At 43.2% G+C, this 72089-nt stretch overlaps 1 protein-coding gene and 2 pseudogenes across 1 annotated transcript in view; 2 read left to right on the top strand and 1 right to left on the bottom strand.

The window, feature by feature from the left end:
* Positions 1-6509, bottom strand: part of LOC107279172 (wall-associated receptor kinase 1) — a 7599-nt gene extending 1090 nt beyond the window's left edge. The window contains exons 1-3 of the mRNA XM_015758509.3: positions 5700-6509; positions 708-890; positions 1-49 (exon numbers count right to left, since the gene is read on the bottom strand). The exon at positions 1-49 is cut by the window's left edge and continues 1090 nt beyond it. Of these exons, the coding sequence (XP_015613995.3) occupies positions 1-49; positions 708-890; positions 5700-6150 (683 nt within the window). The 5' untranslated portion in view covers positions 6151-6509. The remainder of the gene's footprint in view (positions 50-707; positions 891-5699) is intronic.
* A 33182-nt stretch (positions 6510-39691) lies between these two features.
* LOC4348193 (wall-associated receptor kinase 3-like) lies at positions 39692-45714 on the top strand (annotated as a pseudogene).
* A 2825-nt stretch (positions 45715-48539) lies between these two features.
* Positions 48540-60021, top strand: LOC136353499 (uncharacterized; annotated as a pseudogene).
* The last annotated feature ends 12068 nt before the right edge of the window (positions 60022-72089 follow it).

Here is a 72089-nt window from a genome sequence, read left to right as displayed (position 1 = left end):
AGCTTAAACAATACTACAACAACCACTATGGATGTGAGACCGATTATGCCTGCAGGGACAATTGACAAAAGTGTAGTACATGTTATTAGTTGCTTGTATTTCAGTCACAGCGTAAAACAAATTATATATACTGGCAAAAGTTGATTTTGAAAAACATCACGCTGGAGATGAATATATGAAAGATTCAAGGTGAACTTATTAATTAGGACAAATAATATATGGGAAACTAGTGCAGTATCCACTAAAATATATAACTAAGACGAATGATTCATAGGTTATAAGTTTTATAAAAAGACAAAAGATCACATCATCTACTTGAAGCAAAAGGATCTGTACCGAATACACAATATATACAAAATAAGATAATTTGCTATATGCCATGAAAATTCTAATGGAATAAGCAGGCAAACATGAGGAAATGGAGTAATTTCTAAAGCTAATGAAAGTTCTTCTAGAATAACGTCAAATTGTTGTATTCATAATTAAGGAATATAAATTAATTAGTTAAGAATTCCTTCGACTAATAGGTTTATGTATATTCATAAAAAAAGGATATCATGGACTATTCTTAATTAGGCACTTACTAATAAGCATTGTTATCTTATGGCATATGGTAAATACTAGCAGTTGAAACCAGAATATTATCTCACTGAAAAATAACATCATTCATTTGAAATTAAGAACCAATAAATGCCGGAATTGCTTACCAAGTGTAGCCACCATTGCAGGGAGGGGAAACAGCTGTGTGCATGTTCCAGTTTTGGCATCACCTTTCGTTCCAAATTTGCATTGACAGTCATATCCCCCTATCGTATTCTTGCAAATCCCATAGCACCGGTACTGATCTCGTAGCGCAGGTTGTTCATCTCGAAGCTCACACTCATCAATGTCTATGAAATAGTTACAAGATAGTTAGTTAGTTAATGGCATTAAAAGTTTAAAACACAATGGGCGGCTCTAGAAATAAGCTAAGCTAGGTATGGATTAGTACTTCTTTCCTTGTTCTCTTTAATTAGGTGTAGTCTTTTGGAGTTTGGAACCTATATATCCCTTCTTTCTTTGTTCTATTTAGGTTTAGACTTTTAGAATTTGGGACCTATGTATCCCGACTTAGGCTATGTTTCTTAGGTAGGGGTTGGGAACCCTCACCTCTTGACATGAAAAATAGAGCAATAGATTAGCACACGATTAATTAAATATTAGCTAAAATATTTAAAAATGGGTTAACATTATTTTTTAAAACAACTTTTCTATAATTTTACTTTTGAAAAACACACCGTTTAACAGTTTGGGAAGTGTGCACGTGAAAATAGAGGAGGAGATGGGAACATGTTCAAACGAACTTAACCTTAGGGCATGTATAACAGGGCCCTGTTTGGAAGATTAGCCCAGAGCTAATTTTAAGGGTTAATGTTTAGCCTTGAATTGGTAGGCTAAACATTAGCCTAGGTTCATATGTTTGGATCCATGGGCTAATGTTGATTTAATAACCACATCCCCTGATTAATACACCAACTCCCTCAATGTTTCTCTCTTTCCCACACTAACTACCTGCCTCTCCCTCCATCGTTCCCGCGCAGCCTGCTCTGCTGTTTTCCTGAATGAAAAGCATTGCTAGCATACTACATGAAGAGCATCCATAGAACCCTACAAAAGCAAAGAACATCCAATAGATACTATGAAGGAGATTAACATGGAGAGATCGTGGAACAAGAAGGCACGGTGATGATTTTCCTTGCGAACTGGCCATGATACGTATATGCTCAAGAAGATCATGGAGCAACAAGTAAGAAACAGTGATGATTTACCTTGCAAACTGGCCAAAGTCTGCTAGCTGATACATAGAGAGCTCATCACCCTTCAGGTGATTTCTGCAACACTGGAGCTCTCTACGTAGTTTTGCATATGCAGAAAGTATGCATGCAAGGAAACAAAAACAAGCAAGTTCTGCACAAAGCTCAGAGACTACGAGGAGGAGGAGCAAGTTCAGTTCCAGCCGGCGCCGGCTCCCGGGAAGCGTGGATACCGGCAGCGGAGGAGAGGTTGAAGCCGGCAGCGGAGGAGCCCGGATCCGACGAAAACTGAGAGAAGAAGGGGAATGTGCCGTTGCCCTCCATCTCCCAATCCGGCGGCGGCGCGGATGGTGCTTGCGGTGGATCCCATCCGGCGGCGGCGCGGACGCGAGTGGATGGCGACGCCGATGGAGTGGTTCAGGATATCGCGACGGAGTGGATGCGCCTGGATGCGCCTGGGAGTCTACGTCTCTCGTGGGTTCCACGTAAAATTAGTCCCATTAGAACAGGTACAGTAAGTTTAGTCAGCAGGCTACAATGAAGTCCACGTGAGATTAAAGCTGAGTTGGAAGAGGGAAAGTGGGAAGAGAGAGAAAAGCCGACGACAGGTTAATCGCCCGGCTATACCCTTGTCCCGCGGCTACGAGCGCAGTGTTCCGTACTTCCCCAGGCAAAACAGGGTGCAGATGAGTTTTCCTTTGTTTGTTTATGTCCGTTGAAGAGAGAAGGAAGGACGTTCAGCCAGAAAAAAACAATAAACAAAATAACTTTCAGCAGTTGGGAAACGTGATAGAGATGATTATTGTAGAAGCTAATCTGTTATGCGTACTACAGCTGACATGTATAGCCAACGGTAGACTATATTATTGACCTTGCTCTTAGTACCCCTTGGAGGGGCTAAGGATTTGGGGAGAGCTAATTCACATTAGCTCAAAATTAGTCCACCTGTTTGAATTCTTGAGGGCTAATTTGAGACTAAAAGGTGAGGGCTAAACATTAGCCCATGAAACCAAACAGGGCTAAATATATGTGTCTCTTATTTATTAACAGCTAATAACAACATATTTATTAGCTGTTATCTCTGTTACCTTGTAACTAAATATGCTGACATGGATAAGAGAGAAGAGCCTAGGAAAATGTCTTTGCTTTTCATGATATCAGCTAAGAGTCGGCTTGTATGAAGTATCCCTAATACTTAAGGAGGGAGTCGTCCTCCTTCCCTCTGTCTAGAAAGCCTCGTCTTTCTATCTCGTCTACACTTCTAAGTAAAAACCTTTTCTCTCTAATAAAACTTTTCACACTAAATATGTATTTCTTTAAAAAAAACCGACCGGTAAAAACTAAACAGCCCAATTGGCCAAAATCTTTCTCCAACACTTAGGCTGTGTTTAGTTGTTTTGGCAAAAAAAATTTAACGTATACGGACACACATTTAATGTAATAAATGTAAACTAATAACAAAACAAATTACAAATTTCACGTGTAAACTGCGAGACGAATCTATTAAGCCTAATTAATCCGTCATTATAAATGTTTACTGTAGCACCACATTGTCAAATCATAACGAAATTAGGCTCAAAAGATTCGTCTTGAAATTTATATGTAAACTGTGCAATTAGTTTTTTCGTCTATATTTAATACTCTATACATGTGTCTAGATATTTGATGTGATGGAAAAGTTGGAAGTTTGAAGGGATCTAAACACAGCCTTAATAAAAACACATTGCAACGCACGAGCCTATAACTGGTCATGGAAAAACGAGGAGACTAGAGAAGTGACGTGAGTTGTTTTGTATCAAAAAGAGATACAAGATCAGATGAAATGTGTAGATTCAAGATTTTCTGGTGCGTGCGACCTAGGGGCCATTGCTCACACTTCCACACCATTGCCTCTCTGGGAGGGATCGATCTCCCGGAAGCAGACACACGTTTTCATTTTGTTTTTTTGTTGTTGTCCTGATGCTTCACCGCCTAGAGGGATCGATCCCGATCTCCTCAAACGTGCCGGTACCATTCTTCGTCAAGTCGGTCATGTACCTGACATCATCATGAGCTGCAGTAGCATTCCTCCTCTTTGTCATCGTTGATCTGGAGCCACCAGCCCATCACTGTGCCTCTTCCTCAAGCCGGCGTCACCATTGATCTGCCATGATGCGGTTATCCCCGCTGAGCTACACACGGTTGCCTTCACCTCCACCAGCGGTTGTGTCTAGCCATCTACTCGGCCGCATATCCAGGTCAGCACCCCAACCTCCTCCTTCACAGCTCAGAAAACACATCGGCCATCTCCACTGTCGGTCGACAAAAACCTGCTGTCGCCGTCGCACGTCGCAGGTGGATCAGCCCCGGCCAGATCCATGGCCGACGGATCCACCGCCCTGTGACTTCCAGCCGTCAGGATGGAAGAAGACTAGGGAGAGAGGGAGGAGAGGAGGCAGGGTCCGTGTGGTCGGAGGCCAAGCCTACTATCGCCCAAGCTCGCCGCCACCATCGCCACCACTCCTACCATCGCCGTGGCCCAGCGCCGGTGGATCGGCCTTGGCAGGATCTGCTGCTCCGTGACCTTCGTGCCCGCTGCCCGATGCTCGCCGACGCCGCTGCCACTGCTCCCGGCCGCCGTTGCCGCCGCCAGCCGAGCCCCCGCCGGCCCGAGTAGTGGGAGAGGAGGGGAGAAGTTGGAGAGAGAGAGGGATGGGTGGAGAGAGAAGGTGAAGAGATAAGTATGGGACTTGGAAAGTTTTAAAAATGTTAAAAGGGAAGAGAGGAGGGAGGCTAGACTTGTAGGCACCGCACCTCCTGCGAAAATGCCCGCATGAGGCCGTTTAGGATGTCCGCTTGGGAAAATAATCAACTGACTCCTAAGAAAACGGTTTTTGCAGATATGAGCAGTTCTGATTTGGCTGCAATCCAAAGGGATCTCTTCCAGAAAAAATAATTCTATATTAGTGAATTCAGTAAAATCGAATATCACAACATGACCTGTGTTAAAGTAATTTTTTGGTGATATTTTGGACATACTGTATTGAATCCCGATACATTTAAGTGCGTCATATGCTAGGTGGTCCAATCTGTAAAAAGTAATTAAATATAATATCGTAAAATATCCTATCTATCATGCCACAATATCCCATCATAATTAAGATACAATTTGTATAAAGAGAAAAAAAAAAGTGAAGTATTAAGGAGTAATCTGAGATAATGTCAGTTGTGAAGATATAATCTGAGTACGCATGCTGAAAAAAAAATACTCTAGCCGATTTACTAAAAGACAGTGGCAAGTTTTTCTGTCCAAAAACTTTCAATTTTTCTACCGTCGAGCATGGGTACAGCCGTCGGCCGTGTAGGGAGTGGAACTCCAGACCTCACGCGTGGAGGTTCTCTATGTTAACCAGCATGCCATATGCTTAGTTATATGCCACTTACAATATTGTACTATAGTTATATTTAAAACTTTTAAAATCCCGTAGTCCAGAGGATAACGACGTGACATAGCAGGGATCTGATTTATTATAAGAAAAAACGAATTCTGATTGTCTGTTCTACATTTTAATATTTAACAAGCAAATTTTTTATTGATATAAATATATATCTTTAGTAGCATAAAAATGGAGTCCTTTCATCCTCTCATCCCACCGCTCCATGTGGGTAATCACTGGATTCATTGTTTTATCCTTAATCATCTTTGTAGCCCATTTGTATTTATATGCATGTACCAACCGGTTACAATGTATGGACATGTTATTTGTATATTATAATGTCAAAATGTGTATGTGACTTACTCCCTCAGTATCAAATTACCTATTGTTCATATAATTGTTCTGAATCAAACATTTTAATCTTCCCGGGCGGACCAAAATGCAAGAATGGAAAGCACCAATTTTTTCCTGGAAAAAGAAAAGGCAATACCTTGGCATCCATCTGGTAGATACGGGTTGCCCTCGTAACCTTCCTGGCACTTGCAGACATATCCCTGGCCGTTGGTCGTGTTGACGCAGAGGCTGTTGCTACTACGGCAAGCCGTGGGCAACGGTTTGCCTTCTGCTGGACAAGATTCATTCCTGATGGCGAAGTCGAGCACAAGCGGCACTCCGCCGGGAAATTTCTTGTCGAGAACATCGTATCCGTAAAGGTCCTGCAGGGAGAAGTTGTACCACGACCTCTCGACCACCATGGCGTAGGTGCACGGGAACGTCTCCCACATGCTGTTGCTCTGCTTGTACATAGAGACCGTGATCATGCCAAGCTCCGGCGCGAGCTCCGCCTCGCAGCAGCCGAGCCCCATGCACGTCCCGTTCTCCGCCTTCGCCGGCGTGTCGAACAGCGAGTTGCAGGCGGCGGAGTAGTTTGTGCCGCTCATCACGCCGTCGATCCGGGCTCTCACGCTCTGGCCGACGCCCAACAGCACGTTCCTCGTCGCGGAGAAGAGGAACGTCGTCGAGAAGTTGAGGCTTTGGGTGAAGATGCTGAGCTCGTGGTAGCTCTCGTTAGTGCTGCAGTCGGAGCTGACCGGCACGGCCACCCGCACCTCGCCCCGCGTCACGTCGATGTCGATGAGATCCACGGTCCACCAGGATTTGTTGGTCTGGACGCCCACCGGATTTTCCTGGTCCCCGAAGTAGTAGCCGTTACCCTTCAGAATGATGGTTCCAGCGGCGGTGGCGGGGGGCGTGGTGGACAGGTTGCAGAGGACGATGAAGTTGATGTCCAAGTAGCAGCCTTCTTTGGTGCCGAACGGGTAAGGGATGCTGATGTCGCCGCACTTGTCGGGGCATCCGGGGAGTGCGATCCGACGTCGTGGCGACCGTTGGTCCACTGCCACGGTCGTCATCCGTGATATGGCCTGCATGACCAAGAGAACGGTTATCGCGGGGAGCAGCGTTGGAAGAAACTTCGATCTCATTGCTAGTGTTTGGTGGTAATGAAATGTCTACGCTTATTGCTTCGTCTTCCATGTATGTGATCGTTATAAATACACGGCGTACTACGTGGGACCCATACCACAGCGTAAATACAAAATAATACACACATAACACGTATGCTCTCTGCCGAGAGGAGATAGCTAGGAGATGGCCATGAATTTCTGTCCGGCCTGCTCCTTCCAGTTGGCCCCGGTTTTGTTGTTTCTGTGCGGTAGAGCCCACTCACAACTACAAAAAACCATCTGCCAGTGAAGATCTAAGGTTTTCGCTGACGGTTTTGTTCCGCTTGCAAAAATCACATGATTTTCGCTAGCGGTTGCGGTCCGCTTACGAAAATCGATATTCGCAAGCGGGACAAACGATTGTTGCTGATGGTTGAGAACCGCTAGAGAAAACACATTTTCTCTGGCGGTTGCCTAAAGAGAACCGCCAGTGAAAATCAACCCACCCCGCCAAAAATCCCCTACCCCAAATTCAAAATTCTCCACCCGCCAAATTCAAAACAATTTATATTTGACATCAATCCAAAATCAAGAGCATCACAAATACATAATATTGGCATCAATCCAAATACAACATTAGCATCATCAATAGAACAGATTAACAACACACAGATTAACCTAACAAACGTCCTTACAAACAAAAACGGACAAAAACACACAAGAAAACACAAGAGGAGGGCAGTGGCGCCGCCACTGCTTGCCCTCTGCTGTGCCGCCACCCGTCACCAAGAGATCCTGAGTTGTGAGCCGCCGCCGCAGGCCTCCTCCAAAAGAGTCACATGTTGCCAAGGTGGCCGAGCCAGGCCGGCAGCGTCATCGTCGTTGCCACAGTCGCGGTCGTTGTCGTCAGCTCCGCCGCCGCCCGTGTGCACATCCGCCGCCCGCCGCTATCGCCCTCTGTTGCGCCGGCGGCGACCTCCTCCCCTCGGATAGATCTGGGAGAGGGGAGAGAAGGGGATGGCAGGGCAGGGGTGGCGCAGGGAGCCGCAGGTCGTCGCCGCAGGCCTCCTCCAGAAGAGTCGCGCGTGGTCAAGGTCGCCGAGGCCGGCCGGCAGCATCGTCGTCAACTCCGTCGCCGCCTGCGTGCTCCCCACGCCGCGTGCACATCCACCGCCCGCCGCCGTCGCCCTCTGTTGCGCCGGCGGTCGCCTCCTCCCCTCGGATAGATCTGGGAGAGGGGAGATGAGGGGATGGGACTACCGCCGCCGTCGCCGGTGGAGAGGCCGGGAGGGAGGAGAGTGAGGAGGAGAGAAGAGAAGTGGATAAGAAGAGGAGGGGATGTGGAGAGAAGGAGAAGAGGATGAGGTAGGTGGGTGGTTTTAATGTGACAAATATTTTTGGGTTAGAGCCGGGTGGTTTATGGGCCGCTAGAAAAAATTCGACCGCCAGCGAAGATTATCTATTTTCACTGGCGGCGCACCTAAGTGACCGTCAGCAAAAGTAGACATATTTTCGCTGGCGGCCGCGTTAGACAAGCCGCCAGTGAATTTTCACTGGCGGTTGGTGCCCCCCATCCCCTTGTTACGACTTTGCTGGCGGCTTTTACATTTATCCGCCAGCGAAAATAATAGGCCAACACCATGAAAAATTGTTTTCTAGTAGTGACTACTATATAGTATAAGTTTGTTGTCTAGTTAACATGTATATTGGGTTAGTTATAAGGTTAGCTTTTTTTTTTTCTGCTCTCTTTCTCTTACTATAACTTTAATGCATACTTCTTCAAACATGTGTAGAGCTGACTCTTGTAGGAAAGCTAACACTCCTTATTTTTCTTTATCACTCTTTTTCACACAAGTCTATAGTTTGTTTATAGCTCACTATTATCCTTGCTGTAATGCATCTGCGCTCATTTTGTAATTTTTTTATTCATGAATAATCTTGTAGAACTTTCGTTTGCACAATGTCGTGCGATTTCAATGCAACAGAGTGCACGTGGAAATATATTACTGCTTGATGTATTTGATTGTAATTCGAGTTCGACGTAGAACAATACATGTGCAAATTAAATTAATAATCGTTGCATTGCTTTCAGCATAAAAAACTACTCTATCCGCTCTATAAGAGCCTTTTAGCTAGTATTTTAATATTGTTGCAAAGTCACGTAAGTATTTCTAGCACTATTCGCAATACTACTTATCGCATCAATAATCTCCTAATCAATTTCCATTCCATCTAACCCCCACCTATCCTTATTCTCCCACCCCCATTCACCCCTTATTTACAGAGGGGTGCTAAAATATTATCCTGTCAACATTAATCCATGATAAACAACATAGAAATTACTATATTTTAGAGCAGATTTAGTACTATCGAATCTTTCTATGGGGATTATAAGAGAGTGGCTCACTACGCCTTATCATCCCATCTATCATGGGCCAAAATGTCTTGTCACGGATGACATCATCTCTAATGGATCAAACTAAACTTGGGCCGTGTTTAGTTGTTTTGGCACAAAAATTTGACGTATACGGACACATATTTAAAGTATTAAATGTAGATTAATAGCAAAACAAATTATAGATTCCGCCTGTAAACTGCGAAACGAATCTATTAAGCCTAATTGATCCATCATTAGCAAAATGTTTACTGTAGCACCATATTATCAAATCATGGCGTAATTAGGCTCAAAAGATTCGTCTCACAATTTACATGCAAACTGTGCAATTTGTTTTTTTTCCACATTTAATGCTCCATGCATGTGTCCAAACATTTGATGTGACGGAAAAGTTGGAAAGTTGAAGGGAACTAAACACAGCCTTGTTGTAGCTGAGACTCAAGGAGATGGCCTATCACATGACATATTTAATGGGTCCACATATAGACATGTTACAGATGACCTACCAATGACGGGTACAAACCCCGTTGAAGGTGATATATCTCACCTTAAATGAGTTAAATTCTTATACCCATCCCTGCTGACTAGAAAAACAACCCCACACCCCATATCTCTAGGGTTCCCCACCCCACCTCACCTCACCCATGTGCCTCTTCTCCACTCCTCCTCTGCTCTCTCTTCTTTCTTCCTTCTCTCTCTAACTTACGTCTGCTACTAATTGTCGGCTACCGCCTTCCGACCGATGACCGATGAATCTGGCCACCGAGATGCAGATCCGGTCGCCGCCGCCACCTTCCGACCGTCGATTGCCGACACTGCCGCTGCCTCCAGACTGCTGGCCGCCGGATTTGGCCTCCAGGAGACAGATCCAACCGCCAATGCCTCCGCTCCCCTCCCCTGGCTGTTGGCCGCCTCCTCCTCCGCCACCTGACCGTTGGCCACCTGATCCAGGCTCCACAAGGTCAGGGGACGAGTATCTGAAGACGCCCGTGGCCTCTTCCTCAACTGTTGGCATGGCCACCTTCTCCTTCACCCACAAGCACTGGCCACCTACTCAAGTGCGGATCCTGCGGCTACCGCCTACATCCATCAACCACCGGTGTCTGCGGCCTCTCCTCCAACCGCCAGTGTCCACCACAACCTCCTTCACCCATGAGCGTCGCTGCCATTTCATCGTTTCCTTCATCCACAAGGCACCGAAAGCGTGAATCCAGCCTCTCTATCTCTTATAGGTTGTGCTTGATTTCATATCTTGCAAATATTCATTTGTGCTTGTTTTCGTATCTTGCAAATGTTCATTGTGAAATTTCAAAATAAGCATATTCTCTGATACTTGTTTGGATTTGTAGTTTGTTAAGATGAAGATTGCTACTTGTGTGAAAAGTGGGAGAAATCACGGCATCGATGGAGCCAGATGATGTCATTTGAGCGGAAAAAGGGTGCACAAATCTTGCAGATTTTGAACAATTTGATTGGCTTGAAAATTCATGCAGCAAGTTTCAGGTATGACAGAGAAAGGCAGTGGGCAACATCGGTCGTGGTAGTGGTGGATCTCTAACATAATTAGTAGTATTGAATCTTTCGGCGGAGGTGTGAAGAGAATGGCTATAATTATTTTACCGACTGTTGAGTAAAGTAAAGGAAGGGAAAAGTGGGGGAAGTCATGACGCCGATGGAACCAGGTGATATCATTTGAGCGGAGAAAAGGGGCCAAACACATAAAGATTTTGGATCACTTGATTGCCTTGAAAATTCACAAGTTAGGCTCCTCCTCCAACTAGATAGAAGCTGAGTGGTGGTGGTGTAGCGAGTAGGGACGGCGTGTTTCAGGTATGACAAAGAAAGGCGGTCGGCGACAGTGGTTGTGGTAGCGCTGGATCGTACAACTCATGTCAACGGAGATGAGCAAGGGGGACTGTCGCCAGACATCATGGAGAAGACAATGACATGTTTGGTGTTGGCAGGTGGAAGCGGTGGCGAATGGGAGAATGGCAAGATTGGTGGTGTAGGAGAGCATTGTCAAGGAGTGGTTGGCCTCGGAATCATTTGTGTTGGAGTGTAATCTGTCAGTTCCCTTTCTCTCGGCGCCCCTTCCATTTCCTCTTTATTCTATTTCTATTAATCAGTGGAGAGAGTATGGAAGGTGGAGGCCTATATATGTATTGCTTCGAGATTAATCTCATTCATCGTGTTGAGTCAATCCCTTTCACGTGGTGTCAAACTTTAGATCCTCTGGTTCCGCTCTCTAAAACCACCCCCACCAGCATCACTCTGGCGCCTTGTGTCCTCTAGCGACGCCATGTTGTCCGCCTCTTCACACCTCCCTCTCCCACCTCCCCTCGGCCCTCGACTCTACTGACGATGCCCTCGACTCTACTGACGATGCCATCAGAATGCAGCAACATGGGCCTCGGACGCGGCGCGTGAGGCGCTCTTTACCGTCCTCAGTGACCTTCTCTTAGCACCCTCCCCTCCGGCTGAAAGCTTCGGCACGGCCACGACTGCCCTCGCCCCTACACCGGTCGTCACCGACCCTCTCACCCCCTCCCCCGCATCCGCGGCAGCCGTGACAACCCTACAGGCGATGTCCATGCCCGCAACGTTCCTTCCCATGGTGCCCATGGCATCCCTGCCCTGGCACCCATGCCGCTGGACCTTGCCGCCCTTTTTGCTTCTACGTGCCTCACCCACGGTTCTCATGAAGGACACGCCATGGTTCCACCTACCGGTAATATCCACCGCCCATCCGCGCCTCCATTCGATGATGCCGCCCTAGCCGTGCTCCATGCCCAGGCAGTCAGCTTCCTCAACATCACGGCTCTTGTTCCCGTCATCCTCAACGTCGTCGCCGCCAACTACACAAGATGGCATCACTTCTTTGTGGTAGCCCTCGGCAAGTATTCCCTCATGGATCACATCCTCTCAGATGCCTTCCACTTTGATCATGCCAATTAGGTGCAAATGGATTGTGTTGTACTCGCGAAGATCTCCACCAACCATCTCCAAGATGTTCTCTCTGCCGACATCATTGCTCCCATCATTTTGGGGGTCTCGAACACCAATTTCCCAGTAGCTGCAAGAAACGAGCCCTCAACTTGATGATAGAGTTCCACAAGCTGCAATTAGGCGACCTCACATCTCAGAGTGCTGCCGCAAGATGAAGCCCATCGCCAAAGGCCTCGGCGACCTTGGCGTTCGTGAGTGATGGAGAGGGTACCGGCGTTGGAGGTTATGTGTGCCGTGGCACCGATGTCCATGTACCATTCATTTGTGGCGGGTAATGGCAGCATCGTGGTGCTGAAGGAGCTAGCGAGTGATGCTTGATCCCATTGGTGCACATCGACGGCATCTGGTGGCCCTTGCCGCCCCTCTTCTGGTAGCCAATCCGGCTGCCTGGACAGCATGGTTAGCCAGCCCTGAGCAAGCCGGCTTGCATGGAGGCACCTTCCCGCAGCAGGCCTTGACTACCAACTCAATTTGGTCGGCTACGACTCCGCGCTCCCTCGGGCCAGTTGCTCACTTGCTTGGCTTGGTCGCCTCTTCCTCGCCTGGGACGGCCCGCACGTCTTTGGCTCGGACGGTTGCCCACTCACCTAGGCTAGCCACCTCATCTAATGGACTGGCCACCCCGACGTCGGACACCCACCCTCCTGGGTCGGCCGCCCCATCACCAACCAGACCGTCAAGGCAGGCCTCCATAACCGGGCAAGCCATGTCACCACGGGTTCTCGTCCCCACTCAACCACTCTCTACCCACGTTCCTGGTGCACCGCCACCAATGTCCACACTCGCCGCTTCTCCCATCATCAACGACCACGCTATGACAACCCGAGGCATGCACGACATCCGCAAGGTACTCGATCGACTAAACCTCCTTGCAGCCACCTTTTCCCAGGTTCCAGGGATGAATAGGTTCACCCTTGCCGATCTACATTGGCACTCCGTCAAATAAAAGGAGTTCTCTGCCCTCCTCACCAACCGCACATGGGAGCTCATCTCGCACCCCCCAAGCATCAACATAGTCATCGACAAAGTCGATCTTCAAGCACAAGTTCCAGTCTGATGGCTCCCTTCATTGCTACAAGGCTCGGTGGGTCCTCCGCGGCTTTACACAATGCCTTGGCATTGACTTCGATGAGACCTTTAGTCCCGTTGAGAAGCCCGCCACCATTCGGACCGTCCTCAGCTTGGCGGTCCACTAGCCCATCCATCAACTGGACGTCAAGAATGTCTTCTTGCACGGGACACTTTAGGAGACATTCTACTGCACCTAACCACTCGGGTTCCTTTTAAAAAAAAACCTAACCACTCGGGTTCATCGACAGCTCCCACCCCAGGCGACATGATGTGCTGCCTCAACAAGCCATTATACGGTCTCAAGCAAGCACCCCACTCGTGGTATAGCCAGTTTGCTTCCTTCCTCCTCACGCTCACATTTTCTAAGGCCAAGTCCGACACCTCCCTCTTCATCCTCCAATGCGGCACCGACATCGTCTACCTTCTACTATACGTCGATGACATCGTCCTGACCGCTTCCTCCACCGAGCTTTTTCGCTGGTCTATCTTGGCCCTTCAGTCCAAGTTCTCAATAAAGGACCTCAGTGACCTACATCATTTCCTTGCGGCCCTCTGGCCTTCTCCTCAGTCAACACCAGTGCTGCCTTGACATCCTGGACCACACTTGCATGGTTGATTGCAAGTCCTGCACCACTCCCGTTGACATTTGCACCAAGCTTTCTGCCACTGACAGCATGCCAGTTGTCGACCCGATGGATTTCCGCAGTCTCGTTGGGGCTCTTCAAAACCTCATCTTCATCCGCAATGACATCACCTACGCAGTCCAGCAAATGTGCCTCCACATGCATGATCCTCGTGAGCCACGCCTCAATGCTCTCAAACGGATTCTCCGGTACATCCGAGGCACGATGGACTTAGGACTACAGATCCAGTGTTCCACCACGGTAGACCTTGTCATCTACTCCGACTGGGCTGGCTGCCCCAACACACTATGTTCTACTTTAGGCTACCTATGCTCCTAGGCAACAACCTGGTGTCCAGGTCCTCCAAGCACCAAGTCACGATCTCCCGCTCCAGTGCTGAGGCCGAATACTGAGCCATCATCAACGTGGTCGCCGAAGTCACCTAGCTCCTCCAACTCCTCCATGAGCTTCACTCGCCTCCTCCCAAGGCCACCTTGGTCTACTCGACAATCTGAGTGCAGTCTACCTCTCCTCCAACCCGGTGCAACACCAACGGACTAAGCATGTCGAGATTGATATGCACTTCGTCCGGGAGAAGGTCGCCATTGGCGCAACTCGGGTCCTACGTGTACCCATCTCCTCTCAATACGTTGACATATTGTACCAGTCTTCACCTAGTTTCACTCCAATCTCAACGTCTATTAGCATGGCGTCGTGACTTGGAAGGGGGGAGGGGTGATGTTGTAATGTAATATGTCTATTCCCTTTCTTTTGGCTCCACTTCCATTTCCTTCCGATTCTGTGTCTATAAATCTGTGGGGAGAGTATGGAAGGTGGAGGCCTATAATGTATTGCTCCATGATCAATGTCATTCATCACGTTAAGGCAATCCATTTCACAGTGTGGATTGCCACTGTCAAGGAACGAGAAGGTATATGTGACCTACCAGTAGTCCTTGTCGACGCCCATATGGTGATATGGAGGGTGAGATGGTGTGTGGAGTAAAGCAGACAGAGGACGGGGGTGGTGCAGAGATGGGAGCAATGGCAGCACCGCCGGTGAGAGGGGAGACGACATGGAGCTAGGGGGATGGAGATTTAGGGTAAAAAACTAACAAATGAGGATCGTGAAAATTTATCAAATACGAATATATATAAATCGAATTGATTTTCTCTTATATGGTATTTGATAAATTGATTTTCTCCGTTCCAACTCTTGCCGCCCTTCCCATCCACCCAAAAAATCCTAGCTAGGTCGTCTACATGGAGGCAGAAGCATCCATGCTGGTTCACCTGCACCGAATTTTGCATTATGGGGTCGTAGTTGAACACTGCATTGATCTATCACAACATATGATTAATTTGATCAGATCACTCATCAAATCTTTTACTGACTACTCCCTCTGTTTCATATTATAAGACTTTCTATCATTGCCCATATTCATATAGATGTTAATGAATCTAAACACATATATATGACTAGATTCATTACCATCTATATGAACGTAGATAATGCTAGAAAGTCTTAGATGGTGAAACGGAAGAAGTACTTAATTACTGTGGCTTTATTTGTACCGCTTAATACTTCTACTCACCGAGCAAATCGCCGGCTGAGAAGTCCTTGTTGTTTCCCAGCTGGCGACGCCGAAGGACCGGCCCTTGCTCAGTCCCGCGGGCACGAAATCGAGGAGCGGCTAGTCCCGATTGGATTAAATCTAAACAACACATTACTAGAAAGCCCTTTTCAATTTTCTGTTAAATTCCTAACATACCGGATATATACAACTAGTATATATTGGTAGTACATGGTAGCTTAATGGCACTCTAGGTAGCACATAGCGTGTTGTGTATTTCAAGACAATTGACATATCATAGATCATTACAATTTTATTGTTTTCTGCAGCTAAGTAATCGGTACAGTAATAACTTATAGGCTGTATTCTTTTCCCGTCTTTCCTAACTCACCTCCCTAATATTTCGCGCACATACTTTTTAAACTGTTAAACGGTGTATTTTTTACAAAAGTTTTCTATATGAAAGTTACTTTAAAAAATCATATTAATTTATTTTTTAAGTTTTTTAAGCTAATATTTAATTAATCTCACTATAATTGTGTGTCTTGTTTACCGTGTCGGGAGGCAAGGTTGGGAACCTTGGCAAGGTTGGAAAAATGTTCTCCCAAACACAGCCTAAGTAACTATCAAGTACTTCTTTATCCTAAAAAGTCCCAAAATATAAAGATTTCAGCTTCTAAGAGACGAAGGAAGAAGGGAAAAATATAATTATATCCCTCAATAAGTGACAGTGGAAAATGGTTAAGGTTTGGTAAAATAAAAAGCAAATTCTTTTACTAGAATAATCTTGTGGTAGAATATTCTTCTAGTTTTTTTTAAGGAATCTTTTCCTTGATTCTTTCTGGATAAATGTTGCAAGGTGTAATGCTAAACCCTATCTATTTAATACTACCTCCTTTCGAAAAATTCTATGTAAAATAGCTAGTTTGCACTACTAGTATCAAATATCACATGGTAGACAAATTTCTCCTCTATCACCCAACTATCCTCCCCCTCCCCTGTCAAGCCTCACTTAATAAGGGTATTTATATATTTCTCTTTCTTATTAATTTTAATCTTAAAAATTATATAAATAGTAAATTACATCCACGGAATAAGAAATTTGCATATGAGTACAATATCAGTGTTTGAAATTTCAGTTCAAAATTTCCGAAATTTCGCCCCCACCAAAATGTTCATATCTCGCCCGAAACTTTCAGTTTTTTGCAAATTTTTTGTGAATTTAGCCAAATTTTATTCAAATCCATTTAAAATCAGTCAAAATTTCAAAAAATTTCGTACGAAAAAATTCCGAAATTTCTGAAATTTCGGTTCTACAGCTCCACCTCGACAGAAACCCTAATTTCGAAATTTGAAACCCTGTACGATATAGTATGAGAACTTAAAAGAAGTGAACGTCCGTGTGCAACAATTTTGTAAGTGGGTGTGTTCTTAGTGCAATAACTTGATAATTTAGTATTTTAGTGCAACAACTTGGCTAAGTGCATGTTGTTTTGGTTAATTTGTGCTATGTGAGTTTTTTTTCATGTTGTCAATACACCATCACTTAGCAATCCTAATATAATCTTGATTCTTTTGACTTCACCTGCTCAAATCTAAACCGAGATATATTTTTTTCCTACATAGTAACTTTCAGTTATTAGAATGAAAATTTGAATACGCTTATACAAATCCGTGCTAGTATATAGGTACTCAAAAGTTGAATCCGTATAATAAAATGCTCGCATCACTTCTTAATTTTGTATTAAAATCGCTCCTATTTTGTAAGTTGTTATATATCCATACACTCGCTTATAATGTTTTTATCTTAAATTACACTCACCTCACCTATCAAGTTGTTACGTTACGAGTTCTTCATCAAATTTGACCTAACTGTGAAATTGATATATACCATGAATACAATTTACTCAAATACAAAATTATACGATTGTTTCGAGACTGAGGGAGTACCTGATCAACGTATGGATCACCTGGATAAAAGTACAACTCCAACTGAGTTATATATGGAAACCGCTGTCAAAGTACAACTCCAATGAGGCAATCCCTTTCTACAGACTACACACTACGCATTTCTGTACCATATGAAACTAGCGACTTGTTGTCGTTGACGTTCATGCATAAATTTTCCTTTTTCCAGATTTCTATGAAGCTTCTTTTGAAAATTTCTTATTGCAGCCATCAGCTAATGTAACGTGGAGGAACATTGTTATTATTTTTATTTATATAAAATGGAAGAAACAAAACGCCCAGGAATCTTTGGACCTGTCGTGCACTGAGGGCCGGCGCCTGGCCGGCCCGATAATTGCGTTGGGCAGCCTGGTTTCATATATTATATATCTTTCTCTAATTATATATATCGCTAACTACCTTAATTACTGCACTAACAGTTGACTCTCCGAATGGTCGCACGCAAACCGTTCACAACACAATGCCGTTAAATCCTGAAAAATTCGCTCTCATGGTGAGTCGAATGCAGAACCTATGGTGCTACTGAGACTCTTGTAACCACTAGGCTACGTACCCTTTTGCCATAGACTAGATATATTTCTCTTTAGGTAAACATCTATATTACTCCATAGAACGTGTAGCGCGTAGTTTAGTAAACGTAGAGCGCCTTGCAGAGACCCCATCCGAATAACCGATACACGGTGGCTCCCACCTCTCCCAGCGTTTCTCGCATTAGAGGGAGAGGGATACTATCATGAGTCGGTAAACATCCATTGTATTGTAAATTTAATATTTGCGAAAAACTTTAATAAAAAATAAGATAGATCAAGATCTAATATAGCATTTATTTAAATTTGATTTTTACAAGTTGTAAAAAATAACGAATTTGACTTGAAGGTGCATATTGTAGGGTGATATATTACATACTAATTTATCGTATCAATTTTTTAAAAAATATTTATTCATTTAGTTGACATGTAATAAAGAGTGAACGTACGCCTGAATGATAAAAGGTGTTTCCCCGCGTTAGAGTGGTAATTTTCATGTCTCATCTCACAGTACATTTAGACGCACATCCACGACCATCTATTTTTCCTGTCTCATACTTCTTCAGAAAAGCGGCGAATGCCATCGCAATCGCAGCGATTTTGTAAGTGGGTGTGTTCTATTATAATAATTTAATAATTTGATATTTTGGTGCAACAACTTCGCTAAATGTATGTTGTTTTGGTTAATGAGTGCTATACTGCTAGTCAGTTTTTTTTTTCATGATGTCAATGCACCATAACATAGCAATACTACATATATTACCTTATAGTCTAGATTCTTCTGACTTCACCTTCTCAAATCTAAACCGAAATATAGAATTTTCTACATAGTAACGTTCAGTTATTAGAATGAAAATTTGAATTCAGTATACAAATCCGTGCTAGTGTATTGGTACTTAAAATGAATCTATATAATAAAAAGCTCGGAACAATTAAGCTATCGCATCACTTTTTAACTTAACTTATTGTATCAAAATCACTCCTATTTTGTAAGTTGTTACCTCATACGCTCACTTATAAAGATTTTATCTTAAATTAATTACACTCTCACTTGTCAAGTTGTTAAATTACATTAGGAGTTCTTGCATCAAATTAGATCCACCAGTCAAATTGTTATACCAAGAATTCAATTTAATCTCGTGCAAAATTATACAACGCTTTCAAGACGGAGGGAGTACTTGATCAACCTATGAATGACGTGCATAAAAAATACAACTCCAATGGAGTTATATATCGAAACAGCTGTCAAAGTACCAGTGTACTACGCATCTGTATTATTGTGTACCATATGAAACTAGAGACTTCTTGTCATTGACGTTCATGCATAATTTTTCCTTTTTCCAGATTTCTAGGAATATTCTTTTATAATTTAATTATTATTGCAGCCATCCACTGTCGTTACGGGGAGGAACATTGTTATTATTTATTTATATATAATGGAAAAAACAAAATGCCCAGGAACCTTTGGACTTGTCGTGCACTGAGGGCCGGGCAGGTGCCGGCCCGATAATTGCGTTGGGCAGCCTGGTGGTACAGATAATCATTCTCCAATTTTATATTTTGCTAACTACCTTGATTACTGCACTAACTGTTGACTCTCCGAAAGGTTTCTCTGTTGTCAGCTTGTTTTTGCGGCTATGTGTTAATCTATCAATGTTACGAGCTTATCGGCAGTCGCATGTTATAAATTTATAATAATACTAGCAAAATTTAATTGAAAGGAGGAAAAAACCAAAAGTATTTACAATCCCATTGAAGGGATAGAAGTTCAGACAAAACTAAAGAACCTCAGGGAGGTTTAAAGGCCGTCTTTCGCAAATCTAAGTCCTGCTTTATCAAATAGGCTACTTCGCTAACGGAGCAAGACACGTTTTGGAAAATCCTCCTATTCCTCTCTAGCCAAACGTTCCACCACGTAGTTAGTAAAGCACCCCTTAAAACCTGCTTTTGACTTGAGGTTCCGGAGCTATTAATCTGATCCCAACTAGATGAAATGTCCATCGGTTGGAATGGAGTGGCCGCTAGATTTTGCCAATCGTGAACCTGAGTCCAAACATCTCTTACAAAAGCGCATTGGCAGAAAAGGTGTTTGGTTTCTGCGTTCAAAAGGTGGTTGGTGTCTTCGAACGCAGAAGTGCAGAGACAGCAAATCCAGTTGCATGGCCAGTGTCTTCGAAGTAGGTTTTGTGCTGTCAAAGTTTTTTGGTGGAGGATGAGCCAACCAAAAAAGCACATTTTGGGTTCAGCCGGTGCTTTCCAGAGAGAATTGAAATCAAAATATGTGATGGAACCTTCAAATTGATAGGAGTAAGCACTTTTACTTGTGTAGCAGCCCGCGGCGTTCCAATTCCAGGAAATAGCATCAGCGCCCTGAGTCAGCTGAACATCTTGTAACATGCCCCCTAATTGCACCAGCTCATGAATTTCTTCAATCGTTGAAAATTGTCTAAAAGAGGCGATCCAGTTGTTTGCTGAAATTTCATCATGGACACTTTTTTGTTTCCGCTTAGCCAAGGGAAAACAGAGGGGTGCAATGTCTTTAGGACAGCTACCTTGAAGCCAATCCAAGTTGCTTCCGACGATGTGTCGATGTTTGCCCCGCCCACCGGACCTTGATCTGCTATACTGTACTCGCACCTTTCTTGGACACCTGATGAGCAATCACATGAACAAGCACCGGGGGTTATTGATCTGCTTCGGGTGGTTCGTGCACCGGCTCTTCAACACCGGGTGAGTTTGAGAGGAGAAGAAAAAAGAAGATTGAGAAGATATGTAAAACGAGGTAAGCCATTAGTGCATGATTAATCTAGTATATCCGGGGACACCCAATTTAGTCTTAGTGTCCCGAATATGCACTTGTGATTATCCAGTATTTCGATCACGCACATATTGATATACAAAACAGCTTTCGATTATTTACACAGATTTGTTCATACAAGCTAATTATATAACTGTTAAAGGTTTAAAAGATCCAAACTAACACATCCTTATTTAAAAATACAAGAAAAATCCAGACTACCAAACTCCTAAACTCCTACTGCCCTGTTTGATTCAGCTTAGGATTATTATAATCTGGATTATGAGGAGTAAGCTGAAACAAACAGATAGCTTATTATGATTGATTGTTATAATCTATAAGCCAGATTACTATAATCTAGTAATCCACTCTAAAGATGCTTTTTTAGATTATTGGGTGGCTAACAACTAACAAATAACTAATAATCTAGAGAAACATATAGCTAACAGCTTATTTTATGTCGGCTTATTATAATCTAGCTTATAGTAATTTGGCTCAATAATATAGATTACAATAATCTGAAGCTGAAACAAACAGGGCCTAAATTATCAAACTACAACTCTAATGAATTTCACAGGCAAAAACTTGAGAGTGTAGACTAGCCTAGAATAACCCATCGTTGCTGTAGACCTCACTATCTTCTGGTCTTCTTGTTAGCATAAATCCTCTATATGTCAAATTATGCAAGAGTGAGTACTTATGTACTCGGCAAAATATAATATAAATAATTAAATGTGAAGAGATATGAATAAATAAATCAATGAGAAAGTAAAGGAGTAATAAAATCATATATCAACCTTATCCTCAAAATTTTAATTTTAAAACTACTTATACCTCAGGAGTAGGAATCACCCTTATGATACAACTCCAGAACTGGGAGCACGGCGCATTTGAATGATTTAATTAGGTTTTTGGGTCAAAAACTCCATAAGTTCGGATATGAGTTTGATTCTCCTCCTCCATGTATATTTCTTCTCAACTTAGGTAGTTTCACCTGCAAACGAATATACACCAACACTCGTGGAAATTGTTAGAAATAAACCCTACCACTATGTTGGATGTTTTATATTTTTGATCTTATGCTGGTATTGACGGCATTAATTTGGTACTTAACAGCCGTGAACAGACACCCCGGATCCTTCTTCTTTTCTGGGAGCCGTGGAGTATAAGATTGCTACACTCCTCCATAAGCTTAACCATCTCCTTGGTAGGCAGTGGCCTCTTATATGTTGGTACTCGCATCGCATCCACGAGCGGGATGTTGATGTGTATCTTTTGAATGACATCCATGAAGCGAGCAAATTGCTCGTCCATGTAGGGCTTCTTCTGATGCTGAGGAAACGACAACAGCATGGTGTCGCAGTACTCCTGCGGCATGATCTTGTTGAGCTGTGCCTCCTCTTCTTCCTCCGGTTCAACCGGGCTAGAAAGTCGTGCCTCCTTGCTAGCTTGCTTGGCTCTTGCAGTGTTAGGATATGGCGGATATCGAGTGGAATTTCCTCTCCTCGTGGTGATCACCTTTACATTTTCTAAGGAAGGTTCGGGTTGCCCCGAAATCCTTCCCGTCTCCTTAGCAGGAACTAGTGCGGCTAGCTGCGCTTGCTGAGTTTCTATCATTTTATTAAACCTCAGCTGGTTTTGGAAAGCGGCAGCAAAGCCTTCTAACTTAACATTTATATTTTCCAGGATTTTATCATTGGTGGCAAGCTTTTTTTTATGGCATCCATGGTTTTAGCTTGCGCAAAGACTAAATCCTTCAAGGAGGGCTGATTAAAGTTACCGTTATTGCCGTTGTTGCCTCCTTGGTAGAACCGGGGAGGGGGGGGGGCTGGTTCCACCCTTAACGATAGCCATTGTTCCCCATGAACATGGCTTCTTCACGAGTCTCGGGGTAGTCATTCCCCATGTGTCCGGTGTTTCCGCAGACCTCGCAAGTGATATGTGAATCCAATGCTTTGACGGCAGCCTGTGGTTTGCCTTTCTCCTGATTGTCTAGCTTCTTCACTAGGAGGTCCAACTTTGTGGTCAGCATTTCCGTCTCCTTGACGGTATGCATGCCACGTTGACGGGTCTGGAGTCGTTCTTCGCTCCAGCCCATAGTCGGTACCATCTTCTCAAAAAGATCAATGGCCGCTCGGACCGTCTTTGAGAAGAATGCACCACCAGCATAGCATCGAGGTGATCCCTGGATGAGGGAGTCCATTGTAGAAACTCTGTAGGATGAGCCAGTCGTCCATCCCATGATGAGGACAGCGGCCACGTATTCCTGCAAATGTTATCATGCTACGGGAATCGTCTCATCTCTGGTCTGCTGGAAACTTGATATCCTTCCATGAAGGGCATTTGTCTTGCCCATCGGGAAGAACTTTGAGAGGAACGCAGTGGAGCATCTGTCCTATGTGTTGACTGTTGACCAGTTCACGTAGAACCACTGCTTCGCCTTTTCCAAGGGTGAGAAAGGGAACAGACGTAGCCTAACGGCATCCGGACTGACACCCTTCATTGTGTAGGTGCTGCAGATCTCCAAGAATTGTTGCAAATGAGCACTTGCGTCCTCATTTGGCTTGTCAAAGAACTGGCTTGCATGTGCCATAGTGATCAGGCTGCTTTAAAGGTCAAAGTCGGAGTCTTCGATGTTGACAGCCAGGCCAACAGGTACGTTGTCAGCAAACGGTGCAGCGAACTCGCGCAATGTCTTCTCGCCCATGTTCCTGAAACTATGTGACGCTTGGATGGCTGGTTTCTAGGCCGAGAGCTTTTTCTTCGGAGGGACAACATGTGGTTTGACGCTCTGGAAGAAAGCTTCTGTGTGTTCGTTGAAGTTTTCTTGCAGATTGAAACTAGACATGCATTACCCTGTTTTCATGACACAAGTGAAAAGAATCAATTTTAGCCTACAAAGGACAGCAACCATGCAGACGTTATTATATATGTATAATTCGCTAATAGTAATCTCTTTGCTAATCTTCCCCGGCAACAGCGTCAGAAATGCTTGTTGATATTCCTTAACGACATTACTAGAAATATTCATTCCCAATAATGGCGCAGAAACAATCCTCGTATATTTATGGTTATAAAAGTAATCCGCAAGCGCACGGATATACCATTGTAACATTTCACCCGGAAATATTCAGAGGTATCGTATTTATTCAATCCCAAGGGAAGATTGTGAAAGAGAGAACCATGCTCTCTCTCTCTCTATATATATATATATATATAGGACACTCATATGGGGCACCATGGTGCCCGGGCACCATGGTTTCAAATGCACAAAATCACTCAAATTTTTCAAAATTTTCTAATTGTGAGTATATACCTAGTTATAAGAATTCGATTCGTACCTATACCTATCCATGATTACATACCTAACTAATTATATGTATGGATGCTATATACCTAGAATCAAAATCTAACAAAAATAAGTTCAAATTCAGTTCAAACTTGCTTTGAACTAGTTAGTAAAAGTAGTTAATGTTAATACCTAAATAATTAAAAAAGTTTCATACTCATTCGAATTGGGTATATACTCAATTTCAACAATGGTGCCCGGGCACCATGGAGCACCAAACAAATTTACTACATATATATATATATATATATATATATATATATATATATATATATATATATATATATATATATATATATATATATATATATATATATATATATATATATATATATATATATATATATATATATATATATATATATATATATATATATATATGCACTAAACCGCACCAAGGGTGCGCTATAACTAAACTACTCTCCTCACATCACCCCCTTGCCGCCCCCAACCCCCTCCTCCCCCCCAACATTTTCAAGCCTTCCGCACTTCCCACCCCGCACCTTTTGAAAATAAACGTCCAATAAAATGATTACTAAGCCTCTGTATGTGACATAATATACTGTAAGTAAACTAATTACTATGCATACGAATGGGATGGTGTACCCATCCCACACCTTTTCAAAATAAACGTTCAGTAAAATGATTACTAAGCTATTTTATGAGACATAGAACTCTATAAGTAATAAAATTACTATTCGGGGAGGAGGGGTTAATATGCTCATCCCCGCACCATTTTTAAATAAAGGTCCAGTAAAATAATTACTAAGCCTTTATATGTGACATAGTACACAATAAGTAAAAAGATTACTCATAGGTCGTTGTCAACTCTCCTCAATTGTTTCCTACTCTTAGTAAATGGATTACTCTCATGTTGTTCTCAGCCCTTCTCTTAGTAATTTGCCAGTAAATAAATTACTCTCATATTGTTCTCAGCCCTCCTTTTAGTAAATATATTACTTAGCATATATAGTACTACTCCCAATTGGTTCTCGTGCCTTCTCGCAGTAAATAAATTACTTTAATATTAACACATTGATATTGCTGTAAGATCAAAGTGTGTTTTGATTCTTATTCTTTGATGAATAATTGGCATATGTGATTATTGGTTTTGATATTTGGAGATTATCGTCGAAGTGGTTTTGGAGATAATCAATTTTCAGGTGATGATCAGATTCACTGTTATTTTATGTGACCGGTCCGACCGGGCGGAGGTTGCCGGTCAGACCGGCGCTATGTGAGCGGTCAGACCGGCTTGCCCGCGGTCTGACCGGCCGACGTTGTGTCGGTTTCAGTTTCGGGTTGTTTGTTTTTATATCCGTGATTGTTTCATGATTATGGCTTCTAGATGGATACTATACGTATGTAATACTGTTGTTTGCTAACAATGAGTCAAGTTGGAGATAGCTTGGTCTTGGAATATGGTTTCTTTGTTTGTTTCATGTGTAGGTGACTCGATGCCTCGGGAGAGTATTTGCGGTGATGGACCGGGAGTCGGCTTGGTGGTAAGACGATGTCCGTGGTGGTCAGATATCATGTGGGATACTAAGGCTAGAGTTGATGCACGTGGTTGACGGAGATTCCATATGGCATACGATGGAGGTATTGTGTACGTATGGGATGCGGAGTCGAATTTGGAAGGAGTCCAAATTTGGTATGATTGGTTATGTAAAGTTTGTTTCTTGTACTAGAGGGTTTCCTAAGGTGTTTAGGACTCTTAGTATGAGTTTGGTTCGTGGCTTTAGGCTGCCAACATCATGTATAAATAGAGGGGGAGCGTGAGGCTTCCCGGTATCGCTTTTGTATCGCTTTTGAGAGCAATTGAGTTGCTAGTTTAGTTAGGGTTTCGAGTTTAGTCGAAATTTTTGTAAGGAGTGCTGTTGGTGCACTTTGTAAACATAAAGAGAAGCAATAAAGTTGTCATCTACTTTAAGAGTTCTTCGATTTGTGTTTCACCGGGTTTCGGCGGTCTAACCGGCAACTCACCGGCAGTCAGACCGACGGCATTGCGGTGGTCAGACCGGTGGGAGCACGGTGGTCAGACCGGTGGCGGCGACAGCGAGCGACAGGCGACTTTGGCGGTTCGACCAATCGTTCTACATCTGTCAGACCAGCGGCATCCACTCGGTTAGACTGACAGATCAATCTCGGTCAGACTGATCTCCGTCGATTTCGAGGGTAACTTTTATTTCCACTAAAAGTTTTTGGTTTTTGGGTATACCAACCATTCACCCCCCTCTGGTTGGCTTAGTTCTTGTGATTCGATCCTACAATCGCCACAAGATTTCTCTTAGTAAATAAATTACTATTATCACGTTCTTAACATACTGATCTTGCAAAAAAAATTATAATCATCGTAATATAATCAACATCAAGGTGATATCATGACAAATTGTATATGATAACAAGAAAACAAATGAGAATTGAGCATGTTAGCTAGCTAGCTTAGACAAAAAGATTCAGCAGCTCGGGCTCCCTCTTGCCGCCGCCGCACATCGTGACGGATCCATCGGAGTTCATCGATCGACAGCGTGCTGCCCCGCCGGGGAGCCACAGGCCGAGGTCGAACGACAGTTCCGTCTGGGGCGCTGCCGGCGGCGCCATACACACCGGGGTTCTTGGTCGTCGTCAAACGCTTCGCCGTCGAGAACATGGAGGACCCGCCCACGGCGTGCCTCGCCGTGGACGCAAACACATCGCGGCCACCGGCACCGGTGGCTTCGTCTCCCGCCGCGTAGCCGGCATCGGTCTGATCTTGCATGCATAGGTGCAGTGTTTGTTGGTGAAACTTGTATGCTTAAATTGACAAAACCGAAACAAACTTTTCTTGCACAAAAAGGGTTGAAAACGTATATGTCAGTGCTGTACCTAGCAAGAAACAATAACTGACTTGCTGCTCTCATCATATGACTAAATGAGTTGACTGGATTATATACATGAAAATGATGCAACAAAAGTTAAGATGCAATTAAGAAGGGTGTTGATCATATATATCTACAAAAATTGTGATTCATGAATGATCATCATCTTGATTAAGTTGAGATTGGGAGCAAGACTACAAGAATTAATGTCATGTATGTATATCAACAAATGCTTTGTGACATGGAAAAGAAATTTGACATAACTTTTTTGAGATGTCTAAACTATATAGGTTTTGTCGTATCACCCAGCTTAGCATTGCATTTCTTGCCTGAAGGGATGATCTCTGGAACGTTCTGAATCAAGAACACATGGAATTGAACATCAAAAAGGAAAAAAAAACTCATCGAATTTAAGCATGGGAAATTAAGAAGCTAATTTAGTTAGGGGTGAGAGGATAAATGAGCTTAGCAGTCCCACTGCAGCTGCTCCATGCCATTGCCGGCAGCGGCATCGCCGCCACCACAGAACATCCCACACGACTCGCCATCAGGTCCAGATCGAACGCCGGCGCCGTCGTACACGGTACACCGCCGACGAGATGTCCACCATCTCCACGCTCGTCTTATTGGAGAATACTTTAGTAAGACGGTACACGAACCATAGAAAGTTTGGGTTCTTGAGACGTGCTCACCATGCGTACGCAACTATATGATGCAGCAATCAGATGTGTCTCGATGTTGGATCCTAGAAATGCCATGAAGAAAGGGATGGGGGGAGGGCGATAGATGGCGGCCGGAGGACGGGGAGGCAATGACACTGTTGGTTGGTCGCCGTTGCCGTCCTTGGTCGCCGCCGCCTTGGACGACTGGGATACGCCGCCTCCTGCCTCTGTAGATCCAAAAAAAATCGGGAAAATTGATCAGTGGTTAGTTACGATGTGGAACAACGACATATATGTATACGATGATTTATATACTGCTATCAGTAAAACAATTACTTACGGTAGAATTCGATAGTGCCATTAGTAAAACAATTACTGGAATTGAGGGGGGCAGGGGTGTGTATGTGGTGGGGGTGGGGAGAGGGGGGGGGTGTTGCGTGCGGTGTGTGGGGTGGGTTGTGCTACAGCTACTACACCCTAGGTGTAGTGTGTGTATATATATTACTTGCTTTCATCGATGTTTTGGCAGGGGTTAATTTAATATAAGGGTAGAGTGTCACGAAGCGAAGCTTATAGAATTCCTGAAGTAAATAATTCTAATTAGGTGGAAGAAGATTCCCTATACTTCTAATATACACCCAAACTCTAATCTACATTTGCTAGTATACAATCATGTGGCCAATACCCCTAACAGTGCCCTCCTGGTGTTTCAAGAGACCACCCCGGGTTGCCGAGTTTCTTACGACAACCTGTTATGGTCGTCCAACCGGGACTAAATACGGAGGAGTACCCTCCCCAGAAATTTGTCTTAGGTTTTCTCATAATCGCTATGAGGATCATCCCTGAATATGGGAGCACAACCCGGAGCTTGAATGTCTTTGGAATCCGGCGATGGCTTCAGGGAGGACTCTTTAGTCAGACCCGAACATGTTGAAGGCTCGGTTTCAGGCTTGGCAAAAGAAGGTTCCTCACTTCCTGACACAAATGCCTCTGGATGGGGTTCAACACACTGCCCGACAAAGGAGGTATTTTCCGATATGCGATCGAGAATTTCCTTGCCTTCGGCGGGAGTTTTGTGCATGAATGACCCTCCAGCAGTTATGTCAAGGTAGAATGCAGACTCCCTATCTAAACCCGTATGAAAATGCTGCAATAGCACGTAATCGGGTATAGACAGGGGTGGGCTAGACTGAACTAAATTAGTGAATCTGGACCATGCTGCACCAATCGATTCTTTATTTATCTACCGGAAACTTAGAATTTCTACACGAAGAGTAGTAATACGGGTTACAGCGAAGAATGCGAGGCAGAACCTGTCTCGCAATTTCTCCCAGTTACCGTTTACACACTCGACGGTAGATGTGTACCATTGTTTCGCTCTCTCATGAAGAGAGAACGGAAACAATCTCCACTGAACAACCTCTTGCTTCATGCCTCGAATCTTAAGGCACGAGCAAAGCTGCTCGAATTCCCGCAGATGATGGTAGGGGTTTTCCTGGCCTAAACCAGAGAAAGATTTCTCCCTAACCATACTGATGAATTTGGGACGAATTTGATAGCCAGGTGATAAAATATGCTCCGATGAAGGAGGTGGCTCGTAAAATTCGCCCCGAGGAACAGATAATTGGAAGATAGATAGTGGCTCCATCAGTTGAGAATGTTTTTTTAGGAATACTTCTTTGGGGTACGGGTGAAGGTAGAAGAAAGGAAAATAAAAAGGATACGAGGATGAACAAGGTTCGGAGATAAATAGCAACCGTTCCCCGGCAACGGCGCCAGAAATGCTTGTTGGTATTTCTTATGATCACAGATAGAATCCGTAAGCGCACGGATATACCGATGTAGCACTTCCCTTACGGAGTATTCCAAGGGTATCGAACCCAAGGGACATGTGTGATTATCTCTTCCTCCGGTTCATCCAAGGACACAAGATAAATATGGGCAAAGGATAGAGAGGATTTCCTAGTGAGAAACAGTGTCAAAGGAAAGCTTAAGTTTAATCCTAACGCGATACTTCAGGCACTGGCAACCCGCTGTTCCCAGATATCGCTCTACTACGTAACCGGACAGGGAGGACTTAAGTGCTCTTGAGGGCTATCACCACCTCTACACGCACCTCTAACGTACTGCGGGATACGCAGCAACCACCAGAAATTAATTACCCAGACACCGCGTCTATGCAATTAATAACTACTCTAGCACTAAAGCAATCACGATATATTACTGGACTATAGTGAACAATGATCCCATATGCTAATTAGGAACTAACCAAGAATAATTCTCACTAAGCAAATCTTAATTACTCAGAATGATATTTCTATTAAAGCAGAGTAATTACCAAAGTACAAGAATAAGGAGAGGATTACCGACAACTCCGGGATTCCTTCGACTTCTTCTACTTTACTCTCTCCCTATTCTAAATATACTATAGAACATATAAAGTAGCTAAAGTATACTTAGAGCCTCTTGTAATTCAGCTCTACATCTTGGTGTGTGTCAAATGAGGGAGAGGAGAGGGGTATTTATAGTGTGGAGCCTTCTTGGGAGTGTGGAGATCCTCCATGGAATCCTATGAGCATCTTCACTCTCCTCATGCCAAGTGTCCAATTGGATGACGGTTGGAGCGCCGGAAACGGTCATAACCGTCATCAGGAGAGCGTTATCTACCAAACTGGACTTGGGTCGGGGCGAACGGCCTCTGCCATGGTTCGGCCGAACTAACCCGGGGCGACTCCGTTTGCTCCGGTTTTCGTCCTGGACACTCATTTTGGGCCCCCTCAATTTATTGGTATGAATGTTTGGCCCATTTGGAGGTGTTTAATTGGGTTTCTGAGTCCAAAACTCCATAAGTTCAGATACGAGTTTGATTCTCATCCTCCTTCATGTATATTTCCTCTCAACTTTGGTAGTTTGTCACCTGCATATGAATATACACCAACACTCGTGGAAATTGTTAGAAATAAGCCCTACCGCTAAGTTGGATGTTCCACGTTTATGGTCTTATGCAGGTATTGACGGCGTTAATTTCGTACTTAACGGCCGTCAACATCCACCTCTACTGTCCCGCAGCATATATGCCCAGATAATGATATTTACTAATTTAAGCACCATGCTTACATTAATAAATACTACTCTACACCTCTACAGATGATATAAAGCAACCGATAAATCGGACATTAAATCCACACCATTGCACCTCTCTGGTAGGCTACCCACATAATTATATTGGCACAAATATAAAGTAAGAGTAGTATTCATACTAGGTAAAGTACTGAGAATATAAGAAGTATTTCATTAATTCCAACAGTATTACGGAAGAGAATATAAAAGCTACTAGAGCCATACCGAAACTCTTCCGAAGACTCCGAGGACTATTCTATTCTACTCCACTTAGCACTAAAACTACTAAAATAAAGTATGAAGAGGAATCTTGAACTTGCTTGAGTATGTTGAGAATGAAGTGAGCTCCTCCTTTTATAGGGTCGGTATGATGGTTGTAGCCATGCGAATTGTCCATTTTGCCCTTGCAACCGCCATCAGCAAGCCATCCCGATCGTCCACGTGCAGAGCCAACCTGAGCAGACGCAGCCAGGGTTTGGCCGAACCTGGGCTGGCCCAGAAGGCCTCCACACTTCTCTGGGTCACTGACTGGTGGGTCCTTATGACGGTTGTGGTAGTTAAAGCGGTTTCCAGGACAGTTACACCTAGCTTGTGGGTCCATCTTATCCATAAGCTTGCTTAGGAGTGAGGTTTCCTCATTTCTTCATTATTTTATTTGCTCAATTCCTGCAACACAGTATTCTCCAAGTACAAGTGAAACTATATTATTGTAAAACAAATATGTATTATAAGCATAGCTAGTTCTCCTTTATTATTGTCATATTGACGGTCGAAATTTGTCTGTAACGACCGTCAACATCTCACAACTTCACCTTCTCTTGCCAACCGAAGCTTTTATGTTTCCCTGCAGGTTACATAAGTATATGTGTGGCGGTAAAAGTGTGATGGTTAAGCGAACAGAAGACCAAGATGACGTAAACGATGTTTTCTTTTTGGAGCTTGGTGGGGGTAAACCAACACTAAGCAATCTGAAATCTAGTTGTTGTAAAGATAAGTAACAATCCAAACTAGAAGTTCATTGCTAAGTGCTGATCCATAATGTTTGGAATAGAAACACCAACTCACGCACAAGAGAAAGATATTTTGATGCAAAACAAAGGATTACGCTAGTGATAGATGGACGTCATTTCAAACCTAGCAAAATTTGCACCGACCTCTAATTTTGCAGTATGGCGTAAACGGTTCAGCACATGCAACACAAATAGATCGTTCTTTCCTCCTTTCTCTTCTCACAATTTTTTCACCTCTTTTTTAACTATTTATTTTTTTTCAGCACCTTTTTTTTTCTGCAATTTTTTTCTTTGCACAAAAAAAAAGACTATAACATGTATAACACTCTCACAAATGATAGACTAAAACCAAAAATATATAACTAGCAATTAGAGCATAATAGGATCAAGGTATACACAAAGGATAGATATGGTTTTACTATTTTTTTGTGGGGATTTTCCTAGAGAAAACAATATATCGGCTCAAAGGACACGCGAAGGAAAATAGATCAACAACTAAACAAGGACTCTAATGAACTGAAACTTAACCAAACTCACTAGAATAACATATGCAATTATAGGCTATGGAATAAATTTTTGTAGGCTTTTTCTGGATAAGAAGAAAACAAATATATATACATAGGGATAAAAAATCCTACCGTGACAACGAAAGCTCTGATACCAGATGATACGACCCAGGTAGGGGTGATGTCCCGATGTTCACGGCGTAGGATGAAGAACCGATAACTAGCCTCGAAGAGATCGAGATAGTTAGTTGCAAGCAGCTAAGATATCGGTGCAACCTGACGATCGTATTCGAAGCCAACCACCGTGTCTATTACGGCAAGCTGAATCGATGGTTCACCCAACCACACTCTAAGTTACCAACCAACACAACCTGGAATCAATCGAGGAAAAATCCTCAAAAGGGACCAGGAGCACCAATTTGGGGCGTTGAACACCGCTTCTTTAATCCCACAAGGAAATCACAAGAGCAAAGGATTAGAGATCTCTCTCTGAATTTGTTAGCACACAGCTAAACAAAGGGGGTTCATATTCTCATTTTCAAAAGTCTTCCAAATGATAAAATATAGGAGATATTTATACTAGGAACAAACCTCATAAATGGGAATGAAAGGTCTTGAGAGTTTACTGAACATAGGCTAGCTCAAAGGTCACAATAAGTGAATTCCCAAAAAGACTCGCGCGTCTGTTTGCTTTCTGGGCAGTCCTCAATGATTTATCCATTACTCCTTATTGGGAAGTAGAAATGACGACCCGTCTGTTGGATGTGAAACTAGACTTAAATGGTCGCACATATATATTAAGCATGGAGATTGTTGATTGGCTGGGTCACACATCCCTTGATGTTGGAGCAAATGTTTGGAGACAGTGTACTCTAAATTCAGTATGACATAAATGGTCATTATCTTTACGTAACCAATCATCACTTTGAACTTCTAGCTCTTCGTCGATGCCCAGCAAGTCTTGTGCATGTGTAAACCTAAGTAATAGCAAAGTACTTGATTTAGGTAGTATATAATTCTTGTCAATATTGAAATATGTTTCAGATACGAGTGAGTTCACCTCTTGTTTGTAGTTTCTTTGCACGGCTACATGTAATCAGTTCTTGAAATGGTGTAACGGATTGGCTCTCATCAGCGGCTAAGTCAGATGATTGTCTTGTATGTTCATGTGACGAGGGCTGGGGCATATCAAAAATCTTATTGTGGGTGATAAGAAATTGATTTGGCCAGGACTATCACGGTCCACAGAGGTAATCAGATTCATTTCCCTGGTTTAATCCAGCATTTCTCAACATAAAAACTAGGGAAATAATTTTTTATATAAGGCTGAATTTGGTGTAGAAAATTGTGAAGGCTGGGACGTCTAGCTTGTATATACTTATAATTTATAAAACACATAGTCGTAATTTAAATCTTACGTACAGATCTTAAGGCGACGTTGAATTGTTCATTGTCTGCTGATTTGGTACAGTAGAGCAAATGGACCCATCAGAAAACGACGCAACCATTGACAAATTTTATTTTTAAGCCACGGTGTAACCATCTATCTATCTATCTATCTATCTATCTATCTTCTATCTATCTATCTATCTTATATCTATCTATCTATCTATTATATCTATCTATTATATACTAAAAGTCCATGAGACTTCCTACAAACGCTCTCAAGCCGCCAAGTGGCGCTCTAATAAAATAGAGAAAATCCTAGAAATTCTAAGAAAAAAGCAAAAAATCTACCCCTTTCACTTAAATTGGTGGGTCCAATATTATACACCATTAGATAAAATTGATCTTAAAACAAACTAAATACTATGGGTCCCACCTATCCTCCTCCTGTGCGTTGGCAGGTGGCAGGTTTGTACGTACATGTACGTATGCTTCCTTCCTTTCTTTTCCTTTTTTTCCTTTTTTTTCTTTTTTCCATATATATATATATATATAAATATATATATATAATGGATATTTTTTTAAATAATCATAATTTTACAAAACAAAAGAATCTACCATCATATAACAAAGAAACTTCCTTTCAAATATTGCACTATTTTAAAATAAATTTTACACATTTATATTCTATACATATTAAACGCACTCAAGCCGCCAAGTGATGCTCTAATAAAATAGAGAAAATCCTAGAAATTCTAAGAAAAAAATAAAACATCTACCCCTTGATTTTCACTTAAATTGGTTTGTCCAATATTATACACCGTTAGATAAATCGATCTTAAAACAAACTAAATATCATGGGTCCCACCTATCCTCCTCCCGCGCGTTGGCAGGTGGCAGGTGGAGTATATACGTACGTACATGTATGTATGCTTCCTTTCTTTTCCTTTTTTTCCTTTTTACATTTATATATATATATATAATGGATATATTTTTTAAATAATCATAATTTTACAAAACAAAGAATCTACCATCATATAACAAAGAATCTTCCTTTCAAATAATGCACTATTTTAAAATAAATTTTACACAATTATATTGATATGTACCTATTAAATAAACAATATCTATATTAATTAATTTATACATGCACATAAATTGATGGCCCCATTACATAAATCATTAGATCTACTTTTCATTACCTTGGTCTATTATTCCCTGTTTCAAAATAAGGTCTACACCATTATATTGTTACCCATTAAATTAACAACTTAAAATCTATATTAACTAATTTAACTTACACTAGAACTGGTGGACTTATTATTATAATCATCGGATCTATTGTTTGCTAATAAATAAAGCGTCCAAAATTCTCTTTTTGCCCACTGCACAATACACATATGCACCTTTGCCTTTCGCATGTGTGACAAAGTGTAGTGTCTGAGACATATAAGGTGATCACAACCGCTGTAGAGCTACCACTTTGCCACAAATCAAATCATATATGGAGATGATTAATTTTGTTAATAACATGAAAAGAAAATTAAATATGTGATGCAGTGAGAGAATAATTAAGTACCATGGATTGTGTTTTTCTCAACACTAATTAGCTCTGTTTAAGTTGAAACCGAGAGTTGATTACGTAATAATTATAATGTATCTATGTTATGTCGTATTTGGATTTTGTACTATTTGTTCGTATAGGTGAAAGGAATCATTATGTTATAAATGTGAGCGCAATATTGACGAATATTGATAGAACTCTTACTACGACAAGGGTGATAAAAGGGAATTTAAGGCCCTCTCTTTTTTTCCCGATTCCATATTTTGGAATTTTGTTTGCATGCTTTCCAAGTTTCTAAATAGTGTCTTCTTTAAATTAAAAACATTCTAACTTTTTAGAAGTCAATTCATTCATTTATACCCTCAAAAAAATATCACATAAATTATATAATTCATCCATTTCAAAAAAAATATCACATAAATTATATAATTCATCAATTTCAGCTATCCTAAACCTTAAGTACTACATTTTTTTTTCATGCGAGTCATGGTGATAAATTATTAAAGTCGTACGATGAATATGTAAGAGGTACTTTGAACAATTGTAAATAGGTGTCAAAATTAATTGCTATTAATTAGACATCTAATGGCTTGCAAGCCACAAAATTAATTTCACTCAACATGTATATAAACATGGACGAAGCTGGAACAAATATTACCATATGTCCCATACATATATATTGCACAGTTAATATTCTAATTACATGTGTTAAGCATTTAACATTCCTTAAAATGCTCTCAAGCTGCGACGTGGTGCTCTAATAAATTAGGGCAAATATTAGAAATTCTAAGAAAAAAACAAAGTATCTATTTCTTGATTTTCACTTAAATCGGTAGGTCCAATATTACAAACCGTTAGATTAAATTGATCTTAGAACAAACTAAATAGTACGAGGTCCCATCTCTCCTCCCGCGGCATAGGTACGGACCTACGTGCATGGGTACGTACGCTTCCCCTCCCTTTTCCATTTTTTCTCTTTCTTCCTTTTTTTCCCATGCATATGCTTCCCTCTCTTTATTACTATATCATGCGCCTTCATGAGACGATTTAATCAAAAGAATTTTGAGTATCTTGCACTCGCATTTTTCATTTGCGGTCATACTACACGGTATGCGTATAGATGGATTATATGATAATTAACTAGCAATAGTTTTTTATTTACTCAAGAAAAAAAGAAACATGATTCAAAAATCGTAAGTACTTAATCCATCTCCTACTTAAGTTTGTGAATGGTTTTTTAAGATACGTTAAGAAAAATAGAACCCTTAAATTATTATAAAATAATATTATCCAAACTTATTTAGTTTGCCCTTAATCTATGAGACAAAATTTCTGAACAAACAATAATCTTACCTTTCAATAATATAAGTGCCCGTGCATACGCGCGGGCCACCTTTCTAGTTATTATGTACTAAAAGTCCATTAAACTTCTTCAAAACACTCTCACGTCGCCACTTGGCGCTCTAATAAATTAGTGAAAGTACTCCTAGTAATTCTAAGCGAAAGGCAAAACATCTAGCCATTGATTTTTATTTAAACTAGTGAACACATAATTTTGCATCGTTAGATTAGATTAATCTCCGGGGCCCCTCTCCTACCAAAGCCCTCTCTAGGAACCTGCGGCACATAGCTGCCACCTCCCGTACGCCCCTATTTCTTTTCCTTTTCCTTTTTATTGGTTGTTAAGATATTTAATGGCCTATTTTATATAGAAACTTAAATAAATTCACACTTCTCTTTTTTTAACGTGAAGGCTGAGATCGGACTATGCACCGCTTGCATCCATGCACTTGGCATGCATTTGTGGTTTATACTTTTTGAGTTGGTCCTTTTAAAAATAAATAAACAGTATTTTTAGTGGTTACAGCTTTTAAATTGTATATAACCAATTTGTGATCGATTTGAACCATTCGGTATTTCTTTACTTAAACGATTTCAGCTGCATTGAACTATATTTCAGAATACAAGACAAATATTACATGTTGGACCCAAGACCACTAAATTAAAGACAATCATTAAAAATTCTCAAACTTTTTTTTATGGAACTGATCTTTTGACGGAAAATCATGGGGCAAAACATGCAAATTTTCCACCGTTGGATATGCTTTAAGATGCATGCGTGGAAGTGAGAAAAAAATCAAATGGCGCATGGATACCAAGGATCGAACTGGCGATCGACGCACAAAACACTAGAGCATGTGTTCACTGCCAAGCTTTGTAACATTTTCTATTTTACATTACTCCCTCCAACTTTTTCTATTTTACAATACTCCCTCCATCTATTTTTGATAGTCATATTTCTAAATCTAAAAAAATTTACTTTTGATAGGCATATTTCAATCCAACCACCTATCATCTTATTGACTTTCTCGGATTTAATGCGTGACTCTCTATTATTCCACACAATATTGGCTACATGGGTATCGAGGAATATAAATATTAATAAATCACTTGTTTACGAGGAATAACTAGTAGCATGTTTAAATGGTTGATAAGTATAATTACTTATCCTTGGTCGTTATGACAAGATGAAATATGGCTATTAAAAGTAGATGAAGGGAGTAATAATTACATCTTTCTTGTACTGCAGTTACATACGAGTTACAAATGTAATTACACTGCTATTTTATGATAATTACATTTGCCAGATTTTTAGGGGGATTTTCTACCGAATGTTAGATAGGCGGCGGTTGCGCGGCGTGGCGGCAGCTCTAGCAGCGGCGGCGCGCGGCCAGAGATTGGCTGCGGTGGCGGAGCTCGGGTGTGGCGGCGAGAGCGCGGTAAAGGGCACGGGAGAAGCGGGGCAAAAAAAGGAAATAGGTGGAGGAGGATGAGGGTAGCTTTATAGGGGTTTGGGAGGGGCGGACGTGGCAGGGAGGTGGCCGGATTCTTCGCCAACGACGTGGGGAGGTGGAGAGAGAGAGAGATGGGGGATTTCGAATCCCCGCCATTTGCGGGCGCGTGCACGTGCGGGAGAGGCGGGGGAGTGGGCGGGTGACGTGGGCACAGAGCGTGGGCGCACATGTGGAAGAAGGGGAGATCAACTCCGGTCAGACCGGCGGATCAACTCCGATCAAACCGATCGACATTGATTCGAGGGTAACTTTTAATTCCGCTATAAATTTGGTTTTTGGTACTATAACCATTCACCGCCTTTTTTGGTTGGCTTAGTTATTGCTGTTTGATCCTACAAACACCTGGTGACAGCTTGCCCTCACAAAATACAAGATTTCGTGACCAGGTGACAGAAATTTGATGACTGAATGCTGTCACCAAATCTCTTTGTGACCGCCTTTGGGCTTTTGGTGATGGTGAGGGGCAGTCGCCAAAAAACCATTCTCTGGTAGTGAACGACGTACTACAGTATACAGACTATACCTACCGTTTGATGTTTCAACGAGCACACTTTGAATTTTTTATGGGCGAACCGGCGAAGTCAAACGTGTGAACATGTGAGCTAGTCATCCCAGTATATGCATGATCACAAATTCAACTGCTGAGCAACCTCTACCACTTGAAAGGTAGAATTCAAAGTGTGAACAATTTCGTCGCATACAACGTCCACACCATATACAGACTACATCAATATTGTAGGAGATGAACAAATTTTGTCGCAATAAAACGTGGGAACATGTGACCTAGTCACCTAGAATTAATCCCAGTATATGCATGATCACAACCTCTACCACTTGGAAGGTAGAAATTTAAAGTGTGAACAATTTCGTCGCAATATAACGTCCACACCATGTACAGATTACGGCTTTGTTTAGATTCCAAAAAAAATTTAGCTAAAAATATCACATCAAATGTTTATACACATGCATGGAGCATTAAATGTGGACGAAAAAAACCAATTGTATAGTTTGCATGTAAATTGTGAGACGAATCTTTTGAGCCTAATTACGCTATGATTTGACAATGTGATGCTACAGTAAACATTTGCTACTGATGGATTAATTAGGCTTAATAAATTCGCAAAGCAGTTTACAGACGAAATCTGTAATTTGTTTTGTTATTAGTCTACGTTTAATACTTCAAATGTGTGTCCGCATACTTCAAAAACTTTACACCCAAATAACTAAACACACCCTAGATCAATATTATAGGAGATGAACAATTTGGTCGCAATAACACGTGCGAACATGTCACCTAGTCACCTAGAATTAATCCCAGTATATGCATGACCACAACTACTGAGCAACCTCTACCACTTGGAAGGTAGAAGGTTCAGCGTTGTACTATGCTACACTTGTTATAGCTAGTTGCCAGTAGTATATTAATTATTGTATGAGTTGCTGATCGTGTAACTTCTGTAGTACGTTACGACTGTCATGGTGTATATATAAAGTCGCCGGCTTCGAGGTCATCTGCGACCGCACGTTCAGCCCGCCGCGCGCCTTCCTCGCAGGCGACCCGCCATTGTTCGGCGACAAGTGGCCGCCGGACGTGTGGACTTGTACCTTTACTTAATTATTTCCAAACTGGGGATGCCAGCCAAAGAAGATGCGGATGACAGCGCAGAGACGCAGCAATATGTGGGCATGAAGGGGCTATAAATAGATGAGATGGACATTTATGATGGATCATGCATAAACACGTACACAGACTCAAATATTTATGCCTAGCTGCTGTAGGTTATACATATATTGAGCAAAATGTTGATGATCCTGCCCTGTAGATTGCTGCTGCGTCTAGTCCTCGCAACCCTTCTGATTTTGGCTGCTAGTACAGATCAACATGTAGCCACGCTGCCGCCGATAACACTTCCAGGCTGCATCGACAAGTGCGGCAACATCAGCATACCCTTCCCGTTCGGCACGAAGCAGAGCAGTTGCTTCCTTCCAGGCTTCGAGGTCACCTGCAACGACACATTCAGTCCACCTCGCCTCTTCCTCGGAAATTCTAATCCTGGAGACAGGCAAAACTATCAGGAATTTGAAGAGCGCTACTACTTGACGACGGAGGAAGGCATGCCGACACATCTCATGACTGATGATTTTTTGTTCATGGAGCTGATGAGCATAAACCTCACAGAGGGCGTAGCACGGGCATATGGCCCTGTGAGCTCGGATTGCAGCCTCAACGACACATATCATTTGGTGAAGAGGCAGATGACGGGCTTGGCCGGGCCATTCCTCATCTCCACGCGCAATGCTCTCACAGCCGTCGGCTGGAACATGGAAGCAAACCTCGCGAGATCGGTGCGTGGATCCGGCTTCCTCAAGACCTGTGGTGTGCGGCTCGGGCAACCTGAATTTGCAACGAATGGGTCATGCCTGGGAGGAGGCTGCTGCCAGGGTGAAATCACTCAAGGCATTGGCTCTATCGCGGTGTCCTTCCTACGGCAGAACAACTCTTTGTGAGGGATTACTCCCTGTTCCTACGGCATGGTGGTGGAGAAGGACTGGTACAACTTCACTTCGCCGGACCTCTATTCCGACAACTTCTCCAAGAAATATCCAAAGGGTGTCCCGCTAGTGATTGACTTCGCCATCAGGGATGGTTTTTGCCCAGCGGCAGGCCAGGCGCCGCCGGCGAACTATGCTTGTGTCAGCAGCAACAGCTCATGCGTCAACGTGACCAACGGTGATGGTTACATCTGCAACTGTAGTAAGGGATATGATGGGAATCCTTACATACCTAACGGATGTCATGGTGCGTTCTCCTCCTCTCTGTAACTCTACATCCATATATTATCGTTCTTGATGACATTGATGTGATATACTCACTCCGTATTTTAATGTACGACGCCGTTGACTTTTTGACAAACGTTTGACCTTTCGTTTTATTCAAAAATTTTATGTAATTATAATTTATTTTATTGTGACTTGATTTATCATCAAATGCTCTTTAAGCATGACATAAGTATTTTTATATTTGCATAAAATTTTTGAATAAGATGAATGGTCAAACGTTGGTTAAAAAGTTAACGGCGTCATACATTAAAATATGGAGGGAGTATAACAATATTACACCATGAGTACACGGATATGTGAAAATTAATTGCTGTTTGCGCACAGATATTGATGAATGTGCCCTCCGAGATAGCCATCCTGAGCTCCGAGTCCTGTATCCTTGTTCAAGAAATGGAATCTGCATGAACAGACCAGGCGGATATGATTGTCCATGCAAACGTGGAATGAGCGGTGATGGCAAAGCAGGAACTTGCTCAGAGAAATTTCCTTTACAGGCTAAGATTGTTGTAGGTACGTGACATTATATTCGCGGTGATATTTTTCTGCCATCATGAAGGAACTCATAATGCATGGATACAAATCCCTTCATCAACAACTTCGTTTCGAAAAGAACCGTTCTACATATATACTATTGCTTTACAGTCAAGAAAACACTTCGTTTCGAAATACATCTAATGATCCTAGAAAATAACCATTCTACTATGATCTAAGCATTTATAATGATTATACAAGAATGCAATATGTAGCTTTGTAATAGCTCTACTTGGCTGAGTTAGACAAACTAAGTTGGGAACTCATCTCTCACGTACGCAAAACGAAGCGACTCATTAGTGCATGATTAATTAAATATTAGCTATTTTTTAAAATGGATTAATATGATTTTTAAAATAACTTTTCTATATAATTTTTTTAAAAAATACGCACCGTTTAACCGTTTAGGAGACGTACGAGTGAAAGACAAGTGGGATGAAGTTGAGAACACTGAGTAGAGAACGCAACCCGTAATTGATAGGCTCACAAATTTTTGGGAGCATATGGTGTGGTACAAGGGCACTTGTCCCGGGTGGACTTTATTCTTGTAGAACCCTTTTACAGTACTCCAACATACCTCTAGGGATGTAACAGGCTACAATTGTTACTAGTATATTTTTCCTAAGAAAAATATAATTGCTCCTTTCATTTAATATATCACAGAAAAAATTAAAAAGACCAACGCTCATTAATTGCCCTTCCATAACTCAATTATGCAAGCTTGTAGAAGTTAGGAACTATAGATATGTATTGAAATGAAGATGAGCACGTCAATTTATTCTTAAAATATGTATATGTGAAATCATACATGAATATAATTTAAATACTGTACATCACAATTTTTTTACTATACATTTAAATTAGAAATCGCATAATACTTTTCTAAGTGTCTATATATTTTAGTGTTCTCAAATCAGATTAGAAAAGACTTGCCTTTATGGTCCAGTCTTGATTTTAAATATGATTGAGATTTGATTCAAACAAATTATATTCAGGGTGCTAAACATAATTGGCATATTTGTATTTCAAATTTGTAAACAGAAATATGTGATATAGTTTTACAAATTACACCACGTGTCCTATGAACAGTGTTAATTTTAATGGCACATTAAGGGATATATTTCATTCCTTATTCTGAGGTATTACCTCCAACCAGATAAGGGCATGTAAAAAGCTAGAGTTCGATTTAGGCTCTTAGTTAATACATATCACTTAGAGCAAGTCATATCAGCTCCTATATGTTGCTCATAAAATTTGCCACATAGGATTAGATAATGACGTAGAGGAAAGAAGTTAGGAGAGAAAATAAGCCATTCCTCATGCAAGGGATAACTTCCACATAATTTTCAAGCAAAGTGCACGATGGTGTTAGGGTTTGTGTATTAGATGTGATACGTTGTACTTGTTACCTCTTAATTAATGAGTAGATGATATGATTTAAATTAGAGGTGACATCAACCTCCACTGTAAAACTTGCTTTTAGAGACTTTTTCTATAATAATTAAGACAACAAAACATCTTACCCATTAATGCACGAAAGTAAGTTTTTATTACCCTAGTTTCCTTTTCTTTAACCCCATGCAATAAAATTTTATCTAATAAATGCTAAGAGTCGACTAAAACCGTTGTAATGCGTAGCAACTATGTTTCCCTTTCCTTCCCCTCTCTCTTCCACATCGGAAAAAGAGCCCGTTATTAGATACCGTTATACTTTTTTTTAAGATAATAATACCGTTGTGCATGCCCTAATAGATCACACGTACCATTGCTTCCTAGTATAATGAACGGCGAAAAAAAAACTGAGCTCCTTAAAAACTTCATTTTATTAAGATAACCATAAGGGTGAATTATATTTTTATATAAACTCAGTCAAACGTTTGATTTACGGCCAGACGTGCTTATATGGTCTTCAAAGAAAAAACTGTGTACTCGGCTGTACTCGCCAGCATATACCAGAGGATCCCCTCGACGAGGCTGCTGCCCAGGTTCCCGTCGTTGTGGATAGAACTGCAGCCTGATTCCCACACTGAGCAGATCAGTCCTCTGTCTAGCATAAGATTGATATGGACTGGGAGTTCGTAATCCAGACGCCCACAAAGCTCTATTACTTTTCCTTCCCTCTTGTCTCATCCCTGAGTTGGTGAATTTAATCAATGGCAGCACGGTTTAGTAATTCGGTCCGTTGTGTCAGGTTTGATGTAGGCTACATATAAAAACAAAACAAAAAAAAAAACAGATCAGCTTACAAGGATTTGCTTTTGGGAACTGTTCTCTTTTAGATCGATCTTGGACCATCATTGGCAAGAATGGATTCAGGGACTAATTTTAGTCCCTATCACATCAGATGTTTGGATACTAATTTAGAGTATTAAACATATATTAACAATAAAACTAATTGTATAAATGAGAGCTAATTCGCGAGATAACTTTTTAAGCTTAATTAATTCATAATTAACACAAGTTTACTGTAGCATCACATAGGCTAATCATGGATTAATTAGGCTCAATAGATTTGTCCCGCGAATTAGTCCAGGGTTATGGAATTTGTTTTATCATTAGTCTACGTTTAATACTTTTAATTAGTATCAAAAATCCGATGTGACAGAGACTAAAAATTAGTCCCTGGATCCAAACATACCCTCAGTTGTTGACTAGAGGTTTTTAGTTTGCGACGGTGGCGAGCAGGACAAGTTCCCAGTATGCTTTGGTGTGGCCTCCGGACTTGTAGGAACGGAGATTAACTCCCTCAAGGATGATGTTTATACTATTAAGTACCTCTTCTTCAAAAGTTGTGCTGTTTTTTTCTTTGAAGAGCATAAAAGCACATCTCGTATTTGTAGTACCCTTGGTAAATGTAACGAGCATTTTCAAGGTGATTCTATATGATATTTTAAAATTTTAATGTATTAAAGATTTATCCATGTACCACATTTAGTATTTACAAGTTAATTAGTCATTGACATCCAAGCAATTTAAAATTTTGTTATTCATTTACTCTAAACAGTATAGAAACAATAAAAATATCATTGTAAAACTCAATCCGTCAGTTTAATATTTATAGCTTCATGATACATTATTGTGGTTCGTTTCAATGATATTGAGTACTCTATTATATATTCCACATGCAGGTGCAATAGGTGGTCTCTTTATTGTCGCAGTCCTTGTGTTCCTTGCACTTGTTCACAGAGAGAAAAGGAAGATGAGAGAATTTTTTGAAAAGAATGGTGGTCCTATATTAGAAAAAGTCAACAACATAAAGATATTCAAGAAAGAAGAACTCAAACCAATTCTGAAAGCTAGCAATATTATTGGAAAAGGTGGATTCGGAGAGGTTTACAAAGGCCGTCTTGCTGATAACAAACTGGTGGCCGTAAAGAAGTCCATCAAAGTCAATGCTGCACAAAAGGATCAATTTGCAAACGAGATCATCATCCAATCCCGAGTCATCCATAAGAACATTGTCAAGCTGATAGGTTGTTGCGTAGAAGTTGATATCCCAATTTTAGTATATGAATTTATCACTAATGGCAGTCTCGATGACATTCTTCACGGTAGTAACGGAGAACCTCTCAGTTTGGATTTACGTTTGGATATTGCTGCCGAATCAGCCGAAGGTCTGGCATATATGCATTCGAAAACCACCAATACAATCCTGCATGGTAATGTTAAACCAGCTAACATACTTTTGGATGACAACTTTGTTCCAAAGATATCTGATTTTGGGATTTCGAGGCTAATTGCCGTAGATAAAAATCAACACACAGATAAAGTCATTGGTGACATGAGTTATATGGATCCAGTTTACCTACAAACAGGACTATTAACGAAGAAAAGTGATGTCTACAGTTATGGGGTTGTTCTCTTGGAGCTCATCAGCAGGAAGAAGGCCACATATTCTGACAACAATAGCTTAGTTCGGAATTTTCTAGATGCTCACAAAGAGAAAAGGAAAGCAACTGAGCTGTTTGATAAGGATATCACGCTGGCAGAAGACTTGGACGTTCTTGATGGTCTCGTGAGGATTGCTGTGGAATGTTTAAACCTTGACGTGGATCAACGACCAGAAATGACAAAAGTAACAGACGATCTTTTCATCTTGATGAAATCTCGAGCTAAAGAGACCAAGCAGTAACCAGACAAAAGTTGCAAGATGCATAAGATATTCTACATGGTTCAGAGGATTTGGGGAGGTACCATGATTTCTAGCTTATATTTTGGTATCCTTGTTATGCGTTCTTAGTGTTAAGATACCTTGATGTATCATAAAGTGATAAATAAGATGTCGTACCATCTTAAAAGTATTGTAAAATTACTCTTATTGTTGCATTGAATCTGTGTCTGTAAAATAAGACTGAGGCCAACTATCAGTGTGGTTGTGGAAAAATGGCACTACGAGACATTGAATGCATCAGTGTATATAACTTCAGTGGGGTTCACATCCTATAGCATAATGGCACTACCATTATAGACATTGACGTATGGTGCAATAGGAGGGTGAGACCCCATACCAGTGATTGTAATGGTAGTGACATTATAGTAGAGGATGTAAAATCAAAGTGTGTTTGATTCTTATTATGTGATGAACAAAATGACATATCAGATTATTGGTTTTGATATTTGGAGATTATTAGTGAAGTGGTTTTGGAGATGATTGGATTTGCAGGTGATGAATAGGTGCTGTTGGATGTTAGGTCCGGTCAGACCGGACATTGGTTGCCGGTCAGACCGGCGTGTATCGAGCGGTCGGACCGGCTAGCCCGTGGTCTGACCGGCCGACTTTGTGTTGGTTTCGGTTTCGGGTTGTTTCGTTGGATATCCGTGGTTAGTTCATGTTTATGGCTTCTAGATGGATACTATACGCATGTAATACCATTGTTTGCTAATAATGAGTCAAGTTGGAGATAGCTTGGTCTCGGAATATGGTTTCTTTGTTTGATATATGTGTAGTTGTCTTGATGCCTCGGGAGAGTATTGCCGATGATGGATCGGGAGTCAACTTGGAGATAAGGTGGCATCCGGACAGTTAGATATCATGCGGGATACTTAGGCTAAACATCAATGCACGTAGTTGGTGAAGATTCCATTGTGTGCATATGGGATACGAAGTTGAATTTGGAAGGAGTCCAAAATTAGTATGATTGGAGTTTGTAAAGTTGGTTTCTTGTACGGGAAGGTTTCCTAGGTGGATTAGGATTTCTTGTATGAGTTTGGTTCGTGGTTTTATGCTGCCTAGCTCATCCCTACTTTCTATAAAGTTAATGCCATTCACATCACCTCAATTGTTTTTAGCCTTTGCATGATTCATCAAGAGTGTAAATTACATATCTTCCCCCAAAAGACACACCATACAACACAACCATTTATAACCTATGGATAATTGATAAAGGCACAAAGATATATAAATACATGAAAAAAATCATATAGTAGGTAAGAAAATTTTTTTTGGAATTCATATCTACTATATTATCACACAGTTCTCCCATAGCAACGCGCGGGGTATCCATCTAGTGTATAAATAGATGGAGGGTGTGGCATCCCAGTATCGCTTTTGAGAGCATTGAGTTGAGAGATTAGTTAGGGTTTCGAGGTTAGTCGAGATTTTCGTGAGGAGTGCTGTTGTTGCACTTTGTAAACATAGATAGAAGTAATAAAATTATCATCTACACCAAGAGTTCTTCAATTTGTATTTGCTCGGGTTCGACGGTCCAACCGGTGGGATACTGGCGATCAGACCAACGGCATTGCGGCGGTCAAACTAGCGGAGTAACAGTGGTCAGACCGGCAGCGACAACAGACATTGGTGACAAGTTTCGGTGGTTAGACCGAGAGATCAATACCGGTCAGACCGGCGGCTACGGTTCGGTCAAACCGGTTAATCTACACCGGTTAGCCCGTGATTCATCGATTCGAGGGTAAATTTTATTTCCGCTAAAATTTTTGATTTTTGGGTACTACAACCATTCACCCGTCTCTGGTTGGCTTAGTTCTTACTGTTTGGTCCTACGGAGAATTCTCACCCAACTTCACTGTTATACCTCACGCTTCAATGAAGCATTTTCAGAAATAAACTGGAGATAAGGGTGAACATTCAGCTTTTAAAGCATTGCTTGGATAGACGATGTCTAACTGTACCAAACAGACCATACTTGTGCTACAATTGGAGTTCCGACGAAGACATGGCAATCGGTGAACATGGGGCATCACATTTCTCTTTTTTTCCCCGTTAAATATATAGTGGCACATTGCGGAGTGAAATGGTAAACTTAAAAACCAGAGTTGAATATATTTTCCCAGCCCATCAAACACATACGGGTCATCTCAACATCTTAAGCACGTGAAAGACCGGTGCCTGCTATAGAGGGAGGGTGAATATGGCTTTCTAAAAATCTTTACCCAAATACTCGCTCAAAATTCTTCCACAATATCTCCCTTAGACAGAAGCTATGTGATAAGCTAGATTTAGCAGAAGGTTGAGAAAAGATACAAAGAATCTAGTTGGGATGAGAACTTCAACCTCCCAAATAGCTCGAAAGTCATATGAGGTTGCCTTTCCGTTCATCGCTAGGAAAACAAGAGCCGATAGAATTAGAAGGAGAATAGAAACACACTCCACATAAATCTAGAAAGGGAGGGGGCAATACCCATAAATTGATATAGTATAAATTTAAATTATACGAAGTAAATACAAAATTTAAATTGCACAAAATAAATTCAAATCAACTCATAACAAAAGAGTGTTCGCATGTTAGGGTTAGGGTTTATGCGCCACCCGGGTGACCGGGCGGCGGCAGAGCTCTCGCGTGTGGCGAGATGGGTCTGGATGGAGATCTCCTCCAATATGCTCCTGATGTCTCCGGGGGTTTTACCCGCCGTGGGTTGTTCTGGGGGGGATTTCCTCCCTGTGTTGAAACGTGATCTGGTAGGGTGGCTTGATCATACTCGTATAGGAGATAAGTTGAAGGCTTTCCCTTTAGGCGGATTGATCTATGGGAAGGGTTCGTTCTCTGCTTTCCATATTGTTCCAGTGGATCTGTGGCCCTTGCGAAATTCTGGAAGGGGGAGGAGATTGAATCTGTTTTGGCATCCGAAGTTCGAGTTGTATTGGAATCCTAATTCTGTGGCTTTGCAGTATAAATACAAGGCACAGTGGTGGCCGAAGGTGCGGTTCAAAGTTTTTCCGGAGATAGGGCTAGGCGTTGTCAACCCCGTCTCTTTGTTTGTTGGATCTAGCGGAAGTCCCATGGCGGCCAATGTCGGTGGGGGTGATAAAGGGATCGTCATTGGGATAATTTCCCACCCGAAGCCGACGAGCGGTAATGAGACGGACGCGGTGATTCTCGACAGGATTCCTCTGAAGATGATCAAGGGAGCAGCGGGCACATCTGATCAGGGCCAGGAACACACAACGGCTGCGAGGAGGGGATCTGCAGAGAACAACCAAGTTGATGCAACACAGGGTCCTACGGTGTTCACCGAAGGAGATCTGGTGGAGGATGATGAGGATGTGGTTGTGGTGAATATTGAGGATGATGAACTGCAGACTGCTGGCCTGTGGACGATCTTGGCGAGGTTCTATTCTCTGAGAACTCCGAACCAAGTGGCCCTGTTTGACGACATGCGCAGAGCTTGGAGATTGAGAGCAGATATAAGCTACAAATCACTACGTGACAACATGTTCATCATAACCTTCTCGGCAGAGGGAGACTATGATTTTGTCATTAAAGGGGGTCCTTGGATTCATAGAGGAGATGCGCTCCTGGTAGCGAGTTTTGATGGCATTACGTGCCCATCAAACGTTCCTTTGGATGTTGTTCCGATCTGGGTGCGCATATATGACCTCCCTCTGGTGTTGATGACAAAGGTAAGAGGTGAGATGTTTGGGAGCAAACTCGGCAAAGTTCGTGAGGTAGACGTGGGGGATGATGGACGCAACAAACATGATTTTTTCCACATTCGTGTTGATCTCCCTGTCAAGCGTCCTCTGAAATCACAGATAGCTATAAGGATGACTGTCCAAGGCAAGGAGGTCCTTCGCAGGTTCGATTTACATTATGAGCGGGTACCGCACTTTTGCTTTATCTGTGGTTTTATTGGTCATTCCGACAGAGATTGCAATAGAAGATCTGCTAATGAGGAGCAACCTTTCCAATTCTCAGCTGAGCTACGATGCTCCCCCCTTAAACCTTTTGAGAAGAAGATCAGTAAAGTGAAAGCTGCCCAAACATCAAGTGTTGCACGTAACTTGTTCTTCAGAGGGGCAGGAAGTGCTAGTTCGTTGTCCTCCAGACACAAACAAGATGGTCAGATGCAGGAAGCAATACCGCCCAGAGTTGATGCCCATGATGGGTTTGAGTTTAAGGAAAGGGAAGGGGACACTGCAATCGATGAGATGTTAGCTCAACAGGCTGGGAAGATGGATGTTACGGGGGACAAAACTCAGGGAACATCGATGGTTGTCCCTGCTGGGAAGCTAGCCCAGCAACAATCGGAGAAGGAAGCACCCAAGAAGACTGATGGTGATGAAATTTCTGCTTCTGAGATGATACCAGCCATGAGGAACCTTCAACAGCAAGCCTCGTTTGGGGAAGTGTCATCCGAGGAGATCAGCGATGCCAATAGGAAGAGGATGCCAGACCAGTCAGGACTCCAGATAAAAGGGAGGGTTCAGCAAGCATTGTTGGAATACCAACAATACACAGGTGGCAGCAATTCCATGCATGGGGATATCGGCAAGGCAGCTAGAGCAGTGAAGAGACTCAAGAAGGCTGTAGAGGGTGAGGACACAGACGATATGGAGGCAACCAGCCATGGGGCCGCTGGTAAACTGACGGGACCTGTGATTGGGTCCCGTCAGGAGCAATGAGTTGCTTGGCTTGGAACTGTCGCGGTATAGGGAACGCGGTGACAGTTCGTGACCTTTGTGCCTTAGTGAAGGAGGCAGGTTCCCATATTGTGTTTTTAAGTGAGACTAGGCAAAAGATTGAGAAGGTTCGTAGGCTGCGGAATAGATTGGGTTTGAGGGGTTTTGCTGGGGTTAACAGTGATGGGATGAGTGGGGGTCTGGCTTTATTCTGGCATGAGTCTATTCATGTGGAAATTATAAGTATGAATGAGAGATATATTGACGCGTATGTTCGTTTATCTGTGAATGCTCCTGTCTGGCATGCTACTTTTGTGTACGGGGAACCTAGAGTGGAAAACAGACATCGTATGTGGGCGTTGTTAAATTCAATTAAGCAAGTTTCGGATCTCCCGTGGTTAGTGGTGGGTGATTTTAATGAGACTCTTTGGCAGTTTGAGCATTTCTCTCTAAAACAACGAAGTGAGCTGCAAATGCAAGCCTTTAGGGATGTGGTCCAGAGATGTGATCTCCATGATCTGGGGTTCTCGGGGGTGCCATACACTTATGATAATAGGAGAGAAGGACGCAGTAATGTTAAAGTGCGCCTAGACCGCGCCCTTGCAGATGATGGGTGGAGGGGACTGTTCTCTACAGCACAGGTGTTTCATCTGTCCTCTCCTAGATCAGACCATTGCCCCATCCTTGTCAAGTGGGAATCCTGTGAAGTGTGTCCATTATGAAATTTACTGGGAAAGAGACCCTGCAATCTCTGAAGTTATAGCAGAATCTTGGGGCGTCTCCGGAGTTAAGCAGGATTTGAGCGACATTAGTCAAGCTCTGTTTAGGATGATGTCTGATCTTCGCACATGGAGTAAGAAAAAGTTCAGGAATGTCAGCCGGGAGATTGAGAAAAATAGAAAGAAACTATCTAAACTTCTTCTAAGTAATGCCAACAACAGGGAAATAAGACGGGTGTCCGATTAAATGAATGAACTTCTGTACCGTGAGGAGATGATATGGCTGCAACGATCTCGAATTGCTTGGCTGAAAGAAGGTGATAGAAATACACGCTTCTTTCACAACAAAGCAGTGTGGAGAGCTAAGAAGAATAAGATTACAAAGCTACGGGATAGTGACGATACTGTTCACAGTACGACAAAAGAGTTGGAACGTATGGCAACTGAGTATTTCCAAAGGCTGTTCACTGCCGACCCCAGTATTGATCATTCGAGAGTCACTAGCCTGATGAAGCCGAAAGTCACAGATGCGATGAATGAGGAACTATGCAAAACCTTTAGTGAAGAGGAAATAGCAAATGCTCTGTTCCAAATTGGTCCGTTAAAAGCTCCCGGGCCAGATGGATTCCCCGGTCGGTTCTATCAGAGGAATTGGGCTATACTAAAGGACGACATTGTGCGAGCTGTACAAGAATTTTTCTCTTTGGGTACCATGCCTTCGGGGGTCAATGAGACTGCCATTGTTCTGATACCGAAAACTGAGCAACCACAGGAACTAAAGGATTTCAGACCTATCAGTTTGTGCAATGTGGTCTATAAAATAGTGTCTAAGTGTTTGGTGAACAGACTAAGACCAATCCTGGATGATCTGGTGTCACAGAACCAGAGTGCCTTTGTCCCTGGTAGATTGATAACAGATAATGCCCTGATAGCATTCGAATACTTCCACCATATACAGAGGAATAAAAATCCTGAGAATGCTTACAGCGCATACAAGTTGGACTTGTCCAAAGCGTATGACCGTGTAGACTGGGAATTTTTGGAGCAAGCAATGGTTAAACTGGGTTTCGCTCACTGTTGGGTTAAATGGATTATGGCATGCATAACCTTGGTGAGATATGCAGTTAAACTTAATGGAACCCTGTTGAACACCTTTGCTCCATCACGAGGTCTGCGTCAGGGTGATCCGCTTTCGCCCTTTCTATTCCTTTTTGTGGCTGATGGACTGTCCTTCCTACTAGAAGAGAAAGTGGATCAGGGAGCTATGAACCCAATTCATATATGCCGGCATGCTCCTGCTGTGTTGCATTTACTGTTTGCGGATGACACACCGTTGTTCTTTAAAGCGGCAAATGATCAGGCGGTAGTGATGAAAGAAGTTCTCGAAACTTATGCTTCCTGCACTGGGCAATTGATAAATCCTTCCAAATGCTCCATCATGTTCGGGCAAAGCTCTCCTACTGCTGTCCAAAATCAGATAAAGCAGACCCTGCAGATAAGTAACTCCTTTGAAGATAAATATTTGGGCTTTCCGACGCCTGAGGGTAGAATGACCAAAGGAAAATTCCAAAGCCTCCAGGAGAGATTATGGAAGAGAATTATGCTGTGGGGGGAGAAATTTCTGTCAACTGGGGGAAAGGAGATTTTGATTAAAGCGGTCCTACAGGCCATGCCTGTTTATGTTATGGGACTCTTCAAGCTCCCGGAATCGGTCTGCGAGGAATTGACAAAACTGGTTCGTAATTTCTGGTGGGGAGCAGAGAAAGGGATGAGGAGAACGCACTGGAAATCCTGGGACTGTTTGATTGCTCAGAAGTTGAAGGGAGGTATGGGGTTTAGGGATTTCAGGCTGTTTAATCAGGCGCTTCTAGCTAGACAAGCCTGGAGATTGTTGGACAGACCGGACAGTCTCTGTGCTAGAATTTTGAAGGCCATATACTACCCGAACGGTTCTCTCATTGATACAAGTTTTGGAGGTAATGCCTCTCCAGGCTGGAGAGCGATCGAATATGGTTTAGAATTACTGAAGAAGGGCATCATATGGCGCATTGGCAATGGTAAATCAGTCAGATTGTGGAGGGATCCCTGGATTCCGCGGAGCTATTCAAGAAGACCCATCTCAGCTAAAAGAAATTGCAGACTGAGATGGGTTTCAGACCTGATTGATCAGTCCGGGTCCTGGGATACTGACAAAATCTCGCAGCATTTCCTGCCCATGGACGCAGAGGCCATCCTAAACATTCGTTTATCTTCAAGGCTGGAAGATGATTTCATTGCTTGGCATCCGGATAAACTGGGGAGATTTTCTGTCAGAAGTGCTTATCATCTGGCAGTAGCTCTGGCACATGTTGATGAAGGCTCGAGTTCGTCCGGGAATGGAAATAGCAGAGCCTGGAATGCCCTTTGGAAATGCAATGCGCCCCAAAAGGTGAAGATTTTTGCCTGGCGAGCTATTACTAACAGCCTTCCAACATTGGAAAATAAGAAGAAGAGGAAGCTTGAAGTTTCAGACATCTGACCATTTGTGGGGTGGAGTCAGAATATGTTGCTCACGCTTTGTATCGTTGCCCACATGCCCGGTAATTCTGGGAAGCGATGACTGTTGATATGAAGCTTAACCCTCTCAGTAACATTCGCAATGGAGATCCGAAAGTGATCCTGGACCTGTTGGAGCAGTCGCAGCCGGAGGATCAGGTCATGCTTTTAATGGTACTGTGGCGAATCTGGCACACACGGAATGAAATAGTGCATGGCAAACCAGCTCCAGGAATGCTAGTGTCCAAACGTTTCATTGAAAGCTATGTGCTCTCCCTTGCTGAGATCAAGCAACACCCCCAAGCAAGTCCTGAGAAGGGGAAACATGTTGTGGATGTGGTTCAAAAGAAGTTGCACAGCATCAAACGGAGTCGAGAACCTGTTCCTGACAAATGGTTGAAGCCGCTCCCAGGAAGCATGAAACTGAATGTTGATGGCTCATTCCAGGAGAGTGACGGCAAGGGTGGTATAGGCGCTGTGTTGCGCAATTGCACAGGAGAGGTTATTTTTGCTGCTTGTGGACATGTTGATTGTTGTAGCAGTGCTTTGGAAACGGAACTCCTTGCCTGCAGGGATGGTCTTGCTCTCGCCCTACAATGGACCCTGCTGCCAATAGTGATTGAGACAGACTGCTTGGCGATGATCCATCTTTTCCGCGATGCAACAGGTGCTAAATCGGAGCTGGCGTTTTTAATCAGGGAGATAGATTCTCTCTTGGTGGGAAATAGGGATATTAGCTTCAGTAAGTGTCTTAGAAGTCAAAATCATATTAGCCACTATTTAGCAAATAAGGGCCGTTGTGACAAGATCACACAGTTTTGGCCGGACAATAAGTGTACTTTTATCTCGCAGTTTATCTGTGAGGAGGCTAATGAGTAATTATCCCTTTCCCCTGCAAAAAAAAAAAGAGTGGAACCAACACACTCAAAGATACACCTTCACATTATATTTGAATTTGAACTCACACAAAAAGCCCTAGATACACTCTCCCACAAAGCACAAGGGACACCTCAAACCTGCAAAAAAGGGCACCAAGGGGGGCAGGGGTGAGTTTACCTCTTTTCCGTAGTTTCTAAATCATCGATAAATCGTCTATAAAAAATACTCTGTTAACCTGGAGGAAATCCTATTGAACATTACGGTTAATAATTGGAATTATCAGGGAGAATTTTTTTTGAAATTCTCTATGCTTAAAATCATTAACAGGACTTTAGGGGAATATTCAGAGCAGAGGAAGTAATAATGTTAATTTAAAATGTCAGGATTTGAATTAATAATTCTTTCCTCCCCCTCCCGTGGTCGTGAACCGTTCTTGGTTCACTGTCCCCGTGCGCGGTTCGTCGTATCCACCGACCCCTTTGCCGCTTTGCTTTCGTTTTATATGACGAGCCGAGTCCTATTCCTATTCGAGTCCCATTCCCTTTTCCTTTCCTGAAACGGCACTCCCACTTTCCTTTTTAGGTTCCCCTTCTCCCGTATTCTTTCCCTCCTCCCCAGCCGTGCGCGCGCGCCTTTCCCTCTCCCACTCGACCGAAGCCGCCCCCACCTCCCTCTCCTTTGCGCGCATTACCGCCGGTCCCGCCAAATCCAACTCCACCTCCACCTATATAAGTCATCATACCCTCTCTTTTTTTTATTTCTATCTTTTGCCGTCAACCCTAGCCGCCCCTCTCCCGTGTGCCACCCTAGCTTGCCGCCGCCCTAGCCGCCGCCGCCGCTAGTTGTCGCCGCCGTATTGCCGGTGAGCTCACCTCCCTATTATCCATCTCACCGGTATGGTTTATTGCTGAGGTTTTTCCGCTAGGGTTTAATCTAGTCTAGACTAATCTGTTGTTATCTAGCGTCATCGTTGTCTCCGGGTGTTGCCGCCGGATTGCCGCCGTCGTCTCCCGGTGAGGACTCCTTTTCACGCCATGTTTTAGTTTTGTGCGTCGCCGTCGTTGTGTAGTCACTGTTGCGTTGTTGCCGCCGGCGGTGCCCTAGCGGCGCCACCATGCCATGCTGCTGCTGCGCGCGCTCCGTTGCCGCCACTACTGCACCGCTGCCGCGAGTTGGCCGTGCTGCAGCTTGTTGAGCCAAGCCAAGCCATGCCCTAGTGCCGCCGGTGCCGCCCGCGCTAGCCGCGCCACCGCTGCTACCATGTTGTGGGCGTGTCGCTGCTAAACCATGTCGTCGTCGCTATCTCGCTGCTGCTCGTCACGTGGTAGCCAAGTTGTCTAGCCGCAGCCATATTCCTAAGCCTCTACCAGCCTTGCCACAGCTGTTCATTAGTCGTTAATCATTGTTAGCACGTAGTGTAGCCAAAGTCTCGTTCGTTCGGTCGTTTTGAGTCGTTCTGAGCTGCCGGTTCCGTTCACCTGTTCGGTTGACCATTTGAGTGGTCCCGTGTCACGGTAGGTTGATTCGTTGAGTCGCTAACCCATGAGGCTCGCTTACCGGTGTTATATTTTGTCACACCCTAAAAATCTTAAATATATAAATTGTTGATTAATTGGAATTTTTAGAAATTATTTTAAAAGCCTACAAGCTAAACCCTAATTTTCTAGGAAAATTTTCAACATAAAAATGAGCTAGATAAAATTTTATTAAATACTATGCTTGCTCCTCTATTTTCTAGAATTTTCTGGGAATTATTTGAGCAAGGGAAGTATTTTTAATAATTGAAACAACATTTTACAAATTGTTTTATTCAAAAAAGTTCAAAAGTTCCCCTTCTTGGTCCTTGGGCCGAATTCGGCCCAACTCTCTCTTTCCTCCCCCTCCTCCGCGCGCGGCCCACGCCGGCCCAAGCCGCTGCCGCCCGCGCCCCTCTCGCGGAGGCCGACAGGTGGGGCCCACCTGTCGGGATCGTCTCCCTCCTCCGGCCGCCGCCGCCGCCCGAGCCCGAACCCTAGCCGCCCTTTCTCCTCTCAATTCGTCCTAATCCGATTCCGTTTCTTCAAATTGATTGAGGGGTTTTGTTCCTCTCGGTCTCCTCTTTCTTTCCCCTCAAGAAGCTAAGCAAATCGTTGAGTTTTGGATCCGAATCGAGTTCGTTTTGTTTTATCTCTAAAAACCGAGTCCGAGATCTTCCCGACTCGATTCCTCCCGTTTGCGGCTTGATCTCTTCAATCCGAGCTCATATAAAGCTTCCTCGTGATCTCCTCTTCCGTTTGCCCCCTTTCCCGTGCTCTCTCGTGCCCCGTAGCGTCGCCGCCGCGTGCACGAAGTCCGCCGCCGCCGCCGGCCATCTTCGGTCGCGTCACGCCGCCGTCTCCGCCGTCGCCTTTGGTCGCCGCCACCGCCATTAGGTGCGCCGTGGTGTGGAGAAGCTCGGCCGCCCCTTCGTTTTCGCCGCCGACCACCGGAGCACCCTCGACGTCGTCGACCCGAGCCGCCGCCGCCTTCTTCTTCGTCGCCGGCCGCCGTCGTGCATCTTTCGGTGTAGTGGTGAGTACCAACGGGTTCGCCTCGTTGCCCTCTACGCGTTGATGCCCTCCAACCCCGCCGCCGATGTCCCTAGCGCCGGCGAGCTCGTCGACCCGAGCCGGCCGTCGTGCTGACGTCATGCCGACGTCAACCCTAGGGCTGACGTCATCTTTGCCAGGGCTGACGTCATCTCTCTCTCTTTTTCCTTTTTCCCGATTTTCAAATAGATTAAAACTTTGCAAAATCATAACTAAATAACCGTAGATCCGTTTTAGGTGGTTCAAGTTTCTAAATTTTTCTAAAATCAAGATCTACATGTTAAAAATATCCACATGTACTGTTTATGCTTGTTTTTGTACTGTTTTGTTGATTTTGTTTATTTGCTTTAGTTTCCGACGTTCCGGAGGAGAGCGTTTCTGCTGAGGAAGGTTCCGAAGCGTTTGTGGAAGCCCAAGGCAAGTCACACAGATCCCAAACAACCCTTTGAGCATGTTGATCCCGTTTAAAGCTATTATTTTATTTCAACTATGCATTGTTTTCGAATGTCATCGGGTGGTGAACCTTTCCCAGTTATTTATTGGCCGAAGATGACTTTATTTTCCTATGGGTTATAATTTGATTAGCATGAACCTTATAGATTGGATTGGTTCAGCTAAAATGCTATATATAGGTTTGCTTAGCCATGCTTAGAAACATTAGTTAACTAAAAGGGATAATGGTAAACTATTTCATCATTTTATGTTGTTAATTGTGGTTATTTAATGGTAGCTCACGATGGTCGATCGTGTGATGATAATTAATTGATAACTAAAACCTGACTAAGGTGGGTTGTGAGCATATGGTTTTGATGGTTGTGCTCATGACAATTAAGGACCGGTTCGCGAGCTACTGTTGTGAAACATTTATCGTGCCAACCACAAGCCAGCGTGGGCAACGGCTTTATCTTTTGTATAGCATGATTCATTATAGTGCGCCAGACTGAGAAGTGGCGAGAAGTCCATGGGGGTCGTTGGGGAGTCCATGCCTTGTTTTAAAGGGGGTGATTATGATCCAGGTACGGTGCACTGTAGTGAATTGTGTTATGCGAGGGGTATTGTCACTACTCCTTTCCGAGGTATCGTGGTGGTACTGAGGCACATGGTAACATGATGTGGGGTTGTGTCTTGTGGGTACAGTGGTACACCTCTGATCAGAGTTTAAACTATTCGAATAGCCGTACCCGCGGTCATGGGTGAGTTGAGCAATGTTTTTCGTGATTAGTCTCACACTACTCATTAATGTGGTGATTAATTTAGTTCCTGGTTTGGAATGGTTAGTTCCTGGTCTGGAGGTTATATTTGTTCAACTGGGGTTGGTTGTTCAAATGTGGCTGGGCCTATGCAACATGGGTATGTTGTATGGTGTTTGTTTAATATTGATTAATTATTCAACTGTTTTACTATTCTCTTAAATATTTGTTAAATGCTGTTTTCTGCAAATGAACTATACTATGCCATCCTTTGTTATCCTGTGCACTTGCATATTTGCTGTGTGGCTTGTTGAGTATGTTATATGCTCATTCTTGCAATATTCATTCATTAGAAGAGGAGTACTTCAGTGAAGGTGATGATCTGGAGGATTAGGCTTGTTCTCGGTCAAGTTGCCTGTGGAGTGGAGTCGCCATAGCCGTTCCGTCGTTTGTTTTAGTTTTATCTTTCCGCTGCGTAGAATGTTTTTCTTTGAGAGGAACTATCCACCTCTGTAATAATTTATTATTTGCGAGTATTAAATAGTTATTTATTTGTACTCTATTATCAATATTGTCATTGTGTGCCTCGGTTGATTCCTGGACGAGGGTTTAACACACATGTAAGCGTTTGGAATTTTGGATAGAAATTCCGGGCGTGACAAGTTGGTATCAGAGCCACCTTGACCTTAGGATAAGCCAAATGGTAAACCTTAAGTAGCCTTCAAAATATTTTGAAAATAGAACTGCTCTTCTCTATTCTCTTATAAATTAATTAAGTTGGCAGCATATGCAAGGTTATGCACAAAATTTATTTAATTCAATTTCTTTTCTGTTAAAAGCAAAAAGTTGTTCTTTTCAAAATGTTCCTTTTACTTTTTACCAAATCTTATTGATTGGTCGGCACTGTACATTTATCATGGTATCGATTTAATCATGTTAGCACTAGTACTACTCATCTTTCCTATGGTGACACTGTACCGTGCTTATAATAGATCATAATTATTTCAGTTTTATTTTAATTATTTGTCAAAAAAAAAATATATTTGTTTCTGTTTAAAAAGTTAAATTCTAAAAAAAATATTTATAAAATAGCTTTGTATGTGTCTTCTCTTTTATTTTTTCTACCTTTTTGGTCAAAATCAGTTGAGTCTAGTTGGTGCAGCTAACTTAAAATATGCTTTAATTCTTCTCTTCTATGTCTCTTTAGATGCCTCGCCATTCACCGAGAAATTTGATCGAGGTGTTAGGATTCGTCAGGGAGCTGAGGTTGATGGCTTTTGAAGTAGGCTATGAGGTTGCTCCTGAGTATCGTCAGATTCCCCATGACCCCGACGAGGAGAAGTGTCGTGTTCGTGTGACGTTGGCTAGTGATAGTGAAGACCTTCCATCTTTTAAGTTTGAAGCTGGAGGAAGATCGTACTGCCATGCTTGTCAAGAAGTAGCTTTGGTGGCCATTGGAGAGTTGCGACAACACTTTGAAGAAGAGTTGGATTCATCAGCTTTCCAGTATCATCCTCATAAGCCTCATGGTCAAGACTATGGAACCTATATCTGTCCTGATGGTGAAGAGAGTGCTACTCTGATGCATGCGGTGCATATGCTTAGTGCTATGGATGCAGTAAGTGTGGAGCGAGACAAAGCAGCTCATGACCGGGAAAATTGGAATCGAGGCAAGATTTGCAAGTTGGAGAGCAAGGTGTACCGTCTACAGAAGGAATTAGCTGAACTTAAAGGAGAAATGCCGCCGCCAACACCCAAGCTTCGTCTCGTCGCAAGAAAGAGAACCTGTCCGCCACCTCGTCTCCAGTTAGCTTCGAAGATTCGCGTGATGGGTGAAGCTGTGCCCGATCGTGCTGAACCTGTCATCGACATCATAAGTGATGAGGAAGAGGAGGAAGATCCTGAAGAAAGAGAGCCAGCTACTCCAGAGGAAGAAGATTCATCGCTTCGTTCCGACGCAAGGTGGAAGTAGTCGTCTAGTTAGATCGTTGCCTTAGAACGTTGTGTTAGATTGTTTGCTTAAGTTTGCTTGTGAGTGTGTGGGTTTTAGTTGCTGCTTACATCATGGGTGGGATGTAACAGCATGAGTCTAGTTCTTTTGCTTGTCAGAGTGTAAGAAAGTTGGTGAGGTAGTGTTAATGCAACTTAAATGTAATCATACACAGTTAAGAGCAATATAGAAATTTAAATTAATTAAATAACTTCGTTCTAAGGTGTCTCTCTGTCTTTCTTTCCTGTTGTCTCTGCTTATCGTCAGATGGTGAACACGCGCACCGGCACTGGAAGTGGAAGTGGAAGTGGAGCCAATAACAATGAGGGAGAACCAACGCTAGCCCAGATTCTGGCCCAACAAACACAACTGATCAATCTGTTAGTGCAGCAGGCACAGAATCAGCAGGGAAATAATCAGAACCAGAATCCACCCCCACCTCCCCAAAACAAATTGGCAGATTTCTTACGTGTGAGACCCCCTACCTTCTCAAGCACCACCAATCCAGTTGAAGCAGGAGATTGGCTGCATGCAGTGGAGAAGAAGTTGGATTTGATTCAGTGTACTGAGCAAGAGAAAGTTTCTTTTGCTTCGCATCAGTTGCATGGACCCGCTGCTGAATGGTGGGATCATTTTCGCCAAGGCAGGGCTGGAGGAGAACCTATCACTTGGCAGGAGTTCACAGCTGCTTTTAAGAAGACGCATATACCGTCAGGTGTTGTAGCTCTAAAGAAGAGGGAGTTTAGAGCACTCAATCAGGGATCTCGTTCAGTCACCGAGTACCTCCATGATTTCAATCGTTTAGCGCGTTATGCTCCAGAGGATGTTCGCACTGATGAGGAACGTCAGGAGAAGTTTTTGGAGGGACTGAATGATAAGTTGTCTTATGCTTTGATGTCTACGGATTTCCAGGATTTTCAGCAGTTGGTGGACAAAGCGATTCGCCAGGAAGACAAGTATAACCGTATGGAGCAGAAGAAGCGCAGGGCTGCCCAATTTAAGGCACAACAGGGCAGTAACCAGAGGCCGCGTCTCGTTACTGGACCTCAAGTTCCATCGTACCCTCAAGGAGGATCTTCATCAGTTGTCCGTCCCCAACGCCAGTTCTACAACAACAATACTGGTAATCGTGGCAATGACAACCGTAATGTGGTTGCTCGTCCTGCAGCAACTCCAGTTCAGAACCAGCCCGTTAGGAGGGAACAGGGAAGCAAGCCAGTGATATGCTTCAATTGTGGTGATCCGGGACATTATGCTGATAAGTGTCCGAAGCCTCGGCGTGTGAAGAACGCTCCAGCCCCGAACAACTTCAATGTTCCAGCACCGAAGGCTCGTGTCAATCATGTTGCAGCCGCAGAAGCTCAGAATGCACCAGATGTTGTTTTGGGTACGTTTCCTGTTAACTCTATACCCGCAACTGTGCTTTTTGATTCCGGTGCTACACATTCCTTTTTGTGTAAAAGTTTTGCAATCAAACATGGGATGGAAGTTGTTAGTCTTGGGAGACCTTTACTAGTTAATACCCCAGGCAATCAAGCATTTTCGACACGGTATTGTCCTTCTGTTACTATAGAAATAGAAGAAGTTCCTTTCCCATCCTCTCTTATCTTGTTAGAATCCAAAGATCTAGATGTTATCCTAGGGATGGACTGGTTATCTCGTCACAGAGGAGTTATAGATTGTGCCAACCGTAAGGTGACTTTAACCAGTAGCAATGGGGAAACAGTTTCTTTCTTTGCATCCTCTCCTAAATCTCATGGTGAGGTCTTAAACCAAGTTGCTCTACAAGAGATACCTATAGTACAAGACTACCCAGATGTGTTTCCGGAGGATTTGCCAGGTATGCCACCTAAGAGAGATATAGAGTTTCGGATAGACTTGGTACCTGGAACTAACCCTATCCATAAGAGACCGTACAGAATGGCAGCTAATGAGTTAGCTGAGGTGAAGAAACAGGTGGATGATTTGATTCAGAAAGGATACATCAGACCCAGTACTTCGCCATGGGGAGCACCAGTCATCTTTGTGGAGAAGAAAGATCATACTCAGAGAATGTGTGTGGATTATCGAGCGTTGAATGAGGTTACTATCAAGAATAAGTACCCTTTACCCAGAATTGATGACTTGTTCGATCAACTCGAAGGTGCTACAGTTTTCTCTAAGATAGATCTCCGTTCTGGATATCATCAACTTCGAATCCGTGAGGAAGATATACCAAAGACCGCCTTCACAACTCGGTATGGTTTGTTTGAGTGTACCGTTATGTCATTTGGACTCACTAATGCCCCAGCCTTTTTCATGAATCTGATGAACAAGGTGTTTATGGAATATCTGGATAAGTTTGTCGTTGTGTTTATTGATGACATTCTTATTTACTCCAAGACGAAGGAAGAACATGAAGAGCATCTTCGTCTAGCTTTAGAGAAACTACGTGAGCATCAGCTTTATGCCAAGTTCAGTAAATGTGAATTTTGGTTGTCCGAAGTGAAGTTTCTTGGTCATGTCATCTCGTCTGGAGGAGTGGCAGTAGATCCAAGCAATGTGGAGTCAGTGTTAAGTTGGAAGCAACCCAAGACGGTTTCAGAAATTCGTAGTTTCCTTGGACTTGCAGGGTATTACCGCAGGTTTGTTGAGAACTTTTCAAAGATCGCTAGACCAATGACTCGTCTACTTCAGAAGGATGTAAAGTACAAGTGGACGGAGGATTGTGAACAAAGTTTCCAAGAACTGAAGAAAATGCTAGTGACTGCGCCTGTGTTAATTTTACCTGATTCGAGGAAGGGTTTCCAAGTGTATTGTGATGCATCCCGACACGGTTTGGGTTGTGTGTTGATGCAAGAAGGAAAGGTGGTTGCTTATGCATCTAGGCAATTACGTCCTCATGAGAATAATTACCCAACGCATGACCTAGAGTTGGCAGCTGTGGTGCATGCATTGAAGATTTGGCGTCATTATCTTTTCGGTAATCGTACAGAGATATATACGGATCATAAAAGTTTGAAGTACATTTTCACTCAACCTGATTTGAACATGCGACAGCGAAGATGGTTAGAGTTGATTAAGGATTATGATATGGAAATCCACTATCACCCGGGAAAAGCAAATGTGGTAGCCGATGCCCTTAGCAGGAAAAGTTACTGTAATATGTCAGAAGCTCGATGTTTACCTTGGGAGTTGTGCCAAGAATTTGAAAGGTTGAACTTGGGAATAGTCAGCAAAGGTTTTGTGGCTACTTTGGAAGCTAAACCTACTTTGTTTGATCAAATTAGAGAAGCTCAAATGAATGATCCTGATATCCAGGAAATAAAGAAGAACATGAGAAGGGGTAAGGCCATCGGTTTTGTAGAAGATGAGCAAGGAACTGTGTGGTTAGGAGAAAGAATTTGTGTCCCAGAAAATAAGGAGTTGAAGAATACTATCATGAAAGAAGCTCATGAAACTTTGTATTCCATTCACCCTGGAAGCACTAAGATGTACCAAGACTTAAAGCTACAATTCTGGTGGGCTAGTATGCGACGTGAGATAGCAGAATATGTGGCTCTATGTGATGTATGTCAGCGGGTCAAAGCAGAACATCAGAAACCAGCTGGTCTGTTACAACCGTTGAAGATTCCAGAGTGGAAGTGGGAAGAAATAGGAATGGATTTTATAACCGGTCTACCCAGAACGTCGGCAGGACATGATTCTATTTGGGTAGTGGTTGATCGGTTGACAAAAGTCGCTCATTTCATACCGATCAAAACAACCTATACGGGACATAAGCTTGCAGAATTATATATGGCCAGAGTGGTATGTTTGCAAGGTGTTCCTAAAAAGATAGTGTCAGATAGAGGTAGCCAGTTTACTTCGATGTTTTGGCAGAAATTACAATCAGAATTGGGTACCCGTTTGAATTTCAGTACTGCCTATCATCCTCAAACAGATGGTCAGACGGAAAGAGTAAACCAAATTTTAGAAGATATGTTGAGAGCCTGTGTTCTAGATTTTGGTGGAAGTTGGGATAAGAATTTACCGTATGCGGAATTCTCATATAACAATAGTTATCAAGCTAGTTTGCAAATGTCTCCGAATGAAGCATTATATGGTCGCAAGTGCTGTACGCCGCTTCTTTGGGATCAAACCGGTGAACGTCAAGTTTTTGGGACAGACATATTACGAGAGGCGGAAGAAAAAGTGAAGATTATCCAAGAAAGGTTGCGCGTTGCTCAGTCACGTCAGAAGAGCTATGCCGACAATCGTCGTAGAGATTTGGCTTTCGAAGAAGGAGATTATGTATATCTTCGGGTTACGCCGTTACGAGGTGTTCATCGTTTTTAGACCAAAGGGAAATTGGCACCGCGTTTTGTGGGACCTTTTAAGATTGTGAGTCGAAGAGGTGAAGTAGCTTACCAGTTAGAGTTGCCTCCGTCAATGGCGGGAATACATGATGTGTTTCATGTGTCTCAGTTGAAGAAATGTTTACGTGTACCTACGGAGGAAGCAGATCCTGGTCGTATAGAGCTTCAGGAAGATTTAACTTATGTCGAGAAGCCAGTCAGAATCTTGGAAGTAAGCGAGAGGAATACCAGGAATCGCGTTATACGATTCTGCAAGGTTCAGTGGAGTAATCATTCAGAAGAAGAATCAACTTGGGAGCGAGAAGATGAATTAAAGTCAGCTCATCCTCATCTGTTCTCTAGTTCTTCTGAATCTCGAGGACGAGATTCTGTTTAAGGGGGGTAGGTTTGTCACACCCTAAAAATCTTAAATATATAAATTGTTGATTAATTGGAATTTTTAGAAATTATTTTAAAAGCCTACAAGCTAAACCCTAATTTTCTAGGAAAATTTTCAACATAAAAATGAGCTAGATAAAATTTTATTAAATACTATGCTTGCTCCTCTATTTTCTAGAATTTTCTGGGAATTATTTGAGCAAGGGAAGTATTTTTAATAATTGAAACAACATTTTACAAATTGTTTTATTCAAAAAAGTTCAAAAGTTCCCCTTCTTGGTCCTTGGGCCGAATTCGGCCCAACTCTCTCTTTCCTCCCCCTCCTCCGCGCGCGGCCCACGCCGGCCCAAGCCGCTGCCGCCCGCGCCCCTCTCGCGGAGGCCGACAGGTGGGGCCCACCTGTCGGGATCGTCTCCCTCCTCCGGCCGCCGCCGCCGCCCGAGCCCGAACCCTAGCCGCCCTTTCTCCTCTCAATTCGTCCTAATCCGATTCCGTTTCTTCAAATTGATTGAGGGGTTTTGTTCCTCTCGGTCTCCTCTTTCTTTCCCCTCAAGAAGCTAAGCAAATCGTTGAGTTTTGGATCCGAATCGAGTTCGTTTTGTTTTATCTCTAAAAACCGAGTCCGAGATCTTCCCGACTCGATTCCTCCCGTTTGCGGCTTGATCTCTTCAATCCGAGCTCATATAAAGCTTCCTCGTGATCTCCTCTTCCGTTTGCCCCCTTTCCCGTGCTCTCTCGTGCCCCGTAGCGTCGCCGCCGCGTGCACGAAGTCCGCCGCCGCCGCCGGCCATCTTCGGTCGCGTCGCGCCGCCGTCTCCGCCGTCGCCTTTGGTCGCCGCCACCGCCATTAGGTGCGCCGTGGTGTGGAGAAGCTCGGCCGCCCCTTCGTTTTCGCCGCCGACCACCGGAGCACCCTCGACGTCGTCGACCCGAGCCGCCGCCGCCTTCTTCTTCGTCGCCGGCCGCCGTCGTGCATCTTTCGGTGTAGTGGTGAGTACCAACGGGTTCGCCTCGTTGCCCTCTACGCGTTGATGCCCTCCAACCCCGCCGCCGATGTCCCTAGCACCGGCGAGCTCGTCGACCCGAGCCGGCCGTCGTGCTGACGTCATGCCGACGTCAACCCTAGGGCTGACGTCATCTTTGCCAGGGCTGACGTCATCTCTCTCTCTTTTTCCTTTTTCCCGATTTTCAAATAGATTAAAACTTTCGAAAATCATAACTAAATAACCGTAGATCCGTTTTAGGTGGTTCAAGTTTCTAAATTTTTCTAAAATCAAGATCTACATGTTAAAAATATCCACATGTACTGTTTATGCTTGTTTTTGTACTGTTTTGTTGATTTTGTTTATTTGCTTTAGTTTCCGACGTTCCGGAGGAGAGCGTTTCTGTTGAGGAAGGTTCCGAAGCGTTTGTGGAAGCCCAAGGCAAGTCACACAGATCCCAAACAACCCTTTGAGCATGTTGATCCTGTTTAAAGCTATTATTTTATTTCAACTATGCATTGTTTTCGAATGTCATCGGGTGGTGAACCTTTCCCAGTTATTTATTGGCCGAAGATGACTTTATTTTCCTATGGGTTATAATTTGATTAGCATGAACCTTATAGATTGGATTGGTTCAGCTAAAATGCTATATATAGGTTTGCTTAGCCATGCTTAGAAACATTAGTTAACTAAAAGGGATAATGGTAAACTATTTCATCATTTTATGTTGTTAATTGTGGTTATTTAATGGTAGCTCACGATGGTCGATCGTGTGATGATAATTAATTGATAACTAAAACCTGACTAAGGTGGGTTGTGAGCATATGGTTTTGATGGTTGTGCTCATGACAATTAAGGACCGGTTCGCGAGCTACTGTTGTGAAACATTTATCGTGCCAACCACAAGCCAGCGTGGGCAACGGCTTTATCTTTTGTATAGCATGATTCATTATAGTGCGCCAGACTGAGAAGTGGCGAGAAGTCCATGGGGGTCGCTGGGGAGTCCATGCCTTGTTTTAAAGGGGGTGATTATGATCCAGGTACGGTGCACTGTAGTGAATTGTGTTATGCGAGGGGTATTGTCACTACTCCTTTCCGAGGTATCGTGGTGGTACTGAGGCACATGGTAACATGATGTGGGGTTGTGTCTTGTGGGTACAGTGGTACACCTCTGATCAGAGTTTAAACTATTCGAATAGCCGTACCCGCGGTCATGGGTGAGTTGAGCAATGTTTTTCGTGATTAGTCTCACACTACTCATTAATGTGGTGATTAATTTAGTTCCTGGTTTGGAATGGTTAGTTCCTGGTCTGGAGGTTATATTTGTTCAACTGGGGTTGGTTGTTCAAATGTGGCTGGGCCTATGCAACATGGGTATGTTGTATGCTGTTTGTTTAATATTGATTAATTATTCAACTGTTTTACTATTCTCTTAAATATTTGTTAAATGCTGTTTTCTGCAAATGAACTATACTATGCCATCCTTTGTTATCCTGTGCACTTGCATATTTGCTGTGTGGCTTGTTGAGTATGTTATATGCTCATTCTTGCAATATTCATTCATCAGAAGAGGAGTACTTCAGTGAAGGTGATGATCTGGAGGATTAGGCTTGTTCTCGGTCAAGTTGCCTGTGGAGTGGAGTCGCCATAGCCGTTCCGTCGTTTGTTTTAGTTTTATCTTTCCACTGCGTAGAATGTTTTTCTTTGAGAGGAACTATCCACCTCTGTAATAATTTATTATTTGCGAGTATTAAATAGTTATTTATTTGTACTCTATTATGAATATTGTCATTGTGTGCCTCGGTTGATTCCTGGACGAGGGTTTAACATACATGTAAGCGTTTGGAATTTTGGATAGAAATTCCGGGCGTGACATATTTCCATTGATCTATTTCACCTTTGGGCATTAATGTGTAATAATTGACTAAGTTTTTTCGGTTAATAGTAATTACACAACTCATGCTCTAAATCCATATATAAATCATCTGAGCTCCGTTTTAACCCATTCAAGTTGTAATGAATTCGCTAAAATGTCTAGAATCCATTAAAATTGGTTTATTTTGTTGTTTCAGTAGACTTTTTGCATGTATTGTTGTATGCTTTGTTTGTCGTTTAGAATCCGGCAGTTCCAACACTCCGATTTTCTACGAAGTGGTCACCGAGGTTCCTATGGCTCAAGAGCAAGGCAAGTCATACATACAACATTGATCTTGTTGAAGCTATTTTATAAAATCCCCGCTTTTCTATTAAATTGTATTATTTTATAATGCCATGTGGGATGGATGCCTGTCGTACTCAACGTTTTGTTACCTTGTGCCATTGATAACTTGGTATATAAATGACTAGATGATTGGTTTAAGAATGCTGAGGTCAATTAATTTACAATGGGGTTCACTTTAAATTAGTCCTTAATTACATTATGATGATGTACCACCATGGTAATGGTTTAATTAACTAAAATATGCTTTAATGGTGGGTTGTGGGTGCATGGTGTTGCAAGTCGTACCCATAGCAATTAAGGACCGGTTCTTGCGAATCCCTGAAGATATACACGTACTTACCACATGCTAGCATGGGCTCCAGGCTGAATCTAGAGTGTATCTTAACCTCGTCAATATATCATGGCAAGGGTAGAGGAGATGGTGCAGTTCGGACCTAGCTCTGGTCTCTGTTGTTTTCGGATTTACCTAGGCATGAGTGGGGACTACCCGCTGCCTGTTTAGGAGTGGGGGTAAAACCTGAGGTGGGTATGCTTGGTTAGGGAGAGTTATGCAAAGGATTTTGTCATGATTTCCCCCTTTGCAGTGCCGTGGTGGTACTTCGAGGCATGGTAACATGTGTGGAATCGTGTCTTGTGGGTAAAGTTGTATACCTCTGATCAAAGTAAAACTATTCGAATAGCCGTGCCTGCAGTTATCGGGTGGACAACTAGCTCACCGTGATTAGTATCTGTTAACGACCAAATTTGGTAAATCATAAATTGGATTTGGAGTCAAAACCGAAGCCGATTTGGAAGGAGTTTGTTTCTCAGGAACATAGTACGCATAGGCTACGGGTTGCATCGGTTACTGTCTGCATTGGCTGATACTGAATCGGACAAGGAGAAGCCAATGTAGCCGATTTTAGTAAGATGATTCTAGAATCATTGTCGGGATCGGTTGAGGTGTTTAACAAGTATTGCCATGTATGGATTAAGTCCAAAGAAGGCAATTGAATCTATTAATTAGGATATTCTGGTAGTTTCCTTAGAGATATTATCGGTAAGAGTCCGATTAAGGGACTTGTTCGTATTTTTGAGTTGTAATAGAGATAGAATCGTGTCCAGCAAGGACATATCATGTATGTTGGGTACAAATATGATCTGAGACCTTGTAAATAGATGACGAACAGTTCAATAACACTTTCGGCGCATCACCATGTCGCGACCGAGAAAATTGCCTTTTCCCGAACGCTAGTGTATTAATCCCCGTCCCAGGAAAAGACGGGGTACACCAAACAAACATGGTACAAAAGGCACATCTTTATTATATCAATAATATTTACATTATTACAAAGGCACTTCAGGCCTGACAATAAAAAATAAACAGCAGCGGACTAGCGGGCCTACGGCTCCATCTTCACAGGCGCTCAACTGGGGTATAAGCCAGGACTCCACCTAAGACTTCTTCTCCAAAGCTTCTCTTACTGAAGGGGGGGAATGATTGAGCAAGAATGAGTACAACCACAGTACTCAGCAAGTCCCACCGGGAGATGCATGATTAATGCGAGGGAGTACAAGGGGTAATAATATAGGGGTTAAGTTTTGCAGTAAACAGCATTTAAAAGTCACTTAGTTGCCCAAAGCTATTTTGTAAACACGATCCTAGAGCTATACAATATTATTAATCAAGGCCGTGGACCCACACGAACCTGCCTTAACCCAAGGCCTACGATGATTCAGACCGAACTGGCAACCCGACCCTGGGTCCCAGCTCATCCCAAGCCAACCCAGGCCAACCATTCCACATTTTAGTTGTTAAGCAGGTTTTAAGAATTAAAACACTAACTTGGGTACATTGCTAGGCTTGCCCATAACCGAGGGCGCGGCTATTCGAATAGATTATACTCTGATCAGAGGTGTACATCTTTACCCACAAGACACATCTTCCTCACATGTAACCACGTGCCACATACCCCCACGGCATACGGACGGAAGACATGATATAGTTTCTAACCCATCCTAGCCATAGACAAGAGTACCGACCCAACCCCACCTACGGCCGGAACCTCCGGGACAGGTAGGCAGGACTGAGCCCCTAGCAACAGACACCAGCCCTGTGCCATGACATCTCGACTACCGGGCCGCAGCTCGTGTAGCCTTCATTTGTCCTAGAGATGTCCATCGACCCCCGACTTCGTCCATCTCCATCCGTGTACTTTTGTTTATAACCAGACTGAGCCACAAACTAAGCCTTACCCACTAGACATGTGGAAGTACGGTAGTGCTTTTCAACAGAGGCCCGAAGACCGGTCCTTATGTGGCCGAGGTGCTACTAGCAAAACCATGCACCCCGAGCCCAGCCTAAAATCATTTTGAGGGTTTTGAATAGAGGGGGAGATGTGCGTCCAATTCCACAATAATCCAACCATTCCATAGTGTCCAAGTGATATGAATATTCCCAAAGTCTAGAGTTATAAAACCACCTAATGTTGCCTAAATAATTAGCGAAGCATCTACCTAAATTCATACTAGTGGAACCATGAAAAGAGTACCCACTAGTTGGGGTTTGGTTTATTCTAGGGTGAACAAGGTAATAATAACAATAGCAATAATAATAAGGTCATAACAAAGGTAAATAGGCATGGCTAAATAAAACAGTGATAACATGGGAATTTAAATAAAGCGATAATGCATTAATTTAAATCAAAATAATTTCACAAAGTGGGATCCAATATGTTCAAAGATGATGTGACTTGCCTTGCTCAGAGAGAATGGCCTGCTGAACCTTCGGCGACGACCGCGAACCACGCTTCGAGAACCTCCGGAACGACAGAAGCTACGCGAAGCACACCAGCAAAGCTAAACCCTATAAAGAAGCAATAACAATACATAAAAAGAAAGCACAGGGTTCTTTAGGTTATAACAAACATTAGGAGACTTGAACGGGTCGATTCAGAGTTCGTATGACCAAGATATGATCATCCGAAGTTTAATGCTGTTATATAGAGATTTGCGGATTATTATAATTAGGTTTTTCAACTATAAAACATGTGTAAGCGCTAGCCTGGAAAAGACAGGAAGGCTGCGCTGTTGACATGCGGACCCCACATGTCAACCTAAAGGACTGCGGTAGACCGAGTACACAGAGACGGTCCACGGGTCGACGGAAGCGGACCCCGTGTGTCAACCGAGGCGAGTGGCCGACAAACGGACTCCACTAGACACCACGCGGGCTGCACATGTGGAAACAACGCGGCTACCGAGCGGGCACACTAACACGGACACTACACGGTCACCACCCGCACACGTGAACGACTACCGACACCGGTACACAGGTACCAGGGTCAACAACCGCACAACGGGTACGGGGCGACACCGAAAGGACGAGGACAGGGCAGCAAGAGGAGAGATCCTTACCACCACGCGACGAGGCGTGGGAACGACAACGACGAACGGGCGCGGCGGAGACGGCCGGGAACGTCGGAGACGAACGGCGAGGGGACGACTTCGGCGGCGATCCTTGGACGAAGTTGCGACGCGGCCGGCACGAGGCTTGACGACGCGGAGCCGAGGACAAAGACGATGACGGGGCTGCAGCGGCTCACTTGACGGAACGCGGACGACGAACGCGAACGGCTTGACGGAGGGACGAACGCCACGACGATGAGGACGACGAGAGGAGGACGACGACGACGACGACTGGGGCCGGCGAGGAGGCGACGAGGGCAGCCGGTAGCGGCTGCACGGAGACGAGGACGGCGCGGAACACGCCGTTACGATGATGACGAGGGAGGCGGCGCCGCGAGACGACGAGCCGGCGAGGAGGAGCGGCCGACCGAAGGGACGTCGGCGACGACGAGGATGGAGAGGAGGCGATGCCGCGGACGACGTCACCGGCTCGCCGCTGCGATGCCGGAGGTGGTGGTGGCGCGGCCGACGGCGCACGGGTGGAGGAAGGGCCGACCGGGGAAATTCCGGCGAGGTGGATGGAGAGGCCGGCGCGGCACGACGGTGTTCCGGCGAAACCGAGGAGTGGCTGGGGAAGGAGACGATGCCACGGTATCGAAGGAGACGGCGGCGTCGATCGGCATACCAGCGACGAACAGGAGCCGGCCGGAGACAGCACAGTGGCGCCAACACCACTGGTTGCCG

Source organism: Oryza sativa, chromosome 10 (genome assembly GCF_034140825.1).
Source record: "Oryza sativa Japonica Group chromosome 10, ASM3414082v1".
In the NCBI taxonomy this organism is placed as follows: Eukaryota; Viridiplantae; Streptophyta; class Magnoliopsida; order Poales; family Poaceae; genus Oryza; species Oryza sativa.
Note: the sequence above shows the minus strand (reverse complement) of the source record. Positions and strands in the feature narration are given on the sequence as shown.